Genomic DNA, 71439 nt, shown 5'->3' with positions numbered 1-71439 from the left:
ATGACAATGGATTGATTGAGGATGTGCTTTGTCTCATTATGGAGCCCTGCTAAAAAAAAATGGCAAAATATTTGTTCCCTTTCACTTCTGCTTCTATTAGCAGGGATTTGTGTGGTAAAACTGTCTCCTCTTCAGGCTGCAGTGAAGCATTTTGACACTGGTGGAAGAAAATAAATGCTCAGGGTTCTAATCAGGCGAGCAGCTCTTGTCAATTATTATGAAAAATTATTCCAAGCTGACACAAGGCCATAAAAACACCCCTTTTCTGGTGTGTTCCATGGTTTTTAATCAAATATTCCACAGATTAACACTTAATTCCATGATTTTAGTGGCAGGACTGGGTTTTTTAACCAGAGGAACAGCAGCAGCAGCAGCAGCACTTTGCTTCTCCCTGTGCTTCCTGCCCTGGCTTTGGGGCTTTCTAGGTGCTCTGTGTTGCCAAGCCACTGTTCCCATCAGGAATCTCCCCAGCTGAGCTGTGTTTGCCCCGGAACGAAGCAACACGATAATCCAAATTCCTGCATTCCAGCTGAAATGGGCCTTGGTTTTTTTGGGAATTCTGTAGCTTTACTTGCAGCTGCTTGGCTGCTGAAAGGTTTTCCTTTTTGAAAGGAGGGAAAACACCTTTTGATTGGAGTTAAAGGGGATTATGGTGTGAGCACTGCCGGTTTTCCAGTGGTTTGTAAAATGCTGGAGCTGCTTGATAGGGAATATTTATGGTGGTGTTCTCTAGGTAGAGCCACTGGTGTTCATTCCCAGGAAAAGCTCTGCCACAGTTCTGTGTGCCCTGTCTGAAAGCTGCAGCTTCACCAATATTCCTTGAAAAACTTTCAGGCTGGAAGTGTCTGCACCAGGAAAAGATTCAATGTGGAAACAAGAAGGGTTTGCTGCTGGGTGGTTTTCTATTAATATCATCTGTTAGATTCCTAAACTTAGATGTGGATATTAAAAGTGTCCAAGTCTATTTTGGGGTAAATTTGAATCACTTGGCTCATTTTAATGACTTCTTTGAATTGCTCTTTTTTTTTTTGTAAATAAATCCTCTTTCAAGCAGAGATTTTTCCATTTTCTGGGTGAAACTCTTCTTGCTGCAGCCAGAACTTCCACACTTTTCTCCTTTCATGGGAAATATTTTATTTCATTAAGATAAAGTTGTGGATGGACTGAAAATGCGCTGGCTTTGTTTCAGCTCATCTTTCTCAGTTTAATCTTTGGTTTGCAGCCTCTAAACCAATCTGGTTTTAGTCTGAGCTTCTCCAGACTTTGCCTTATTTAAAAAGGGGAAAAAAGAGGAATAAGTCATCCTAAAACTCAGATATCTCTAAATTATATTTTTATTCGTGGTTAAAGTGTTTGATGGGAGATGGGTCATTTGAAAAGAGAATTTATTTTAACTTTTTTTTTTTTGTGAAGGATCTGGGGGCTGTTTGAGCCTCTCTGAGGGAGCCAGGTGAATGTCTGGGAGAGGAGAGAAAGAAAAAGCAGCTCTGGGTGGTTCTCTCCTGTTTTTTTCTGGTAAAAGATCAATGTAAATATAAATGTGTCTTTTCTGCACAATAAAACATTGATTTACTCTTCTCTTTGAAGCAGCTCTGGGGCAGTGGGGGAATTTCTGGTGCACTTTTCTCCCTGCCAGAGGAAACATCCTTTTTTTTTTAATTGCTAAATTCTCTAGAGCTGCCTCTTGCCCACCTTTCTCTCTGCACTTTCTATCCCTTAAACTTCAGCCTGTTGCTGCCTAATGAGAAATCAATGCTCATCAAGGAAAAATTCCATCTGTGGAGTGCTGAGGGCTAGAAAACTGGGAGGATAAAGTCAAAGCACCAGGACTTTATTTGAGGAGAGTGGGATTCCAAGGAGTGATTATTTTATAGGTCCTGTGTCACATTATCCTCACACTTCCCATTATCCAAGGGAACTTTTATTGCTCTGTAACCATTTATCAAGCTTCAGGATATTCCTAAATATGTGCTTAATATGCTGCTGCATCAGTTTGGGATTGAAAGGGCACCAACCCAGTCAATAAAATCACCTGGGCTCAGTGTCTTCCCTTTGAAGGAGTGGATAAAATGCCAGGATAATCCCACGGTTTTATGGGAGCGAAAGTGTTATTTTTTCGCTTTGACTCTTGCCCTTTTTCTTTTGGTATTCAGCTGGGTAACACTGGGAGCTAAATTGGCTTGAAAGGTGGGAGATTGGGGTTAGAGAGGAAAGCTTTATAAACACCAAGTCCAATAATTTAGATTCAAAGCCTTCAGGATGCTGCTGAACAGCTTTTGCTGGGTAAAACTGTTACCAGAATATTTTCTCTTTAGTGAGGGAAGCAGTGTGGAGCTGTGGGAAGGAAGGGTGAAACTACAGGAGATCTTGGGAATGGGAAAAAAATGGAGAAATAAACTTTACATGTTTCCAAGTCCTTCATAAGCTTTTTGATATAGAATTTCTGGGCAGGTGGGAAGCAGTGGGATCAGGAGGTGCCCCTGCTGTGCCTGGGTTGTTCCTGGCTGTGGTGTTCTGTGTCACCTGGAATGCACCCCAATGAGATCACCCACGCCATCCTTGCCTTGGCAGGGCTGCTTCCTCTGGAATATTTCTAAGGAATTACTCCAGGAAAGCTCTTTGTTGCCTCAGAGACCCTGCTCTGGGAGCTCCCACCCACAATCATTTTAATCCTAAATCCTGAACTGGAATATATCCTGAATATCCAATCCCAGGCAGCTGCTGGGAGCTCGGCAGCCTCAGTTTTTCTCTGCAGCATTGGGGCCAGGAAATATTAAAATATTGGGGAAAACACAAATACATGGCCCTGTGTGTAACAGAGCCAAATCAACTCACTGCTTTGAAAGCCTCAGTCCTTATTTCCTTGTGCTACAAATGCAGCCACACCAGAAAGGAGCATCTAGCAGAGTTGTCTGTGCTTTGTGTGGCGCTTTTCTCTTTATATTCACTTTATTTCTCCCCTCTGCAAACTCACAGCCTTTCTTTTTCTTAAGGTTTTATTTTAGCTCCATCGCTATCCAGATTTTTCATCTCCCCAGGGCATATCTATTTGTTTGGATGACTAACTTGCTTTTCCTGTGGAAATGCGAATTTCTAAGTTGCTGATCCAAGTCTCTCCACTGATAAGTCATTGTCCATCTGTCTGCTCCCTCCTGAGCTTGTGCTGGGAGCTGCAGAGAGGATTAATGTGTGTGGAGCAGGCTGCAAGTTAGGCCTGGATTAGCAAGAACAGCCCCATGCCTTGTTTTCCCCGTGTTCCTGTTGGTGTTCCTGGCTCCTGAGGGAGGAATCCCCTGGTTAGATTGATTTAGATTGAATTTTTTTTTTTTTTCACTTTCCATGCCCAAGGGACTTGGTGAAAAAAAAAATCCTCTAAAATCTCACCATCATTAAGAGCCAGGTTCCAGCTGGTTTCATCTCACTTTAAACCTGGATTTGATGGCCCTTTCTGCAGGTTCTTCAGGAAAAACTCCATGCAGGAGCATGGCCAGGCTGTGGGGGGTTTGCAGAAGGAGGTGGCTGGGCTGTGCTTGCAGGGTAAATCTGCTGCTGAGAACGTGGTGTAGCAGCTCAGGAGCCAGTGAAAGAATCGTGTTGGATGCTTGGCTGGTAAAACAAGATGTTAGGAGCTGCAGGGATGTGATTTATTGTGGAGGGACTGAACGGCTGGAGTAGAAAAAGCTGTTTGAGAAGCGCTGCAGCTGTGCACACTTCACCTGGTGTGCCAGGATTAATTCCTGGACTGTTTTTTGTGCCTCTGCATCCGACTGAGTCCTTGCAAGGTTTGTGAGGCAAGGATTTGGGGGGGTGAGGGGGTACAGGGGCCTCTCTGCCAGAATCTTCCCTTGTGTCCCATGGAGTCTGTGCTGGATCCAGGATGGACCTGCTGTTGGACCAGGCTGAGTGTCTGGGACAGAGGCTTTAGGAATTCGGGGGGGAAAACTCTGCAGCTGGAGGGAGAATTTGTGGGGACAGCAGCCCCAAGGTCAGTGCAGAAGGAGGGGCAGGAGCTGAGATTCCCTGGGAATCCAGTCCGTGGGGGAGCACAAATCCCTCTGCAGCCCAGGGAGGATCCCACAGTGGAGCAGGGGATGTCCGAAGGAGGCTGTGATCCCATGGGAAGCCCACGCTGGATCAGCTCTCTGTGATCCCATGGGAAGACTGAGGAGTCCTGCCCTCGAGGAGGAAGGAGGGAAAACGGGATGAGCTACCTGCAGCCCCCATTCCCTGCTCCCTCTGTTGGGAGTGATGCTGAGCCCGGGAAGAAGGGAGGGATGGGGTGAAGATGTTTTTAAGATTTGGGTTTATTTCTCGTCGCCCTACTCTGGTGATAAATTAACTTCCCCACGCGGACTCTGCTCTGCTGTGACAGCGATGGCTGAGGGACTTCTCCCTGTCCCTTCCTCACCCCAAACCATTCCTGGGTTTTCTCTCCCATCCCGGCTGGGCAGGGAGCGCTGGAGCAGCTCAGGTGGCCCCGGGGTGACCCCACGGCACCCGCTCATCTCTCGGAGTTCTTGGCTCATTCATGAAAACGCTCGAAGCCCTTTGCAAGGTGACGGCTCGGGGAGCTGTTGGCGTTCGGAGCGGCTCGGCGCCGCCTGGGATCCGTTCCCGCGGATTTTGGGATCCGTTCCCCGCGGATTTTGGGATGCTGCGGGAGAGGCAGGGACAGCAGATGGCAGTGTGGCGCTGCGAACCGACCGAGAACCCGGGAATTCGGGACGGGCCGCTAAATTCTTTGGAAAATCAAGACGAGCGCTGCTGTGGGGGTCCTGCCTTAGGCTCTGGGCACAGGATTTGGGGCCGTGTGATGGGTTTGCCATAGGATGGGATGGATGGATTGGGAACCCGCTCAGGAGCCGCTTTGTCTCCCATCCTCGGGCTCTTTGTCCCTCCGAGCTGGCACCGCTGGACAGTGCTGGGCTCGGGGATGTTGGGATGGGGACACTCCCAGCCTGTCCCTTCCTCTTGGGGAAGGTCCATTTATGATTTTATGCTGTAGAAAGCTCGGGCCCACAATGGGGTGGTTCGTGTTTATTGGGGGCTCTCTGTGTATTTTGATTTAAATGTTATTTTACCTCTGAGGATCCGTGTACACAGTGACAGCTCTGGATGCAGAGTGTTGGAGCACAAACCTCAGTTCGGGATATGTGAATTATTCCCCAACTTCAAGAATCCCAAGAAGTCTGTGACCACATGGGGGACTCCCTTTGCTGTTTTTGATACACGGCTTGTGATAAAACCAACCAAAATCTAAAATTCCCACATTTCTGGGGCCTCTGCATGTGGAAAATCAGGAGGCAGAGAAGCTGTAAATGCAACATAAGCTTGGCTATCTCCCTGATTCATGGGACTCATCAATTAATTAGGCAGCCAAATGGTTTTATCTCCACCTGCAATTGATTTTTGGCTGGCAAATTAGTGGGACACAATTAGAGGTGTTCCTTAAAAAAAAGAATAAGGTTCATTGGGCTTTCTGGATCCCAAATCCTCAGTAAATCCAGTGGGGTTTGCAGGGAGAGAGGCTCCCGCTTCCCCTTTAATGCCTGGAGAAGAAGGCAAAGATGTTCCTTTGCAGGTGCTGGTGCTTCCCAGGCGCCTCATTTGCTCTGGAGCTCCTTTTGGATAGAAAAGCTGGGAGAAAATGGGAGATTTGGGAGTCATTGGGAAGAGCAGGGTTGTGGTTACTGAGCAAACCAAGTCAGAGCTCTCAAATCCATTTTACAGCACTGAGGGGCTGAACTGGGGGGGGGTCTCTGCTCCATAGCTGGGTATCCAGGTTATTTGCTTTTTGGGAACTCTTTTGGGCAAATTAAAATGCAAATTGTTAATGATAAAATTGCTCTTAAGATATAAATTTATCACATTTCCTCAATATTTCTACATCGAAGTTCCTTCCATGTCTTGTGCCGTTTCCCAGCTGAGAAGCTGCAGGAATAACAACCTGTTGCAAACACTGTAAAATCTGGATTTTGGGCTGGGTTGTGACCCCCCAAGAGCTCTAAATTGTGAGTTTAACTCCTCATACTTAAGTATAAAATAATATTTATTTTAAAAATCCCTCTTGTCCAGGCTTTTTTTCTCATTAGGCTGCAATGCAAAAGCTCCTTAAACACTGCCAGTACCTCTCACACCAGTCCCAGCCATTTCAGAATAGCAATAATTACTTTTTCCACCAGGAATCTCCAGTTAATGCTCTCTGGAATGTCCTGAGGTGGTGGTTTGATAGAATCTAATCCCTATCTCTCAAAGGCTGGGTGATTTTAAGGGAGAGAGGGAGTTGGTGTCACTTAAATCCTTAAAAACTGAGTCTTTATGATGAACTGGAGCTCTGCTCTCTCTGCTCTTTCTCTTTAACAGCACAAATTGAATTTTCTGGCAAATGAGGGATTCCTGTACTGGTGAGAGCCCCCCAAAGCTCCATCCCCAATTTATTTGAGGAGGAATGGTGGGCTGGGGGAGCTGCTGCAAGGCTTTGCTGCTAGATTGGCAACTTGGGTTTACGGAGAATTGATTTCTAAACACCCTCTCCCATGGCAAAATATGGAAATAATGTTGAATTGTGAGAGGGGAATGGGAATAAAAATATTTGTGGGATCACCTGGATGTTTTCAGCCAGAGCAATGAAGCTTTGGAGCTGAAATTGCAGCTCTGTGGTGTTGAGGGATGGGTTTGGTGTTCCACCTCCAGCTGTGGATACAAAACTCCCACAAAAACTGTGCAGAAAGTCACAATGTTCAGGGATTTTAAGCTCCTTAAAGAAAATTCCTCTTGTTTGGTCACTGAGGAGTGAATGAACCAGGAATCCCTCCTGTGCCAAGCCTTCTGAGGTGGTGGTCAAGATCGGATTTGGAATTTATGCTTCCAGAAGACACTGGAAGATCAGGTAAACAGGCTTTGCACTGAGAGGGGAAGTGGGATGGACTTTTTTCCTGGGAGAATCTGCTGTGCATCTCGATCCTGGTCTGGATGTGTCTCCACAGGCCTCTGCAGTGGGATTTTTGGCAGTGGGATGAGGGCAGGAGGCCTAGACAGCTCTTTGGAAGGGAGCAGGGAGCGGATTTGGGATGATGCCCTTGGGATTAGGTTGTGATCCTGTGTTTGTTCTGCAGATGTGCAGCTTCTCCTCTGTGCCTGGTGGGATTTATGGCTCCAGAGGGGCCTTTCCTGGCTTGCACACTGATTTTTTCCAGGCTCCAGGCACACTTGGGGAGGAGGAATTTGCCTCTGGATCCAGCCCAGTGCTGCAGGCGGGAGGACACCTCTGGAATCCCCCAAGGCTCGGGATCACCAATCCTGACTCTCATCCCTGGATTTGACTTTAGAGGCTAGAAGTGGGCACAACTTCCTGCTGAGTAACAATAATGGGGAAGAACTGCAGGCTCTCAGAGCAGTAATCAGAGTTATAAACAGCTGTGCCACAGCTTTTTCCAAATAGATCTTCCCATTCCTTAGTCACTGCTGTTATCCCTGTTTACCTCCAATGGAAATCTTTCCACTCAATTGTTTGTAATTGACTCAGTCACTTTAAGGAAAATAACTTGGAAAAAAAGAGGGCCTAAATATATATATTTTTTTCCCTCATAAAACCTTCCTAAAGCTAAAAAAAAGATAAATCCAAATTATGAGCTGCTCTTCCCAATGGAGCCCAAATTCGTCTGCGACATAATTGGAATTACAGCATCTCTTGGCAGCCCAAGAGAGTAATCAAGGAGAAAAACTAAACCCATCCCGGGCCCTGGAAAGTTATTTTAAAACTAAAGTGGGCAAAAAAAAGTGACTGAAAATAAAACCAGTTTTAGTGATGAATGGTTATAGCCACATCTCTGGTTTATCCTGACTAAACAAGAGGTAATTGAAAATACAGGGATATCAACAACTCCAGGACTGAAGTGACCCCACAGGCAGCAATAGCTGGAATTCTATGAATTGGATTCCAACTCCATCTGCCCCCTCTTGTTTATAAAGCAAGGTTTTCAAGTTTTAGCTTTGTTCCCAGTTAATCACCTGATTATTGATTTCCTGGAGTTCCAGGAGCACTCTGTGCTGCTCCAGATGTGCCTCCCCCCTGGCTGGGATCCTGGCAGAGCCTTCCTTTGCTGGGGAGTTGGTTAATACCCTGGGCAGGGCTATGAGGACCAGAGAAAATATTTTCTGTGGTGCCATTTCTGCTTTAAGAGGACCTGTAATGGATACAGGAACATTGGCTAAGGAAATGTCCCTCTCTGTTCTGTGTGCATGGGAAAACAGTGATTTTTGGGCTGCTTTTTAGAGAAAAGCCAAATATGCATCAGGCAAAGTGCGGTGTGAAATATCCTGAATGTACAGGAGGATCTGCTCAGTGCTGGGGCAGGGTGGAATCCTGGAATGGTTTAGGCTGGAAAAGCCCTCTAAAGGCACTGAATTCCTCCAGCACAGCCAAGGCCATCCCTAATCCATGTCCCCAAGTGCCAAGGAAAACAAAAACCCTGGAGAACTTTACCCAGTGAGCTGCTGTGGGCAGGAGCTGTTCACTACTCCATGATTAATTTAAGCAGAGAAATATTTGCTCCTTGGAGTAGCTCATCCTCCCAGGAGCACTCTGGGGGCTCCCAGGCCTGCTCTCAGAGGGCTCATCACCGAAAAATCCCAAACCACTTCCATCCTGAAGGAGAAGATCTTTCCCATTGGTCAGGAGTGATCCTCTGCCAGTGGGATTTTCCAGCTGAAGATGCTTCCCAGTGCTGTCTCCCAGAGCAATCCAAATAAATCAGCACTGCTGAAAACATTCAAAGCTTGAGTGGGGCTGCAAGAATTTATACTTTGGGGAAGTGATGGGGTTTTTTTAATTCTGTGCTGCTTTGCTGGAGCCTGGGGGAGATGTGAGTGGAATTGGGGTGCTGGAGCCACTGCTGGGCATTCCCAAGGTGGTATTATCAGCCAGGGGGTGCTGGGATTTATGGGAATCGCTTTTCCTCAAGATTTGACTTCAAATCTGCCTGAGCTTTCACAGCCTCCGAGCAGGGGAGCTTTGGGGATTTGCAGTGTTTTCAAATTTGCAAATGCTAGAAATGCCATTATCTGAGCAGGTCTTTATTAATCCCAGTAAATAAAGGCATTTTTCCTCTGCAGCAGACAGGCTCCAGAAATGCTGGGAGTGTGTGGTAAGGCAGGAATCTGCAGCTCCACACCTTGGCTGATCAGGAGTTCTCTGCAGCCAAACCGAGCCTGTTTTTTAGAGCCTCTCCACATGTGTAATTCTGAAGCCTTGGGAGTTGGAAAGGAAGCTGGGATGTAGAAGGAAAACTGGGTTTGCCCTTGGATGGCAGGGGGTGGAACTGGATGAGCTTTGAGATCCCTTCCACCCCAAACCATCCTGTGCTTCCATGGGCTTGGTTTAAGACAGTTTATTGTTCCTTTTGAAGTAGCTGGTGATCCCTGAAATTGTGTGAGATAACAAATATTGTCTGTGGTGACCTCCCCTGGACTGAATCAGTGTTGGGGATTATTTACTCAGAGCTGGCCTCAGGCCTGTGGTATCTGCCCTGGGACACAGAAAAAGTTACCAACAAATTAATTTCTTGCTCTTGGGGGAAACAATAGAAAAGTGAGAGCAGTTGGGTTCCTCTTTTTGTTTTTGGGGGTGTGTGTTGGCTTTTTCTCAAAAGTGGCAACTGCAGTGAAATGGAGCTTAGAACAAAGGAAAGGGGATTCAAATCTGGTATTAATTTTAGCCCAAACCTTCCAGGTCGTGTTTATCCTTCCAGCAGTGGTTTTCAAACTTTACCTGCCCTCCTTCACACTCTGAGCACTGAGTGAAGCCTCTGCTGTGTGGAAATTGTTTGTGTTTTCCCTTTCCACTGCTGCCTCTCCCCAAATATTCCACCTTTAATTTGTGCTTTATCTCTGTCAAAGCCCTTCTCAACCTGCCACTCTTCTTCCTGAGCTCTCAGTGTTCTCTCTCAGGGGCCTTTTATTGCTTTGCAGCAGGAACTTTCCATGTTTTCCTGCTCCTCCTGATTATTTTCCTTCCCAGCCCTGACAGCCCTTGAAGGGGCTGTGAATGGAGGTGTCTTTGTGCCATTTGCTTCCTCTCAAGCACAGTCAGGTTTTTAATACCAGCACAGTCTGAGGGGAAACAAAATGCAAAGAATGACATTTGTGAAGAGGGGAAGATTTCCGTGGTGTCACTTCTCCCATTCAGTGGAATGGCAGGGCTGGGATGCTGCAATGATTGATTTCCTTACACTCCTGAGGAGGCCTCCCAGAACTCCAGCTGGGGCCACCTGCAAATAAAACTTTTGGTTGCTTATCCCATGCCAAAAAGTGATTAAAAAGTAGTAAAACTCCAGCTCTCTGTAAACTCAGCCTAAAGCCAGAGCATCTCCTAGTGCTCTATTTTGTTTTTTAAGGGATGTAAATGCTTCCCACTTCAGTATTCAAATGTCATTTTCCTTTTTTTTTCTCATTTTTTTTTTCTAGAATTCCCATTTCCTTGCTTTGCTTTTGCTACCTCTTTTCCCCACTTGTTGCCCAAATTTCCTCCTTTAACATCTGCCATTTTAACAACTGCAGACTCTCCTGCCAGGTACTTCATTCTCCTTGGGATAGTCACCTGCCCTGTCCTCCAATCCCTTATTGTCCCCAGGTTTTGTTCCTGCTGGAAACGCCATAATTGGCATTCAGTGCCTCAAAACTTCAGGGAAATGAGAGTCAGGGTTCCAGAACTAGATTTTTCTGGAGCTCATTTGGAAGTCAGTGTCAGCTTTGAAAACATTCTGCAAATGCATCCTCGCCCGTGGATTTCTCGTGGACAGTTTGTGTTTGAAATCCAGGGAATGCCTCCTCCTTTAACCCCCAGGATGGATTTACCCCTGAGCTCTGCTTGGGGCATCACCCAAAGCCAGCTGTAACTGGTGAGGGTTCATCCAATAATCCATGAATCACTGGAAAATTGAGGAATGCTAAAGATCTAACTTGACTTTTGCTTTTCAATCCCACTGGTTTGAACAGGATTTCAAAGCCTTCAGAGAGAGAGGAACTTAAAATGCTTCTCGCTTTGGACTCATCATTTGTAGCTTATTAAAGCCCAGCTCTAGGTTTTTATTAGATAATCAATAAATCTAATCAAGTTTTATAGGAAGGGTGGTTTTATTTTATGCTGTCATAAATTCTCCTCATTTTGCCTATCAACGTTTACAAGGGATTTGAAAAGCACTTTGAGCAAGAAACCCCATTCTGTCCCTCACATCCAGTTCATCAACAGGACTCTTAAATTTCTGTCCATGTCACATTAAAAGCAGAACTGAAAAAGTTTGAGAACCACTTATTAAATCTGTGCCCCTAAATCACCAACAGATGGAACTTCTCATCCTCATAAGCAGCTTTAGGCACAACGTATGGATAGGGATGAATCACTGACATGAATTCTGATAGGTATTAAAACCCCCCAAATATTGTAGTATTAACTCAGCTCTTCACACCTTTGTAGCTGTTCTGGCACTAAATAGCACTGGGATGGTGCCTTTGGAATGTGCCAGGGAAGTGGGAGCTGTCTCAGCCAGGAAATGGGAATGAGTTGTTCAACCCAGCCCTCTGTCTTGGGTGGTCCCTGCTTTGTCTTTGGACCCTAGAGTAGGGTCAGGGATGGTTTGTGTGGAGCAGGGAAAGAGAAGGGATGTCCCTCCTTTCCACTGGGCTGAGATTCCAAGGGAATTCAGGCTCAAAACCACCACCCTCCTGAGCAAAGTGCTTATGAGGGACAGTGTTCCTTTACAGTCAGACTCAATGCAGATGAATTATTCTAGAAAAAAAAAAAAATTAACAGTTTTTAAGTAGTGGAATCTGTCAGTGTTTCCTCTGAGGAGAATATTTAATATAAAAATGACTGCAATGTGTGATTTAATCCGTGGTGTAAATGTGCTGTTCCAAGCTGTTATTCCTCTGAATTTTTTACCAAATATTGAGTTGGGTTTGGCCTTGACATTAGAATGACTTCAAATTAATACTGGGGAGAGGCAGAGTAAGAATGGGAGGACTCAGGAGCTGAGGTTGCACCTGTGGTAAATGTAACCTTTTAGCTAACACCAGGTGTAGGGGTCTGAGTATTTGGGAAGGCTGAGGAACCCCACTGAGCTTTAAACGTGATCTTCCTTGAAGAACAGCCTCAGTCTGAGCCTGGGAGCAGCACAGCCTGACCTCAAGGATGAGATTTCTCTCCCTGGATGAGTTTTACCCCCGTAAGGCCCTGCTAGTGAGGATCAGGGCAGGATGAATGACCCCCAAAAGGCTGCTGGTTCTTAGTGCAGATCATTTCTGTGCTGGGGCTGCCTGGGAGGGCAGGATGAGTTTTCTGGGAGCACAGAACCATTGGAATATTCACCCAGAGCTCTCCCGTGGCACTGCTTTAAGCAGGCAGGCTCCCCAGGGCATTTTCTCATTCCCACTTTTTACTTTTCTTTTTTTGTTAGGGAGGATTTTCTTCTGTGTCCATGTTGCTCCTGTTTTTTATCTCCTGATCCAAGCCCTTCTTTCTCCCCTGTGTGCCTGGGAATGTTTGCTGGGAACCCCCTGATGCTGCCCTGCTCCCTGGCTCTCCATCCTCTGCTCCCATGTGCCAGTTAGGTGGGATCAGCCCTGGGAATGCCAGATTGCTGGAATGCCTTTTTAAAGCTCTTGTTCAACGTGGAATTTGCTCAAAACGGGAAATGTGCGGACAGTGCTCGAGGGAGAGATTTCTGATCTTGGGCAGAAAGTGTCCATGGCCTGACTTAAAAAATCATGGAATTGCTGAGGTTGGAAAAGCCCTTGGAGATCAACCATTCCAACCCTTCCCAGCACTGCCAAGGCCACCACTGAGCCCTGTCCCCAAGTGCCACATCCACGGGGCTGTTCAACCCCTGCCGGGATGGGGACTCCACCCCTGCCCTGGGCAGCCCTTTCCATGAAGGAATTTTCCCAATATCCCACAACTATTTAGCACTGATTTAGTTCAAGGACAGGCTCAGCAAGGGTTGCCAAGGGATTTCAGGTGCCCTTCTGTTGTGCAATATTGTGTCCTATTTTCCCAGCCCTCAGTGTTTGAAGACACCTCGGATTCAACAACCACTGCATATTTTAATTTATTTTTTTCTGCTGTAATTTATTCGTGGCCAAGAAGACATGGCTGGGTTATTAATACTCTCTTAATTGCTCTGTTTTCTGGGAATAATTTGCCTTTTGTGGCTGAGCAGGAGGTGACGGTGGCAGCCTGGCTGTGACCTGGAATGATGTGACTGCTTTGATCCTGACCTTAAAACTAGGGCAGGAGGCCTTTATTCATATTAATACTTTTCCCTACTAAAGCAACTCTAATTTTAGAAGAAGTTGGACTTATTCATAAGTTTTGATGATGCATTTTTATGGCACAAGGGTTTGGAAAGGTCCTGGCTCTGCAGCTGCTCCTGATGTGTTACAGGGAGCGGGGCCTGGGGGTCACCTCCGAGGTCAGGAGGAGCCTGGGCTTTGGTGCTTTGGCCTTTGGGGGCAGAACCCATGGAGCACCCTCACAAAATATCCATTATTTTGGAGTCTAAATAGAAAACAAGTCAACATTTAATAGGGAAAGAGAAAACAGCAGGAATCTGGTGAATGCTGCAGATCTTCCTGGGGACCTTCAGTTCTTGTGTCCCCTCTGTGCTCGACCATTAGGGAACCCTGTACTTGATGCCCAACCTCAAACAGAGATCACCTAAAACTGAGGGGTTTTGCCTTTTTTTTTCCCCCTCCACCCCCATTTCCTCCCCTTTCCTACTCCTCCCTCAGTCCTTGCTGGGCACACGTTGATTTCCAGACTGTTCCTGGCCAGCAGGAGTTCCTGATATTAATGATGGGGTGACGTTCAAAAGATTCTGGATTTTAAAAGATTTTAAAGCAACTTTGCAGGCAGTTTCCTTTAAACTCTCCTGAAAACTTGTACCACGGTAATTTGTTTCAACACAAATAATTAAAACCTTGCTTCTGTATGATCTTGTAGTTATCTTCTCTTAACTTTTGGAGTTTTTCTGGTAATTTAGATTTGGATTTGTTTTTGGGCCAGAGGTGGACTGTTATTATATTAATTTAAATATCCTGGGGTAGGTTTCTAATAGGGCTTCATGCAATTAAATGGTGACCTTGAGAGGAGGCTTGAGCCTGCTTTATCTCCTGTTCCAAGAGGAATTAACCTGTTACTCCCTTCTCCTTGGCCGCTTGTCTGATCAAAGCCAAGGGGTGGGGGGAAATTCTGCTTCCCCTTTACTCAGTAACAAAACTCTTGTTGGAATTAGATCCAGATTGCAGCAAAGCAATTTTTGAAACAATTAAGAAGGTGCTTGATGGGCCCTTGGTCCCTCAGCTCATTTGCAGGCTGAGGAACGGAGCTGCTCCTGTTGGAGAGGCACACAGGGAATCTGGGAGTGGAAATGAGGGTGTTCCTTGTGTCCTCTGTGCTGGGCTGGTGGATGCAGAGCTTGGCACTGGATCTGATCCATGCTGTGGGATCAAACCTGTTGTTTTGTGTCTCATCTCCCCCCTCACGGGGGTTTTGGGGGCTGAGGTTCATAGGACAGACTTGCTGCTTGTTTTTTATTGACTTTTTGATTTTTCTGCTGGAGATCCACACCAAAACTGGCAGCTTTTGGTTCCCACCAGTTTAACGGTGCTCTGAAGCTATTCCTTTGGGATAACCTGGATATCCTGCTGGACATCCTGCAGCTCCTGCCCTGTGGATGCTCTGGGTTAGGGCTGATCAGTACAGACCTGCAGAGCTGGTGATCAGCTGGGCACCTCGGGCATTTTGCCTTTGATCCATGGGCAATCCTGGCTGGAGGCACCCGTTGGATTGGGGAGGTTCTGGCAGCCTCATGTCCAGCTGTGTTCCTTCATTTCCATCCTGGTTTGGAGGCCAGGCTGGAGAAGCTGCAGCAATCCAGTTCTGGTTCAAAAGGCTTGGAAAACTCCGTATTTCCTTCATACCTTCCTCAGCCTTTTATCCAAGAATTTCTGCTGGTCCCTTGCTAGGTAGGAGCTAAAAAAGGAATAAGGAATGAAACCTGACAGGCTGGAAACTTTGGGTTTTGTTGGCTTTCCCCTTGCAAAAAGGAGCCAAGAAACCTGGGAATCAAAGTCCTCCAGGATCCAGGTGTGATCTGACCCCTCCTGGGGCCACCCACGCCACCAATTCCTCTTTTGTTTTCTGTCCTGTGAAATGTTGTAGCTCAGGTGCCTCTCTCTGGATAGGAGGAACTACCTAATCCTGCTTTGCCTTTGCAAGAAATTATTATTTGCTTGTGGGCATCTCTCTTCTCTGCTTTATGTGGGTTCAAATCTAATAAATTTAGCTTGAAAATCGATGATGTTGCCCTTACAAAGTCAATATTTCAGAACAGCTGCAAGAGGGGAAAATTTAGAGAATACCACCATCCAGAGCGGTGCATTTTTAATCCTTTATCTTTAATTTGGGTCAACTATTGTGGAATAATCTTGTTATCCATAACAACCTGGCTGGGCAGGATGACATTCCCTCAGTTTGTCTCCAGTCTCCAGCTCATCTCCATCCTCATCTGTGTCCCTGGATGGGGAAAGATAACATGCAAAATGTGGAATATTTTTAGATATCCCTTAGTAAAAGCCATGAATTCCCAGTTAATGGAGCTCGAGTGTCAGGGAGAGTCATTTCAATTCTACTTCTGACAAAAATAATACTTCAGAACACGTGGAGAGCTGGGAGGAATAATTGTACTTTCCTTATTTATGTGGCAACTAATAATGGAAAAGAGTTTTTTCTCTCACAATGTATTTTAGTCTCATGAACCAGTGATTTGCTTCATTTTTACTGGGAAGAGTGCTTCTGGCTGCTGCTCTCTTGAGATGGGAGCAAGGGATTTTTTTTTTTTTCTGGATGTCAATTGCTTCACCAGCCACCTGAACTCAGGGATGTGGTTTTAATTTTAGCCACATCTCTGAATATTCTGCTCGGAAGGATGCTGTTTGACAGATAAGGGATCATTTACAGCAAGAATTACTAAAAATATGGAATAAAAACTGCTTTTGTGACACATTCTGAGGCATTTGGGGGCTGTCTGGTGGCAGGGATTGAATGTCTTGGACTGGAGAGCCTGGGCCCTGGTTGCAGTTGTTGCTGCCTTCATCCCAGCAGATAAAAGGGGAAGAGGATTCCCTTTAAAACCTTTTATTTTGATGGACAGAGCAGAGTGAGAATTCTGATGAACACAAAGCTTTTCTGGCTCTGTTGAGAATATTCCTGCAGTTTATCACTGGGGATAAACTGGGAGTTGGTAACACCTCGTCCATGAAAATCCCGTCGTGCTGTTTGACGCTTCATCAAAACCTTCATGGGGGAAAAGATTGGCTTTCTCTTTTCTTTTGAATGTTAGCACTGAAAATATGAACTCTGAGAAGCTCTGAAGTTGAGATTTATTTGTGATGTTTCAGGTATAAAAAAATTTAGCACTTAAATCAACTTTCTTTGCATCTCAGCCATGGTATCAGTGGCTCCTGCGGGAGTACTTGTCTGATGAGGAATAAATAAATAACAAAAATAAAAAAAAAGAGACGAAGTTTTATTGTAAATTTATTAAATTAAGACCAGAAAAGTTGGTTGTGATAAATAGAAATGCTTTATATAAATTGTTCTATATAAACTGCCCTGGGAGGCTGGTGAGAGCCTGGCTCAGGCTGCCCAGAGAAGCTGAGAAATTTGAAGAGCAGAGCCCATCTCAGCTAATGTTAATTGAGAGTTTGGGGGTATTTTTGAACGAATTGAGGCATAGATTTCATGTGTAAATAACAAAGATGTTATTTGAACTATCTTGGAGTTTTTAAGTGCTGGGTTTCTCCCAAGCAGCCAAAAAGCCCCTCCCTTGCTCACTTGCACCGGTGCTTTTGCAGAAACTGCTGCAATTAAACCACAAACCCAGACCAATAAATACATTTTTCTGCTGCCAAAATCTTGCCTGGGGCTGATCTCTCCTCACCTGCCCTTGCCCCAGGTTGCCCAAACCAGTGACTTGTTCCATTTTTCTGTCATTTATCCCATTTGGACAAACATTCCCTTCTTTGCCAGCTCCCCCAACCCGGGGCTGCCACGAAAATTCCCAAAATGCTCCTTTTGGGATCCTTTGAATCCTTTTTTTCCTCAAACTCATTTTCAGAACACTCCAGCTTTTGCTGTAATATCACTTTCCCAGCTCCTGAAGCTTAAAAGAGCAGCAGAGCTTGGCTTTACATCTTGCTGGATGCTTCACAAGTGATTTCCATTAAGGTGCTTAAATGAATCTATTTTCAGGAAAACACTGGCTTTTCATGGGTGAATAAAACCTAATTCTGCCTGACGAAAACATGGCTATAAATAAGAGCTGATGCCACTGCATTAAGAAGCAGCAATTATAATTAATGGGCAGAAAATTCTATTTCTGGAAAAATTTCTTGTCCACAGGGTCATGGATGTTTTTATTTATCTGTTTGGTTTTTAACTTGCAAAGTGTCCAAGTGGATACAGACAGGGGCTGTATTTTATTAAAAGCAGGAGCGGAATGCTTTGGCTGGAGTTGGCCAAGTTTGGAATAACTTAATTGCTGAAAATGCACATTTTCCCCAGGAAAGCTCTCAGTGGACAAACTCTGGCACAGCCAGATTGGCACTTTTTTTTTTTTTTTTTTTCTCCAAGCTTGGGAATTCATTTATTTTTGTCTCTGGGGCTGTTTTGATGCCTCAGATTTTCTCTCACAGGTGTTCAATTTTTCCAAGATGAAAAGGAGCTACATGGAGCTCTTCTCGAGGTTTCCCTCAGCCAACTTTCTCTGGCATTTAATTCTTTTCGGATGCTGTTTTATGCTTGATTTCTCCTCAGTTCTGCCAGGTCTCCTTCCCCTTTTCCTTTCTTCCCTCTGCCACAGTAACATGTTCCCTTCAACGTTTTCAGAGATCAAAGCCTTCTCCTCTCCCTTTCTTCCACCTGTCTTGAAAACAGGGATTTCAATTAATGTGGAGGCAGCTGGAAAGGAAAAGTGAGTCAAGAGCACTCAGGAGTTTTGTTCGGGCATCTCTGAGTTTCTCCCACTTAATTTCTTGTTGTTAATGGGCCTAAATTTCAGTGCCTGGTTCAATTGCCATGAAAATCTTTGGGAATTCCAAACAGCCAGGGAAAAGCAGCCCCAAGAAAGGAGCAGAAAGAGTTTAGAGAGGTCTTGTTTACTTGGATGCAGTTTTTGAGGATGAAACGAATCTTTAATTGGCAACCAACTCTCTGGGAATGCTGCTCCATGGTTGAGGGCATCCCTTGGGACCATTTAGAGGGAGCAAGGAATTGTTCATCCTTCAGCTGCTCAAGTGAGCTCATTTTCCTTCATCACAACAACTGACGAGAGATTTGGATGTTCTCCCTCTTAATTGATGGATCTCCTCAGGCAAATCCCTGGGAAGGAGGTGGAGCTGGAACCTCTGGCCCTTTCTTTGGCAGTTTTTCCACCCAGCAGCAATTTCCCTCGGCAGGAGAGGCTGCTGGAATGTCAGAAGGCAAAATAAGGATGGATGTGGGTGATTCTTCCATAGCATCAGATGATTCTGAGGATGCTCATTCCTTTTGGGAAGCCACCATTTCTCAGGAAACATGAATTCTCCACCAGCAGCACTTTTTTACCATCTGAAGAAAAGATTTGGTTGCTGAATTTCTTGGGAATAAATGTTTATTTATTTTTTTTTCCCTGGTGTGTCCTGCCCCTGGCTGGGCAGGAGGATTTGGGGCAGCAGGTACAGGCAGATTTTGGGTGTCTGTGCCTAGAATTCCCTTGTCTGGAGCGTTAGTAAAGATATTTAACAGAGTAGAAAGAATAATAGGGAAAGAATCCTAAAGTTAAGGCCTATTTAGGCTGCTGCAAAACCCCAGGTGAGACTTGAATGCCATTGTAGGAAGGGATTATTTTGGGAATAATGATCTAAAAAGGACAATCCTGACTAGTCGTGGTACTTTGCACAAAGAGAGGGCACTCAGACTTGAGGAAATAAATCCAAAATCCCACCTTAAGCATCATATTACATTAAAATCACATGCATTTGGAGAGATCTGAATAAATACTAAATAGTGATTGCATTCAGAACTGTCAGGATCATAACAACTTATTACATACAGAAAAGAATTAGTTATATTCTTACATAATATATATAACATATAAATAAGAATATATTTTATATTAGTTATAAAAATTAAATCAGACCATTTTTTTTCCTGTTTCCAGTTCATTCTCCTTAATAACCCGAGGTGAATCAGCCTGTTTGGAATTGCTTAATGCTGAAAATAGGTTGCTGAAATAGGACAATACCTGAGCACACATTTAGGATATTTGCATTGGGCTTCAAAGGAAGCTGATGTTGCAAAAAAACCCCAACCCACAAACCCAAACAACAACAAAAAAACAGCTGGGGGGAGGTGCATGACACAGAAAAATCAGCTTTTCCTGCAATGAAATTCTCTGGAATTCTAAATCAATGCATTTCCACCGCCAAATTCTGTGTGCTCAGCTGAGGGAAGCTTTGGAGCAGAGAAGAGCAAGACTCAGGCTCTGCTCTTCCAATTTCTGTCAGCTCAAAGCCAAATTCTGCCAAATCAGCCTGAACTTTTTGTCCTCAAAGGCAAAAAGAGCAGGAAATTTCTCACCCCCTTCCTTGATTTGTGTCAGGAGCCCTTTGGGGCCACCAGGGTGAGGAACACAAGTGGGGTTTTGATGGAAAACCTTCGAAATTAATTTCTCTCATCATTCTGGGTCTGCCAATGTTGGGGGTTCTTGCAGATATTCCCAGGTGTTTGGAGATATTTCAGTTCAAGGATCAGCCCATCCACCCTAAACATGGATATTTAAAAAATAAAAAGCATCAAAAAATAGACCTACCAGAGGCTTTGAGGTACCTTCCTGGTGAGTCAGAAGTTTTCTGTTGTTTCAGTCAGGTTCATCAAGAGGTTCCTGAAGTTTCCAGTGTATTTTTTTCCTAAAAATTTCCACCTGCTTCTCTGTCCCCTTCCCACCAGCTGCTGCAGGGAACATTTCCAGCCAGGTTTTCCTGTGCAGGCAAATTCCTGATGTGGCAAAGAACCAACTTTTGCAGTTAACTTTTATTTAAACTCAGGTAGTGATGATGTGCTCTGCACCCAGACAGTTCTGCAAGGGCAGTTCACTCTCTTGTAAACAGTAGGTTATTTATTTTAATTTTTTTGTAAAGGCAGTATTGGCTTCTAAAACACCTGGAAGGCTTTAAAAAAAGCCTCCATGACCCTCTGGTGTGAGTTAACATCTCCTACACGTCCTTTCCTTCTTTGACTTTGTCATTGGGGATGAATTCACTCAAAAGCCCTGGTTCCATTTCTCTGGTTTTGATCTTTAATGCTTTCTTTGTCTCTACTTCATCTCCTTCCTGTGGGTTAATTATGGAAATCTTCACTTCCCCCCTCCCTGGAGCTGGTTAAAGGCATCACTCTGATTTTTTTATTTGTGTCTCCTCGTCCAACCTAATGCCCCATAAGACCTGGGGTTTAAATTATTTAAAGTGTGTTGGAGCTTTCTACACTGTGTCAGTGCGAGTTGTAACCAAGATATATTTTAAAATATATTTTTCATGAGGCCATAAAATAGCCCCATAATTCTGTTTGTCGGACTTGAAGCGTGTGAATAAATATGGCAGGCAGTGGATATATGAGCTTAATACTTTCAGCTATTGGATGTTGGTGTATATATATTTTTTAATATTTTTTTCTGTGTGTTGAAGCTTAAGAGGAGCAGGAATTAAATAAATTCTTTAGTTATGCAGTAGTTTTAAGTTGAAAGGGACACTTAAAGTCATCCTGCTCAGCCCCCCTACAATGAGTAGGGATTTTATAAGACCCCAAACAACCTGACCTTGAATGACCTTGATTTTGACCTTAATCAAGGCTGTAATAAATGAATTAATTAAATTTTATAATCTTGATTTGCAGGGCAGGACTTGGCTGCAGTTGGGGTTCACAGCCCTGATGGGTTTGAAATTCCACTGGGGCAGCACCGGGGCTGTGCTGAGCTCCAGGAGTTTTGGAGGCTTCAAAATCAGCTGCATGCTAATGAAATGAACTTTAATTAATGCATTTTTACATCTAGACTTAATGATGCCACTAAAGGTGGAAATGAAGAGAGGAGGCTCTTTAGGGAAGTTTATTCAGCACAGTGTGGCAGCCTCTGGACCCCAAAGTGGGTGACAAAGTCATGCTCTGGTTATGACCAAGAATTCCTTGTGTAATGCCAAAAGAAATGAAGCCTCGTGTGAGGGAATTGTTGGGAATTTTGGAGCCACTTGGTGGAATTTACAGGGCACCTTATCCCAGCATCAGTTCAAGGCTCTGCCTGTAAAACCAGGCAGCAAAAGAGCTGAGCTGGAGCAGTTTGGGAAACAAGAGAGCTGATGTGTTTTCCCTTCGGGCTCAGGCAGAGAATGCAAATTGAGCTCGACCCTGCTCTTAATCACAGAATCCCAGAGTGGTGTGGGTTGGGAGGGACCTTAAAGCTCATTTTGTTCCATGCCCCCCCAAGAGCGGGGTGTTTTGTTCCACACCTTCCACAGACCAAGTTGCCCAGAGCCCCACCAGAGATTTAGAAAAATAATCTGTTGTTACATTTCTCTTTCTGTTCCTCTTCTCTATGTAAAAACTGCTCATGGTTTGGAAAAATTCAAAATATCTCCCTCAGCTTCATCACCATCAGTCCCTCTAAGCTGCTTTGGGATTCCAGGAGAGGAGCAGCCCTGGTGCCAGGGAAGGTTTTGGAGAAGGACAAGTCCTCTGTGAGGAACTTGGTTTGTGTCTGTGCTTTCCCAGAAACCAAAGAAACAGCAGAGATAAAATCAATGTTTCCAAAGTAAAACAACTGGTGGTTGAGGTGCAACATTCACCTCTCATCATCACCTAAAATATTTAAATATGTATGCATAAGAGTGCATAAAGATGGATTCCAGGGTGCTTAATTCTATTTTTTTCCACTATATGCTCATTTTCTTTCTATTCTTCTCCTTGGATCTTTTTGTTTTTCCTTAAATCCACGTTTTTCTTGCTGCCAGGTGCTCATTTCTGTGCATACAAGAGCCTGACTGGGCTCAGTGTGGCTCTTGCATAAACCTTCCCGTTCTCCTCTTCTCTTTTTCATCCACAAAAGTAAAATTCAGAATTAGTGGACTTAGATTATTGGGAGTTTAATCGATTATTGGGATTATTGGGAGTTTAATCTTGCAATTAATATTTTCTATCATTTAGCCCCTTCCTCAGAATATAAAAATATTGAACATTCCACTGCAACAATAAAAATTATTCCTCCAATACCATACCAAAAAAAAAAAAAAAAAAAAAAACAAAAAAAACAACTTCTTTTTCAGCTTCTGTTTTCTCTTCTAACCCTGTTTCTGTTTGTTTTGGATTCATGTCTGGAACAGGAGTTCTGTTTCTCAGTCCACATGCAACAGATTGTGGATGAGCAAAGAAGGCAGTGAGTGAACAAGTTTGTTCTGTGATCAGGGAAATGATGATAAATAAAAAGATTTCAGGGATTCTCAGCAGTTGCTGCTGCAGCTGAGTTCATGTGATGAGCGAAAGCAGCTGATGCAGGATGGGATTTTTACCTGACTTTTGTGGTTGAACCAATACTTGCAGTAAATAATCTGCTTTTTTTATCCTATGCATGGATATAGATGGTTGGAATGCTGCTCTTTTTGGCCTTAATTTAAAAACAAAACATAAAAAATGGAAGCCAATGAGATAAAAATACTTCTAAAATCCTAATTTAATATCTGGCCCACACATAACAGATCTTTTGCTGGTGGAACTCCGTGCCAGGAGAGGCCACTCAGAGCTGTTGTCCTGGAACTGCAGGATCAGGCTTTGCCATAATAATACAGATTTTTCCCTGCTTAATATTGAAGTGAGTCTTCCTTCCCATCCATAGGGATGCTATTACTCAATCCATGTGTGCTGCCTAATTTTCCCTAGTGCAGAATTCAGCAAAGCAAATCTCCAGGCTTAAATTTATCCTGCTTTTATAGTTCTACTTTCATTTTGACACGAGAGAACCCGCTTAACCTTGTATCTCCACTGGCACATTCCTGCCCCGAGTATTTGAATTATTCTCCTTTAAATTTCCTATTTAAATTGTTTTTTCTATTATTCATATAAATTATACAAGAAGAGTTGGAACAAGACAGCAGAACATTTATTGTGGAATAGATTGGATGTAGACTTACTTTTTCTAATTGGAAAATTGTAATATAATCACAAAATGCCTCAAAATCTCGTGCTCTTGGGTTTTCAATGTTTTCCTTGTTTTACTTTGTTTTCAGTGGGGCTCTCCCTTGCGGCTGCTGGAGGGTTTTGTGCTGTCATTTCCTTGAGGCCATTCCCACTTGTATCCCATGTCCTGCCCAATCTTTCATCCCTCCCATGCAAATCAGGAAGGGCTTTTCTCCAGGAGAATCAGGATAATTACCGGAGCACAATTACAGCCCATTATTTGTGGAGTGTCAGAAGGTGGCAGCCAATTTCTGCTGTTTGCTCAGGACGTTGCAGCTCCTTCTCATTTGGGAAGAACAAACCCCAAAATGAGCTGTAAAGGTAATTTTCAGATTGCCTGTCAGCTCCAAACACATTTTTATCCATCATCACAGTGACACGACGGTGATTCCTCAGCATTTTATGCTTCATTTGCATAACCCACAGCACCCAGACTTTCTGGAGACTTCAGAGCAACTTTTCCATGTCTGAATTAAATTCCACATAATTTATTTCCACGTAGAATTCATGGGAAAAATATTCCACATAGATTAAACAAAGGCGAAAAAGTTTACTGTTGCTGACCCATGATCTGAACTCCTGATGGGGACAGCTTTCCATCAAAATGAAAAGAAATGCCATAAACTAAAACTTCTCCTCAAATAAACCACCCTGCTATTATTTAATGCCTCTTAGATCTGGGAGTGGGGTAGTAAATGCTTGGCAACAGGGTTTTTAGAGGTTTTGGTGGCTTGGTGTTTGATGCCTGGTTAAATGAGAGTTTTATCTTTGCCAGATAAGGGTGGCTGGATTTATCACACATTGTGCTGCTGTATGGCCAGATCCCAGGCAGAAAAAATGAATGTTTAACTCCCCAGGCTTGCATTTGGTGATGAAGGAACTTGGCTAAGTTTTACCTCATGAAAAATTCCCAGTAAGGTCTTCTAAAAGGAAGTCCCACAGGAAAAGATAGAAATTGTTTATTTACTTCTTTACTACTTCTTCAAATGATATCAATACAATGACAAAGAGGCTAAAATCTTAATAATCTTGAGGGTGTTTTTTGGGGTGGGGATAGGATGAAGTGTTGTAGCTTCTATTGAGATTTGAGTGAGATGTGGCCTATGCTGGCAAACCCAGGCCTGTGACTGATGGGAAAACAGGAATGGCCAGTCCAAAATGAAAAAGCTGAAGGAAAAGTAAAGTAAATATGAGAGTGGATATTTTAAAATGAGAAATAAAAAATAAGAATAGGCAACTGAAGGAAGAGAACAGTGGTGGTGTGCTCAGTTAATCCTGGAACAAGAGGTGTTGCTGCCTTCCTTCCTGCTCTGTTTTAGTGGGAAGACTTGGAAGGGAAAGGAGGAAGATGAGTTAATCCTCAAAGGGACAGCTCTGGGAGTGATTTGTGCCAGCAGAGCCAAAAAATCTGCTTTGGATAATTTATTTTCATGTTATTTGGATGTATAAAGGGGCAATTAAGGATAAGAGTCTAATTGGACTTTAATCTGAGCTGGATTGGGATGGTTGATCCCAAGAGGACGCTCAGGAGAAGCGTTACACAAAGCACTGCTACTGTATTTTTGAGTTTCTGTAGCACAAACTCTAGAAACGCTTCATTTTTTATTGTGAAATATGAAAAATCCACTCAATGATCAGAAATGTTCAATTGTAGAACGATTGGGGTTTCTCCAAAGGCACATTAAAGCTGCTGTGAGGGGAGGGCTCTGGGAAACACCGAGTTGAGTCTCCCACCTGGAGTTTTTGTGTGACAATAAAGGTGAAAATGGGGAAAATGTTCTCATTTATCATAGGAAGAGTAAAATTTACCCTTCTCAGAGGAGCTGTTTAGTTTTCTTCTCCATCAACCCTCAGTAGGGCAAGAGCCGAAGATGCTCAGCAGGAGCTGTGACCTTACAAGCCCCAGGAATTTGTTCCAGGTGAGGCGAGGGGAGGTTTGGATCCCAGACACTGAAGCGTTCCCCATGGAGGGAACATTTGGGTTTAACAAACACCTCAGACAGTGCTTTCCCTCTGCCCCTGCTCATTAATCTTGACCCAGCAGCTTTTCCTCCATCATCTCTCTCTTCTCCTGCTTAAAAGAGATTTTTTTTTTGGTAATTACGAGGGACAAAGCTTGTTACAGGCTGAGCAAGGGAAGTGCTGTTCCAGGAATGTTCCCTCTTAGAGCTGAATTTCTTCCGAAGAGAGGTGACACGCATGACCTGTGAAGCACAGCTAAGAAAATTAGTAACTTTTAGAAGGAAAAAGTGACTTGTTTTCCAGATAATATTTTAAATCATAATAAAAAGCCTCTTACAGATAATAATGGCTGGAAAATGGGTTGTGTATATTTGTTTTAGAGAAAAGAATAAGGTTTGCTGCTTGTTTGAGTGTCAGGACCTAATTATTTGATAAATAAAAAGGAATTTTAATACTGGATCAGTACTGAATGTTAGTGTTTAGTCATTGCAGTGGCCTCTTGAATTATTCTGATTAATCACCCTCTTCTTTTTTCTCTTGAATTGTCTTATGGTTATTTTTTAAAAAAATCCATTGGCGGTCTCAGATCTTTCCTTCCATTAGAAGCAGTTTGTCACTTTTATGGATTCCAAAGGAAATTCTCACCTTTTTAAGGTGGAGGTGCTAAAATCTGTTGGACATTTGGAGTTTTCCTTCAAGTGTTGCCTCAATGCAAAGATCTTTTCCATTATTTCGGGGAATAGCCCAGAGACAGGAAAAGATTTGCTGAAATAATTTGCTTGGTTTTTGGGAATTAGTTGCAACAAAACCTGGATCTCCTGAAATTTTCTGCTTGGTTAATGGTTGGGCTTGAGGAATCTGGGGATCTGTTCCAATCTTAACGATTCTGAAATTCTATGATTACGACTTAATGAATTTTACGAGGGCCCTGTTGCATTTTGAATTTTACACTGGGATGGGTCATAAGTTGTGGTGGTTTGTAACCTTTTAAGTGAACATTCCATTGGAATGTTTTAAGGGAATATCCCACTTGATTATTACTGAAAGGCACTGCTAAAATCTGAGCATTTTGTTTGTATCCAAACTCTTGTAAGAGTTTGCTTTTCCTCTGGGAGATGAACCTGTTCATACCTATTTCACTTCCTTCATTTTCAGGGCATTTTTCTTTTCTGCAGGAGCTCTTTCTGAGGAGTTTAATTAAGTTTAGATGCAGAAATTTTTTCTTCTTCTCTTTTTCTTTTTGAGGGCCAGGCGGGGAATAAAAATCTGATCTCCTGAGATCTTACTCCCAGAAAATACTCAAATACTGGGGAAAAAAAAGATTAATTTCTGTTTCACATCCTCAGACCCTTTAAACCTAAATGGTGGTGTGAGGTCCAATTAGAACCACTTAGGAGAAACTCCTGGGGGTGGAAATCTCTTTTCTCTGAGAAATGAAGTAAAATACAACTTAAAATTGTTTTGGAATTGGGGTTTAAGTGTATTCATAAGAAAACATGAATGTCACATTTGAGATTGCTACTCTTTTAAAGACTTTTTGGGTTTTTTTTTGTTCTTAGGAATTAAATATGTTTGAGTGAAAGTCCAGATGTTGCCAAATCTTACCAGCTTTTCCAAGCAGAACCATGGGTTTGCCTCTGCAGAGAAAGGAGAAAAATCTTTGAACCTGAGGTCCTAGAAAAAGATCTGCTCCAGAATTCTGCACTTTTTCTTGGCAGTGATTTTTTTCCAGCCATCAGTTTCTGCCTGCTCCGTGATGAAATGAAGAGACCACGATGACAAATTCCAAGGCTCAGTCCAAATAAATCAGTTTATCTGGACTGTGTAATTGGGAGATGTCTCCCTTCTGAAGGATGGCAGGCAGTGATTGAGGTACTGATCATAAATAAACCTGGCAAACTGAATTCTCTTATTTTCCTGCACTCCCGAATGCCCAAGGAACAGCATCCAGGCTTGGACCCTTCCATTTGGATTGAGGGTTGGCTCTCATTCCAATTGTGCTCATTGATGATTTTCCCTCTTCCTGAATTAATTTTGAGATCTCATCCATGCCCTTCTTGCCGAGAAAATGTTCAGGGAAAGAGAAATAAAGGATATTTTACTGCTGCACAGTGTGGAACTGTGTGAAAAGGGATTTCCCTTGCTTTAAGAGCTGGATTCCTCCAAAAACCTCTGGACAAGAGAGGCCACGTAATGCTTTGTGTGCACCAGGGGATATGCAGAATTTGAATTTGTTGCAACATAAACCCACTGTCATTCCTATAGATTTGGTTACAAATAAATAAGGGAAATACTCTTATTTTCCCTTCACCGAGGGAGCAGCACTGGGATATCCTGCATTAATTTTACACGAAATACGAGTTGCAGGCGCTTGTGTAATTTAGTTGGAAAAATAAATAGCATTTTCTAGTGCTAAGGGGAGAGAGGCACTGGGTAATCCATTTCTTTGTTATTCTGTCTCAAATTTTATGGGCATGAGATAAAATGGAATTAATCTTTGTTAAAAGATGACCTTTGGAATAGGCTCCCTACTGAGTGTTTTAATTATTGGAGCAGGTATTCACAGCTTGAGAGCCAGGAATGATTGATTTTCTTGGAGTGTATCAAAGAGAGTGGGGCAAATTCACGCCTGGCGTTGCCTCAGTGAAGTCAGAACCACTTCTGGAAAAGGACATGCTGGAAATATCCATTTGGGAATGCCTATTTTGCCCAGGGGACTCTGCTGGAAAATGTCTCATAATCAGACTTTAGTAGTGGGAATTTTGCTGTAAGAATGTCGTTGGTTTTTTTTTTTTTTTGGTTGGTCTTTTTACTAAAAATGCTTTTAATTTCTTTAAATAAAATGGGTTTAGTCAATTTAGATGGGCTGTTAGGAGGGAATTCCTGGCTGTGAGGGTGGGCAGGCCCTGGCACAGGGTGCCCAGAGCAGCTGTGGCTGCCCCTGGATCCCTGGCAGTGTCCAAGGCCAGGTTGGATTTGGATTGGAACAGCCTGGGACAGTGGGAGGTGTCCCTGCCCGTGACAGATGGATGATGCCCATGACCCTGCCCATGGATGATCTTTGAGATCACTTCCTTCCAACCCAAACCATCATTTGATTAAAAAACCCCATAACTGAGCAACGTGTTCCTTTATCAGACAGTTGGAGGTTTTAGACCACCCTCGGAGCTAAAACACCCAAGAAATTTAAGTATAAATGTGTCAGTATCCCCCCACAGCCAATTTCCCCCCTCTGGATGGTGTAAATCAGGAATTTTCATGGCAGACCATGGTCTCTGCTCACCTAAAAGATGCCACAGCAGCTTTTTCCTCAGTGATCCTTTCCCATGGATCTGGGCAGTGCAGATCCCTCCTGCCTGCAGGAACAGGCAAACCTAATTTAGTCTCCACAGACTGAATCCTGGAGCAGGGTTTCCGAGGAGCCGATTATTAGTTAAATGGGATAATTGGATTTAATGGGAAGACTGTGCAGGGCTTCAGAAGCAGAGCAAAGACCTGAGAACAATGGGCTGTGTGGAAAGAGGGGAGCTGTCAGTGGAGCTCTCAGGGATTGGTGTTGGACCAATATTAGTTCATATTTTTGTTAATGACTTTGGCACCAAAAGTCAAAATGTGCTAATGGAATTTGCTGATGACATAAAACTGGGAGACAGTGTCAACACCGAGGAGGATGGGATTAATTAGGCAGGATTAGATGACCTCCAAGCCTAGAATAATAGAATTAGGGGGAAATCCAGTAGTGCAAGCTCAGGGCCATGTCCTGAAGAATAATGAACTGAATTCCATCAGCGACAACAGGAGGAGTTGGACCTTTGGGGCTTTTCCTGGATCACAGGAAGCTTTTGACCCGTTAACCTGCCACAGTGCCTGGTGAAAGGGGCTGTCGAGTTCCCAGCCAAAATGTGTCTGGGATTGTGGTTACCTGTGCTCAGGGAAAACCCAGCTGGGGCTGGAACAGTTGCCTGGAAAAGCTGCTGGGGCTTGCAGGGCTGGTCCCTCTGGAGGCTGGAGCAGCTCTGCTTGTTTTGCTGAGCAAAATGAGAGTGGGGAAGGGATGGGGTTGCTCTCCATGAGGGCATTGGGGGATAAATGAGGGGGGGAAGCTGTTCAGATGATGTTTTTGTGGGCTGGACAAGGAGGTATAAGCCAGGTTTGAATAAATTAAGGCTGGAAATTAATGGAAGGTTTGGAGCTGCAGGTGGACAGGGAATACTGGGCAAGAAACTTGAAAATTTTAAGAGGGCCAGGGCTGATAAATGATGAAGGTTCTGGCTGTCAGTGGGGAGAGGGCTGGTGGGGATACCCAGGAGCACTTCCAGCGCTCTCTTCCCAGCAGTGCAGAGCTCAGCTCACTGGTATCCATCTGCATTCCATGTTTGCCTTAAAAATAACTTACAGCCGTGTCTAGACAACCAGTTTGAGGAGCTGCTAGTGCCCACAGAGGTCTAACACCAGTGTGGGGAGAGACCATGGCTGAATTTGTGCATCCAGAGCCTTGTGGGCCCCTCGCAGACACCAAATTCACATGGAACCACCTTTGGAGGGCTGGAATTCTGAATCAATGCTTGGCTGGCACCTGTGGGGCAGATATTTATAACTCCTTTAACAGATGATTTGCTGTAAACTTCTCGTTTTTGGAGCTCACAGGGAGGGGAGGTGGATGGGAAAGGTTCATCTTCTGGGCAGTGGTTGTTTTAGGGAGGAGATAGTAGATTTTGTGGTTATAGCTCCAAAGAAAACAGGGAAGCAGCAGAGAGTTTTTTGGGCTGCTCAGGCACGCTGCAGGATTATGACACATTCCTAAGAAATGCCAGGTGTTTTTTTGGACACATCTGGAGCCAGGTTCATCCCTGTCTGCCCTTGCCAAGCGTGGCTGTCCATCCCTAGGTGTCCCTGTGAGGGACAACGTGCTGTGCCTGGCTGAGTGGCAGTGACTGCTGGTGCTCTGGGGCTCCCAGCCCTGCTCCGGGACACTTGGAGAGCCCAAATCCCCAAATTAAAGCAATTAAAACGATGAGAGACAAATCCAATTAGGAATGTGCTGCCAGCTCGCCGGTCCCATGCATTCTGCAGCTGAAAGCCGTGTTTTCTGTCTGGTCCACACTCATCTGTTTCAACAACAGCAAGGTACAGGAACAGAATTCCCAGAATCCCAGAATATTTGGGGTTGGAAGGGACCTCTGGAAATCATCTATTTCAATCCCCTTTCTGAGGCAGGGTGGAGCAGGTGATGCACCCAGGTGGGTTTGGAATATCTCCAGAGTGAGAGTGGGAAACAGCCAACTTAAAATAACCCCTTTATTTTTAGTGGAGTGGAATAATGAGATGCACCACTCAATGTGGCACTTGGGTGTCTTCAAATAATCATTTTTTTTGTCAACCCTCCTGGGCTGCCTGTCTTGAAAGCTTTGGAAAATTCTTTGGCCTTTAAATTGTCCCTTGGGATCGAACATAAACGGAGAGGGACAGGCAGGAGCAACACATCCACTGCTCCTACCCAGTGCTGGGTGTTGAACGAGTGGCTTGGAGCACCTGGGCTCCCCAACACTCTTTGTTTGCCTCAGAAAATGAATTTCTGTGCTGCTGAGGCAGTGTCAGGAGCGAGTGAAACAAGGCAAACACAGAGTTCCCTGCTTGGCAGCCATTTCCTGAGGAAAACCTGCGAGTCTTGGCCTTTCCCAAATAAAAGCACTCCCAACCCTGTTTTGGAGTGCTTTAAAATTATTAGTTTATTATTTCAGTGTAATTACATTCCAAGCCCAGCACTTTCCAGAAGGAGTTTCGGCTCTGCTCTCACAAGTAGGTATTATTTGCTTTATGTAATTGTAGAGCTTCGGTTGCCGTGGCAACCGGACACAGTTTTAAATTTAGAAACTAATTTGTTTTCTGTCACTTTGCTCTTTACTGTTAAGGAGACAAGCTGTTTGCTATTAAATAAAACTCGAAAAGAAGGGGAGATTAAACGTGGTTATAAATATAATGTAGAAAATATCGTGTAGCATTCGGTTGGAGATGAAGGAGAAAGCACCGGCAAGGCCAGGAGGGAAATTCCTCTGTTCCTTAGGAATTCAGGGGAAGTTTTTGTGCTGCTGGGGGGGATATTTAGTGCGTGTATGGGAATAAATCCAGTGGGGCTGCTGCAAAGGTCTAGGAGGCCTGGAATCCCAGATTCCTGAGTTTATAATCCCATTTTTACCACTGATTTTGTTCTCTACAGCAGGCAGGGGCACTTGGCCTCTTTAATTTGGGGCTAAAATAGTGACAATATTCAAGTCACTGAATTAAGCTGTGGAATTAAGCAGCTGAAAATCTCCAGGTGAGCTTTAGCCCTCTTCCCTACAAGGAATTTCCTTGTGTTTCCTTCACAAGGGATTTCCTGGTGTCTGTCTAACCTGTCCTCAAACCTCTCCTGATGGAGATCCCTGAATAATCTCTTCCTCTGATCAGCTCTCCTCAGTCATAGAAAAAAGAAAAAAAATCGCATTTCCTGGTTAAATCTCCTCTTGCTTCTGCTTAAACCCCTTTCTCTTGTACCATTCCCAAAGGACTTGTCCTTTCTCCTTTAGTGAAGGAACTTTTCCTGTCCCAAGGCTTCTCTTGGACCCCTTGAAGGCATGTGGGGTGCAGCAAACACCAAAATTTGTGGTTAAATGAAAAGCAGAGGAACAGAATTCCTTGGCAGTAGCAGGGCCACCAGCCAGGTGTCCAAACCATGCTATTTTAGAAAAAGCTTAATTTTTTTTGACCTGTGAGGGACTCAAATGCCTTCTTGAGCCTAAATACAAAGGCAAGGATGGCAGAGTTCTAATTTTACACATTATAAATTAGATAAAAAGGAGGTGGGTCATTTTGTTGGACAATTTGGTTTAGACTGCTGGATTACTAAAAAAAGAAGGAAAAATAAACAATGAAAAAGGAAGCACTCATAAGTGCTGGTCAGTGTTACTGGGCAACATCTCTGGTAGTTCAGTCTGGATTTTTGGGACATTTCTGTGTTATTACATTTTGTGTCAGGATGTTTTATAATCTATGTTGAAGTAGGTAAGATTGCAAAATAAAAGTGAAAATCTCCGTGATCAGAACTTCCCGGTGACGTCAGCTGAGGATTCTCAGGAAAAACCCATGGTGGGAACCACCTCTCAGTGCCTGGGTGAGCAGAAACACTTTCCCAGCTCCATTAATAGTTCAGGAATCCTGCATTTATCACAGCAGCTCCGTGGTGTGGCTTTTGTCTCACTGGTTGCGTGTGAGCTCTGCTCAAATTGCCTGGAAAATCAGGGAAACACAAAATGTGAGGGAACGTTTTAGGTGCTCACCAGCTTGCACGAGGTGTTTAGGCTTTGCTGCCTACAAAAACATAATAAAAACAAATGAGGAAGCTGACATTATTCCCAAGAAGTGAGTCAGTCTCCAAATGGATAATAAAGGGATGAAAAGGAGGTGGAATAACAAGTGCTGCTGGCAGAGATGGATTGCTGGGCTGAGCTGCTCATGAGCAGCGTCGCTGTGCAGTCCTGCTTTTAATGGCTCTGTATTCAGCCAGTTAAAGTAGATCAGTGGGGACAATTTAGGACACTCCTAAATGTCCATTGTCACCCTGATGTGCCAAATATGCCCCAGAAATAAAATAATAATTTTTCCCCAGTCCTTCTGGGAATGCTCTGTGGCAAAACAAGCTCGTTTTTTAAGGAATTGCAAGAGTTTTCTTTATCTTAATGCTTTGTCTTGATGGGTTTGTTGGTGTTTTAATTCTCAGATTCTTTCTGGAGCTCTGGATTAAGCTGTGATGTTCCCTTGGAGACAAAGGTGGTATTTTATATTACGTAATATGGCCTCGGTACTTTTTCTTAAACAACATCTAAATCAGCCTGGGATCTTTACAGCAAAAGGGAGAATATAAAATATTGATGTTCCTGCTGGAAAAGTAGGTCTTTCAGATTAATTTTTTTTCATGAAGTAGAAAGCCAAGGATTTTTAAATGACTGGAAGAGCCAGGCTGGTGAATTGAGCCAAGAAGCTGCAGGTTTGTGTTGGAGATGTTTTATTTTTTACTCACACTGATGGCCTCAACTCAGGCTGGTGAAACCTGAAATTCAAAGTTAAAACTTCTTCTTTATTTTCCCCAGAATTTTAATAAAGATTATAACCAGGCTTACCCTCCAGGATACCTTTATCTGCTCTGGGCACTGAAGTTCTGCTGAAATAGTTTTTAAACTGATTAAAACCTTTGATTAAAGGTTCAGCACAGCTGAAATGTGTTTGTATAGCTTTTACATTGTACTCAAATTAAAAAAAAGATATAAAAAATAACAAGAGGTGGGTGTGAGCTTTGTGGTCGCAGTGTGTGGCTTTGAGAGAGGAATTTGAAAAGCAGCAGCACCTTCTGTGTGTCTTTAGAATAAACTCGTGGAATTTTGTTCAGCCAGAGGAAACGGAGCCAATTATAAATAACTCCTTTATTTTTAGTGGAGTGGAAAAATAAGATGCACCACTCAAAGTGGCATTTGGGTGTCTTCAAATAATCTTTTTTTTTTTTTCCTTTCTACCCAAGAAAACACTGCAGAGAATTTATGAGTAAGTGATTGGTTTTATCTGAGCTCCAGAGTTTGCTTTTTCCTGTCATTATTCCTGGGTTTAATCAAAAACAGGGATCCAGTTGCTGTTCCTGGAGCTCTTTGAGGAGAGCTTGGGTAGTAGTGGAAATGTTAAAGCAAACACAAACCTAATAATATAAATACACAATAAAATGTGAGTGTATTGTAAGGCAAAATGTGTGCTAGAGATGGAATTATGGCTCTTTGGAGAAAACCAGCTCAAGATTTAAAGATTTATTCATTTTTTGCTGCAGTTTTGGGATGGTGGTCACCAAAAAATGATCTAAGAAGCTTGGAAAGTGTGTGTGGGTATTTTCTGAGGGAGTGAGGCTGCAGCAGCCTCTCCTGGGCACAGGGATCACTCCTGCTCTCCTGATTATTCCCCTATGGACCCTTCCCAAGGGATGCTCAGCTCTCCCCATCCTTGTTTTCAACACACCCAGAACTTCCCTCACCCTTTCCTATTGGAGTTTCCACCACGGAGAGTTGGAGCTGGGCCTTCAACCAGAGCTCTCCTTTGTAATATTTTATTTTCCCCTTTGGGTAATGAGAAAAGCACACAAACCCATAGAATTCCCTGCATTTCCCTGTTCCAGTTTGCTGAGACACCAATTAAATAACCTGGGTTGTGCAAGAGTGAGAGGGGCCTGGTGGCAGTGTGGATATATTTGATGTAATTGCCACTGGAATATGTTTTTCTTGGATAACTCTTGGACATGGAATCACACAGTGTTCGTCAGCACTTTGTCAGGAGAGCGCTGAGGAGCTCCAGATGTTTTTCTGGAAGGAATCAGCAAAAGGCACTGACAACTTTATTGGCTGCTGATGTGAACTTGGATCCATCCCTGGAATGGGTTTGGAAGGATGATGGAATTGCAACAACACAGCCCTGAGGTTAAAATCAAAATCAGGGAGTCATTGCTACATCTTGGATGAGCATTCTTAGCCAAAGCTTCCCAATGTTTCTCTGAATTTGGCCGTTCCAGTGATCCATTTTGCTGTGAAAAATGCCAAGCCCGAATGGAAAATATTGGAAGAACAGTCGGAAACACAATTTGCACGGCCAATTTATGTCTGTCCTGCACAACCTGACGGGCTTTTTGCAGTGCTGGGCTTTAGCTTTATGCCCACTCAGTTTCCTTATCAGCTCTGTGCCAGTGCCTATCACATAATTCTCTCTTTCACTGCTCACTGGACCCGAGCCTGCTCAATTTACTTCAGCTGCCAGCGGCACTTCTCCCTTCCTTAAAACACAGGCCTTGCCAATTTCCAGGAGTGTTTAGTCTCCTCCTAATTTGGAGCAGGTGTTCGAGCCTCTCTCCTCTGCTGTGCAGCAGAAGGTTCATATATTTTTCATTATAGACTGAGACAAATCCTGGTGCTTGGGATGACCATCTGTCAATGGGTTTGTTCTCCTGGACTATAAATAAGATGGTTTGGGATTTGTCTTGATTTATTTGGTTGTGAACCTGGTGTTGATGAGGCATCCCACTTCCCACGTGGAGTTTTATGGTTGGTCATTGCCAACCTGCTTCATTCCTTGATGGGACTTTTTGTATTGGGATAATTCTGGTAAAAATCAGGTCATGGGAGTGTGAGCCAAAAAAATCCTTGGGGTTTAATGTCCCTGTTTAAAACCGATGGAACTGTCCCACGATTCAGTCCTGTGGGATGTGCCCCGGAGTTTCCTGTTGACAGTAAATAAATAATAATAAAACCTTGGAAGAGGCTGTCCAGGGAAGTGATGGAATCACTGTCCTCAAGAGTTAAAAAAATGAGCAGATGTGGCACTCGGGGACATGGCTCAGTGGTGGCCATGGACATGGCAGTGCTGGGGAATGGCTGGACTTGGTGATCTTGGAGGACTTCTCCAACCTTAGTGATTCTGTGATAATGGGAGATTTTAGAAAGGGCTTTTGGTCCTGCTGGAATTTTTCTGCTTTTCCAGGGATGACTTTTAAATCTTCTGGGTGCACCTCAGTACTATCTGAACTCATTATCCCACTCTCTGCATCTCTTCCCCTTCCTTGGAGAGAGTAAAATTCCCAAACTCATCTGTGCAGCTCACAGCATCCCCCATGGTGGCCTCTCTACTGCCTTTTGGACTCCTCTTGTTTTTCCAGCATCCTCACCACCTTTCATGACTATTTTCAGGGCAGGGTGTGGATTCTACCCTGAGCAGGGTTGAAGATGTTCTGGGATTTGGTTGTGAAACCAAGTGGTTGTGGGACCTTCATGATGGGTTCCCTCCAAAAGCAGAAAGAGTTCCTGATGGAAATCAGGCTGTGGGAAAGGGCAGGGAGGTTCAGAGGTGATGCCATCAGCCAGCAGGAAGCTGGGATTCTGTAGGGAGTCTGAAATCCAAGTGGTTTTGGTAGAGTTTGCTGGTTTTTTTTGAACTTGTTTACTAATGAAGTGTCATTACTGTGCCTCTGAGCGTGGTAACACAGCTGCAGCTATTGTCTTTTAGGGAGGGAACAGAGCTTGTATCCCTGCCCCAAGAAATCTTATGGGAAATTTTCCAAGAGCTCCTTAATGGCAGAGCCTAAATATCCATTCCTCTCCAAGAATGAGCACTCTGGGCTCTGCTTAATTGTTCTGGCAATTAATTTGCTACAAGAGCACTTCCAAACAAGCAGGTTGTGGGAAGGTGAGGTTGTATCAACCTCCATTCACTCTGCCCTCATCCCATCCAAAATTATCCATGCAAACCTGCTGGAGAAGGGCATGGATCCTGCAGGACAGGTCCTGGTGAGTTGGACTGAAACTTTTCCTGTGGCCATGCATTTGAGGGGATATTTGGAATGGGTTTCTGTACTTCGGAGGCATAAAAAGCTCTTCCCTAAATCCCTGTGTCATCATGGAGACTCTCCTGCCTTTCCACAGTTTATATGTGCACAATTACTTGCCCTTGGAATTGCAGCTGGTGCTGATGGCTCCTTTTTCCCAGAAAAAATAGCATTGAGGGAGAGTTGAGAAAGGGGTGGTTTGGTTTTCAGGGAAGATGCCCCTCCCTGCCCCAGGATTTGACCAGTGCAGGGTCTGGCCAGGTGGAACTCTGTCCTTGCTTTTTCCTTGCATGAACTCTGTCCATGGCTTTTTTTTTTTTTTTTTTTTCAGGAATTGAAGAGATTTTTCAGAGCTTGTCTTCCAGTTCAGTCCAAAGTAGGATTTGGGAAACGTGTGCTGGAATGAAGGGGATCTGGGCACGTGGAGCACTTGGGCAGATTTGAGCATCTCAGCTGCAGAAGGAAAGAAAATTCATCACTGCCAAGGCCTTGGTGTCATTAACTTGGGGACTCAGGAGCTGGAGTTTGGCTCTTCATTCCCCACCATGTCTAATTCTGGTCCCGTGGAAATAAAATAATTATTTTTAGTTCCCATAATGCCAGTGTATTTCAGGCAGGTGGAAAAGAACAAGCAATGATTTTGACTGGTTTGACTGATGGATGCTAGGAAATAAAATATAACTTCTGCAAGAAAAGGATAAAAATAAGGAATAGGGTTGTTCTTCCTCATAGATTTCCAGGGTAGTTCAGAATAAATAACTTGGGGAAGTTTGGCACAGAAAACCTCAAGAGCAGACATTCTTTTTGTGTGTTTTTACCGCAGTCTAATAAAATAATTTGCTAATTAAGCTCTTTCTTGGTATTTTGTGGTGAGATGGCCACTACTGGTCTAAAAATTTAGCGGTAAGGACTCCTACAAGAGACACTCTTGAGGTGTTCAGATCTAGGAGAAAGTTGTCTGAGGTATTTGCTCAGTGTGGCTTCTTCCTCAATGAGTATTTTGTTCCATTTTCTTCTCTCAAAGTTCAGGACCTGCTAAGGGGACTAAAAACTTGAATTTTTTTGACATATTCAGCCCTTTCCTTCCCTTGATATGGTGCCACCGTCACAAATGAAGTAGAACATCTTCAGATCCTTCAGTGTGAAGTAAAGCTCCAGTCTGTGCTGATTTTATATCCAAGGACGACAATATCCTCACTGCTTTTGCTTCCTGGCGTGCTCAGAATTTGTGTATTTTGCAAGAAATGACAGAGTTATCTCAGCCTGCAGCTGAGAGCATCTCACTAATATTAAGCTCTAATTTGGGAGGGTGTTCCAAAAAACAAGACTTATCAAAAAAGAGGGATAATGGGTGGAACTGAGTTCTGCAAGGAGAGAGCATTTGGTAGGAACTGAGGAATGGAATATTTCACCTCTTCTGCCGTGATCTCCGTTTTGAAGTCTGTAATTGTTTGAGTGCATTTAATGTTTTTCTTTAGGGTTTTATTCTCTATCTAGACACATCAGGAAAGAAGAAATTAGCTACCTACTCTTCAAGTGACCAAAGGGGCAGCTGGAGATAAATTATGTGTACAGTTAAAAATTTAAACAGAATCTGTGTCTCTGCCGTGCCCCCCTGAACAGAAACGTGGATCAGCTGGCAGAACTTTTGGAATTCATGTCTCCACTGTCTTGCCTGCCCTTGAGTCTTAATTGTGAAGCTCTGGACAGGAGGAATGTCCTCCTGGTGCTGCCCTGTCCCCTGGGATGCTGTTGGAATTTGTTATCCCCATGTCCTGACTGACTGTAGGAGAGCAGTGAGGGGAGCACGTTCTCACTGCCAGGATGGAAAGGGTCAAGGGCTGCAGAGCAGCTCATAAATGTAGGATGAGGGTTGTAAATCTTGGATCTGGCACTCCTGGATCTCTTCTTTGTGCTGAATTAATTGGGTTGCTCACCTCTGCAGCGAGAGCTTTGCAATTGTGGTGCTGGAGCCCCAGGAGTGGCTGAGGGAGCTGGGAAGGGGCTCAGCCTGGAGCAAAGGAGGCTCAGGGGGGACCTTGTGGCTCTGCACAAGTCCCTGACAGGAGGGGGCAGCCGGGGGGGTCGGGCTCTGCTCCCAGGGAACAGGGACAGGAGGAGAGGGAACGGCCTCAGGCTGGGCCAGGGGAGGCTCAGGGTGGACAGCAGCAGGAATTCCCCCATGGAAAGGGTGCTCACTCCAGGATGCTTGGCAGGAGCTGCCAGGGAGGTTTGGAGTGCCCATCCCTGGAGGTGGCACTCAGTGCTCTGGGCTGGGGACAAGGTGGGCATCGGGCACAGCTTGGACTCGATGGTCCTTGAGGGCTTTTCCAACCTCAGGGATCCTGGGATTGTTTACCCAGCTGAGTATTCCCTGCCCTCCCTCACCCCAGGGTCCTCCCCACCCTGTCCCAGTGCTGTGCCAATATTATTTATAATTTATTAGATGTAATATTATTTATAATTTATTGTAACAGCAGATGGAAAATTGCTTCCCCAAAGTGTTAAGGTGGAACAACAGCAGGACAAACACCTCCCACTCCGCAGGGAACATCCCCAGCAGGGAGATGGATGGAGGTCAGGAATTAGGATGGTCTCTCTGAGGTAAATCCACGTGTTTTCCTGCTGCAGGAGCAGCCCAGCTCTGTAATAAGCAGAGCTCCAGTGATTTGGAACCTCCCACTTTACCTAAGCCCTCATATCTTGTTTTCCTTAGCACTTCCTTAACCTTCAAAGAGGAATGGATTAACTTTTTAAGTAGGAATGTGCTGGCAACTATCAGAACTTGTGTTTACCACCCAGAAAAAAACTTGTCAGGAGAATAACTTTAGAAGAGGAGGGAATGATTCCTTGCTTAATTATACATTAAAAAATGGTAAATGTATGCCTGCAGATTATTTAAAACAAATTATTCAGTCACCCTCAGAGAGCACTGTGAAACAGGGAATGCTTGGGCTCTTCTGCTGAACCGAATCCTCCTCCCCTGGATTCTGGGTGAGAGTGTGAACTGGGATTAGACCATGGAAACTGGGAATAGGTGAGGAGCAAAGGATCACATCAGCTCCTCATTGTCACAGTCCTATTAAGAGGGATGTCACCTGCAGTGAGTTTGCTGCTCCTGTGCTTATCTCATATTGACTAACACAGGTTTTCTCTTGGCTTGTGATACGTGTGACAGTAGAAGCCCCCAAAGTGCCACCATCTGTTGTGGGGGAGAGAAAAGTGGGAATAAAACACTCTGAGGGCAAAGTTTAGGAACGATCCCAACGTTATTTGTGACCTGACAGTAAATCGCAGTTGTGTTGTGCACCTTGAGATTCACCTCCTGCACCAGCATCTTCTCTGCCTTGTAATTGGGAAAATTGGGGATGTGGTGCAAGCCAAGACCAGCCTGGAATCATCATGGATGCTTCCAACAGCTTCATGGCCAACCTGGGCATCCCACTGCAGGGTCTTGTTCAGCTCTGCTTCCCTTTCCTGGGAAAACACAGCGTTCCCCATCCTGGAGTGAGCTCCTCTTTGGCTTTAGGGTCTTGTGTCCAATAGCTCAATCTGCAGCATTAAATCTCTGCCATAAGAAGTGGGATTAGCAATTTTGGGAGAAAAGACTTTGGCTGAATTCCATGGGGGAAAGTGGCCCGGATCTGGAGGGTGAGCAGGGATCTCCTGAACTTACGGATTGGTGGCAGAGAAGTCGGGAGGGTTGGCTGAGGGCAGAGGTGCCTCTCCTTTCTCCCTCTTTTCTGGTGGGTGAGAAGTTCCTTCACAGTTCCCTGCTTTGTTAATCCCTTCAGAAGGAGGCTCAGTCTTGGCATTTTTTATGTTTAATCTGGAATCTCTTTTTTGTCCTTGGCTGGATGTTCCCATAGGAGACAGCTCCAAGATTGCAGTCAAGATGTAAGAGAACAAAACAGCCAAATTTGAAGGGCGAAACATTCATCCAGAAGACAAATTTTTTTAGGGTAACCAGAAAAAATTGTTAGTTGATATTGTTTTTGAGTTTTAGGAAGCCAAGTGGAATCTGGGATGAGCATTTTGTGTTGGAATTGTTCTCCTGCCCCATTTTCCAGAGAACATGGCATATATAAAAACAATAAAGTGATTTTTTTTCTGTATAATAAAAGATTTCTGCCATCTTTAAGTCCAGTTCCCAGGGGTAGAAGTAGGGAAACTGTTCTCCAATAGTAAGTTTGCCATTTTGTTTTATTTGCAGGATGACAACACTGAGTAATCACAGAACACTATTTACAAAATTAAACCAACAGCAGTGCCTGCAATTCAAAGAATTAATATATCCACACACTCCAAAACAAACCCCCAAACAAATCAGAGGGAATTCATTTGTTTGACAGCCATACAAACCAAATAACAAAGTGGAAAAAACCCGAGTTTAGAGTTATTTGGCTGGGAATAATTTGAGAAAGGGAGAGAGAAGGTGGGGGGAGGAAGTGGAAAGGAAAAAAAAAACCCCAGTATTTTAAATTAAATTGCAGCTTAAATTGGTGCATTCCTACAGGATGAACTGCATGAGGTTACAGGTGTGGGTTTTTTTAGTTCTTTGCAGTGGTTCCCAGCTCATCCTTTCCATCATCTCTCAGTTTTAGGCAGAATGTGTCGATGAAGGGTTTTTCTTCTGTGTGAGATCCGGGCTTTGTGTTTTGCATTTCTGGTGTTCCTTGGCAGAGGGAGCAGTAAGGGATGAGCTGCACCCCCGGAACTCTGAGAAGGTTTTGGGTTCCTCCCCGTTTTGAGGTGAGCAAGTAGAAATTGGGCAGGTTGGTAAAGCTTTGTTATTAAGGATGGGTATTTCTGTGTATTTTGGTGAGGAGTGGGAGTTGTGACCTCTCTGAAAAGTCAGGACACTGCACACGCTGAGGTTTTAGTGAAGTATTCTCTGTGTGTCTGATTTTCTACACCATCTTCCTCCTAACAAATACAGATATCTGGAATTTTATTCTTATTCAGGCTTAGGAAGGGAGGTGTTAGCGCTTCTCTGGGTGGCTAAAACCACACACGTGCACTAATTCCCACCTGGGTTATTGCTCCCAGTTTTCCAGGAGCGTTTTTATCTGCTTGCATGTCATGAAGTTAAAATCCACTCGTGACCGTGTGGGCCAACATCAGCCACACCCTCCAGAGCTTTTTGATGAGGAACTGCTTTAGAATCTTTGGTTGAAAACTTGGGAATTTCTTACCATCACTGTTTTTATTTCTCATTTCTTTCACTTTGGTTTTTTTTTCAATTTGCTCTACTTAAAACTGGCATGACTCAACATTTTCCTCAAGTTTTTTATTAACCATGGACGTGAAGATTTAAAATATCACCAGGCCTAAAGGTAGAATTACTTCACTCTTGACTATTTTGGCGTTGGCATCCAGACAATTCAGTGAGTAGGACTAAAATCCTGACAGCTCCTCTTTAGGAAAGCCTGCGAGTGTTGCAGTCTGAGGTTAACTGTAGTAGCTTTTCTCTCTTCCCTGATTTTAATCAACGCCTCAGGGCATTGCATTTGGTTCAATCAAGCAGCAGACAAAATGCAATGCACTGCTAAACCTCCAAAGTCTGTGCACAAAGTTTCTTCATAAAATATGCATGCAGAACACAGAGCTGTAATGATAATGATCCTCTCTAGGTTATTCCATAAAAGATTCAGCATTTTAGGGTCTGTAGGCTTTGATTTTGAGGGGTTTTGTTTTGAAAGGAGTTCCAAGGATTTTCCTTTTGTATTTGTTTATTTTTAATGAACTTCCCATTAGCATATGAAAGTCATATTAACATCCACTGTGCTGAGCACTCACTTTAGGTTTGTTTCTACTGCTGGGACTTATTCAGCTGGGACAAATGTGTAATAAAGGCCTGCAGATGGCATTCTTGGTCAGCCTTTAAAGCCAGTCCTAGCTGCACAAGCAGTCTCCCTTTTTGTGCTGATGTGGGAGATAGATTGGAATTTCGGATGCTGCCTTTCCCCGTGCATGTGTTGCATGTGCTGGGTGGAATCCGTTTGGGGCCCTGGCATTTCTGCAGAGGCTGGGGATGATAAGAAGTTCAGGGAGCTCTCCTGATAACTACTGAAGTGATTGCTGCTGCTGCCTGGCTCTGACACCGACATAATCTGGAGTTAAAGATGCGTTCCCTGCTAAAGCCTGGAGCATGGAGGCAGAGCTGCTGCCTCTGTTCTTATTTTTTTCCCTGGAGGATGGGGTTTTTCAGGTAGCAGAAGGGTTATTTGTAGGAATTTATGGCTGATTTCTGCTTGCACCCCCAAATTTCCCAGCACAGTCACTAAACAGACTGAGGATGGGAAAACCCTTCCAGAGTGAGGTGCAGGATTGTGCCCGGGAGCTGGGAATGCAGCAGCTATAGAATCACAGAGTCACAATTCCCCCTAAACCACATCACAAAGTTCCCCTGTGAGAGCCAATTCCACAGGATTTTTCCCAAAGTGCTCAATCTGTGGGACAGTGCTCTGTGGGACTGTTACTTAGGGAGGGTTTAAGGGAACAAACTGGGAAGTCAGTGGTTTTGCCAAACATTTGAAACTTCTTTCTGGCAAAAAATATCACAGCCTCACACTTGCCATAGTTCAACAGCTTCCAGGGAACATCCCTGTCCTGTTTACTTTCCAGTGATGATAACATAGACCCTGCTTCTCTTCCTAAACCTCAGATTAGTGGATTCAGCTTTATAACTAAACTCAAATTCCCAGTTGTCCATAGATTCATTTCTGTGTGGTAGGAGCTATTTGTGTGTGTGTTTTGGGGGCTGGCTCCTAATTCCTTTGAATATCCCGTTTGCAGGGCTCTGTCCTGCTCTTTGAGCCACTCTTCCTGTGAGGTTTCTGTTTCTCAAACCCAAGGAAACCCTTTTGATCAAACCTTTTGGTCTTTTCTACTTTTTACATGAAAGAACTGGGATTGTCAACCAGGATCTTGCCTTTGGATAGAGTTGAAGTCACAACCACCACCATATCCTTGGCCTGGACCAGGGATTGAATCGTAGCATTATAGAATGGTTTGGGTTGGAAGGGATCTTAAAGCCCATCCAGTGCCACCCCTGCCATGGGCAGGGACACCTCCCACTGTCCCAGGCTGCTCCAAGCCCCAATGTCCAGCCTGGCCTTGGGCACTGCCAGGGATCCAGGGGCAGCCCCAGCTGCTCTGGGCATCCTGTGCCAGGGCCTGCCCACCCTCGCAGGGAGGAATTTCTCCCCAATATCCCATCTAAACCTCTTCTCTGTCAGTTTGAAGCCACTCCCCCTGTCCTGGCACTCCATCCCTTGTAAAGAGTCTCTCTCCACCTTTCCTGTCACTCCTTCAAGAAGGTCACAATTAGGTCACCCCGAATTTTCTCATCTCCAGGCTGATTTGATGGTGCCTCAGCAGAAGATGCAGTGCAGGGCACCTACTCCCCACATCCCAACCTTGCCTGTTCCTGGAGGTTTCCTTTGCAGGAAGCCTCTGAAAGTGTAATTCTCATATAAAACACCCCAGAAGTCTGGCCAGCTGGTGCCTGGCCAACCCCATGTGTGGAAATAAATCCCCCTTAACACGACTGCAGAGGTAACCCTGAGTAGGAGAGAAGAGACAAGAAATATTCCTTTATTATCTGAAGTCATAGGCAGAGTGAAATGTCCTTAATGGACAGACACAGCAGGATAATATTGGGTTAGGATGAGCTACAGTTTGAGTGATTTTATGGGATATGATTGACTTTCTTTGGGGATTTCTTTCATGGCTTCTCTTCAGGAGACCTGGTTTTAATTGTCAGATAAGCTGAGCAGCAGTGGCGAGGTGCTTGTGCAAGGTCACTGTGAGCTGTGCTGAAAGACAAAGGAGGAAAAGCCACAAAACAGAGACAGTTTTAATCTCGGGCTGTGTCTGGCACCGAGCTGTGGAACAAAGCCTCCAGGAGGAGAAGAGAGGTGAGTCTGGAATATCCCTTTGCAGGGACACCTTCCCCTATCCCAGGTGTCTCCCAGCCCCAATGTCCAGCCTGGCCTTGGGCACTGCCAGGGATCCAGGAGCAGCCACAGCTGCTCTGGGCACCCTGTGCCAGGGCCTGCCCACCCTCCCAGTAAATTCATGTAAATATAGGGACATGAATTTTCTACTTTTAGGAAGGTGAATATTTCATCAGGTTTATAGAAGAATCTGGTTCTGTGCTCTTGGGCTTGGCTGTCCTGAGAAAATGATGGAGCTGGGGTGGAAGTGGAGTTCTTCTGTTCAAACCTGATGATTTTGGGAGCCCAAGGGAAAGAGATTTCTCTGGGTGTAGAAGGCATTGAAGGGGAGACCAAGCCCTGGATGGCTGAGCAGCACTGCTTGGCACCACTGCATCCTCAGGCATGAGCTGCTGGACTCCCTTAAGTGGTAAGGAGAAGATAGGAAAGAAAGAAAAAATATGTATTCCCAAATTTATTTAAATGACATCCATTTTCCTAAAGGAGTATAGTTTTTAACCAGCCCTGGAAGATGAAGCTCATATCATTTTCTCTCTTTTGATCTGTATTCTGGGAATATCAGAGCCACGCAGCCGAGATCACAAGATGGAATGTTGGGGATATCAGGGCAGGAATGATAATGCAATGCCTTTTTACTTTCGATTTTCATCTTGGATCCAGCTCTGTGTCACATTAAAGAGAGACTCCTGTGCTCTGAAAGCTGTGCTGGGACGTTGCTGTCCTTCCCAAGGTTACAGACCTGTGCTGGAAGACAAAGAGAAGCAAAATTGTTTAACTAAAGGGAAGAAGTTTCACTTTCCTTGCGCTTGTTTTCCACGTAGTGCTGTCACTGGTTTATCAGGAACAAAATATATTCCAAACACATGCTGGAATAAACAGCACACGCAGCTCAGCTCTGATGGATGCTCAATACGGAGCTGTCGGAGCTGGATGAGTTTGCACTTTATTTATTTATTTTTTGGCTATTCAAATGCAAAGCCCAAGAGTCAGGGACGTCATGGAGACTTGTGACATTCAGGCAGACACTGAAATAAAAAAAAAACCTACCCAAAAATATGTTGCTTTCATTCATTGAGTGACTCCTGCAGCCTTTCCTTACCTCTGGCAGATTTAATATTCTGGGCAGATAAACTGTTCTGATGGTTAATAAATATTCTGATAGTTAATAATCATTTCGGGGTAAAAGCCATGTTCAGCTCATATTGAATCTTATCAAATGATTCTTGTTGTCTCAGTGGCAGCACTGAGACCTTGGTAACTGCTCAGACTAATCCAATCAGATTATTAATTCTTTGGAGAATGATGATTTAATTTTTTATCAGCCATGATTGAGTAAAAGCTCCTGATGTAGTAAGGAGAAAGGGGCTGGGAGTCTCTGGAAAAATTGTGTTATATGGCACTGGGCAGGGGGTGGAACTGGATGGACTTTAAGCTCCCTTCCATCCCAAACCAGTCTGGGATCCAGAGCTGCTCTTGCCCTGGGGCGTTCAGAATTTTCATCCTGGTGGCACAGAGCTCTGTGAACTCGCTGCTGTTGTGGCTGAATCATTTTGAGAGAACAACAGCTTTTCTGGCAGCTGTTGCAGTCCTGGGGGATTTCTAGGAACCATGTAGGGAAATGAGGTTGGCTCCAGGACACGGCTGTGGGGGCACTTGGTCAAGAAATCCATTACGGAGGCAGCTCTGGGCTGTGCTGAGTAAAGCACGTGCTCTGAAATGCTGTGTGTGCTGATCTGGGCTTTGGGCAGCTCCAGGGAGTCCCCCGGAGCCATCCCTGGGTTTCAGAAAGGTGTGACCCGCCGAAAGCCACTTTTCCTAGCGTTGTTAACGTGGGTGTAGGGATTCCTGGGAGTGGTTCCTAATCTGTGCAAACAGCACATTCCCTACAGGAGAACATTCCTCGTTACACTGGAGACATTTTAAGCTCAGTTTTTGTAATTACTCTGAGCTCTACAGCACCTTATAAGAAATACAAGCCAATTTACTAAACAAGCCTGGCATTCCACATGTTAACGAGCACTTCCATGGAAGCCCTTGGTAAGGAGCGAGGGGCTGCATTAAATTAAGTTTAAATAACACATGAGTTAGAAAGAATGTGTGGAAATTCTGGAAAAATACCTGTGGGATGCTGACCAGCCAACACATTTCAGAGTAGCTGTGCCAGGAGTTTTATGCCCCAGACGGTGCTGGACATATAAAACCCCATCAAGGAAGAAAAAAGGATGATGAATTTTAAAAGGTTTGGGTACTAAGTCTCGTATTATTGTCATCTTAATTGTATACTAAAAGGAGGGAGCAAACTCGGGTCAAAACTTACAGTCATCATTTCGGTTGGTAGGTGTATAAAAACTTTAAAGAGCGGTGGGATCAGAAGAACAAAGCTGATAAAAGGAATTTCTGGGTTATTTCTCAGCTTTGAAACCTCCCTGAGGTCAGCAAGGGTTTTGTCCAAGCTTTCAGCTGCAAAGAAGGGGCTCCAGACTGTGTGACAGAGGCACCCACGATGCCTAAATGCATCTGATTAAGGATCATTTTAGGTTTGCTCTTTGCTCCCAGTCCTTTGGATGGTGTTGGGAACAGACAAGACCAAACTTCTCATGGACAGGGCTTCAAATAATGAGAATTTATTTCTACAATTTCTAGAAGTGCCTCTTTCTGTTGAGGGAGATGTTTGCAACCAAGAACTGAAGTCACTACAGAGCCTTGGAGTCCCCACAGAGGACACAAACCTGGGGGGGATTCATGAGCTCTGTAGGAATCTTAAAAAGCCTTGGATTAAAAGGGACCTTAAAGCCCATCTTATTCCACCCCCTGCCATGGGCAGGGACACCTTCCCCTATCCCAGGTTGCTGCAAGCTCCTTCCAACCTGGCCTGGAACACTTCCTAGGATGGCCCATCCTCAGCTTTCTGGGCAATCTGTTCCAGAGCCTCTCTCCTCTCTGAGTAAAGTAGAACTCTCTTAATTACAGAGAACAGAGGAATTTTACAGCGTTTTCCTCCCCCTTGCAAAAATACAAGGCTTGAGGAGTTGCAGAAAAGACCTTTCTCCATGATTGTGTGGTTATTCCAAAGGTGCATTCCTGAGATGACACGTTAGTATTTTAGTACAAGCCTTCAAAATAATTAAGGAAGTACAATTTTATAACAAAAGTATCACTAAAGAATCCCAAAATTCCCCCTAAAAGAGCACCTCATTTGAGTGACCTGTTCCTGAGGACACAGTGAAGGATTGCTGGATGCAGGATCAGCTGAACAAGAGAAACTCTCTGATTTCTCTGAATTTTTCTGGATATCATCCTGACACATTTAAAATGTGTGGGTTTTGGGCAATTTGTTTCAGAGACTTTCTGGCCTTTCCTTCCCTTTCCCTTGAATCTGGCACCTTGTGTTAGTAATTAGTGATATGGGATACTGCAGGAAATCCCTTGGTAGGATATAATCCCCCATCATTCCTGCATTTATATGAAGTCTGAATTCTCTCCCCACATGAGAGTGGGATTAATTTACAATTTTTAATGCTCAACAGAGCTGGTAAGAAGTGTAACTCTGTGTGGTCTTGATGTGCATGTGCTGCTTCTCTCAGACCACGTGTCCTGTCTGTAACATTCCACAGTTTTCTGTGGAAAATCCCAGTTTTCTGGTGTTGCCGCACCCCCAGTTTTTGTCACTGTGCAGCCCCAAGGTGCTGCTGTTAATGGCACTGGAGGTTTTTGGCAACCTGAGGATACCTGAGCCCATGAGGGCAGTTTAGAGCATTGCTCCGAGCAGAGTAAAAATACAATTATTTTACTCTTTCCACCCAAGACAGGGTGGGTGAAATCTGCTCCATTTTTTTCTGTGATGGCAGCACCAAGACAAAAAGCAGAGGATCCAGGATTTCTATCCAGGATTTCTATCCCAGGCCATAACACCAACTCTCACTGAGGCAGTTTTGCTGCTTTTTCCCCTCCTAAAAACTGCAGCAAACTCCAAATAATGTATTAAATGCAGTGATGTGTAAAACAAGCTGTGGAGATTTATCATTCTGCTGGTGCTTGTTGACCTTAGCTCTGTTTTCCTTATCTTTAATAGAAGAGTGATTTTGTATTCCCGGGGTTGTTTCCACGACTGTTGACTCTGGGCCGCGAGGAGGCCGCAGCAAACAAAACAAGCTGTGCACAGGAGTATTTTAAATATTTTCCTCTCTTTCAGGTGGCATTTGAGTTGCCACGGTGGATAATGGCAGCCTGTGACACGTGTCAGCCCTCGGTGACAAGCAGCATGAGGAATAGATTTGGGATAGAGAGGAAATAAATGCAGGAATCAATGGCTTCTGCCGGCTGCAGTGAACTGTGCAGGCCCCTGTGCCTGAGAATTTCATGTTTTATGCAAAAGTGCAAGCTCTCCTGGAATGTGTTAAGGAGTGTGTGCTCAAAACCATTTACAGAAGGAGCAGAAGAAAATATGTAGAGAACAGTGCAGTGACCAAAGCCTGGGTGGCTGCAGCTGCTTGGAGGAGCTGCTCACAACTTCGTGAGCTGTTTGCTTTTCAAAGACTCCAACTCAGTATTTTAGTGATAAAAACATCATTTAATGGAGTTATGGCATGATTATCCCTCTTTAAGGGCATTTAAAGGCTGTGATATTGTTCCATTAGCAGGAAAAAAAAAAGGATTTTTTCCTTTATTTTTTTTTTAGTAACCTTAAGAAGATGTGATAAAAATGGCCTTTCTTAGTTGGCCTCATCCTGCAGTGGGATTTATGGGATTGGATCCCTTGCAGACCACTCTGGTCCTACTGAGAGCTCGGACCCTGCTTCCCTCCCTTGCTTTAAAAAGCCATTTTTGTCAGCCTGCTTTCAATTCTTGCTATGAAGATGTGAAACGTGTTACTCTTCTCAAGGTCTCTAGTAATGAAAAGAGACCCCCAGTTTTACAGTTGCAAATAACTGGGTGCAATTTTGCTGACTTGTTTTATTGCTTTGAAACGATTGATATTTAAAAATCAGGGAGTTCAATGCCTGTAATGCTCCGGTGCATTTATTGAGCATCAGAGGCTGAATAGAGTTAATTTTTATTTTATTTTTTTTTAATGTGAGGCTGGACCAGGGTTAGTTTGGTTACCTGAATCGTCTGTCTTTGTCTACAAATGTAAAACTTTTAAAAATTATCAATAATCCCTAAAGTCATAAGCTAGAAGGGTGAGATGATTAAAATTCATGTGGAGTCCACCCTTCTTGCCCTTTCATATTTTGGCCCTCCGAGTTCTTTTCTATTACTGTCAAAGACAAGAATGAAACTTTCTTAGGTCAAAGTGAAATTAATTTTGAAATTTCTCCTGTTGGATAAATTAAAACCCCATGAATCTGCAGGAGCTGCTGACACTGTGTAAAGAAAAATACCTGCATGATACCAAGGAGTTATGAGAAGTGGTGCTGAATCTTGGATTTAAAAAAAGGGCCTTTTATTGATTAAATGTGCAGTTTATCTAAAGAAAAATAATTACCTCAGCTATGACTTGCTACTGAATGTGAAGATGCCAAAATATCTGCCCGCTAAAGTAAATTCCTGTCTATATTTTTGCCCATGCATTTCAGAGGATGAAACTGCAAAGGAATTTTGGTTTTTTCCCTTGAGATATTCGTGTTCAGGAAAGCATCCATTAAGGTGGATTTAATTCTAACACATGCAAAATAGGAGTGCAAAGAATTTAGGTTTTATGCATGAACATTTTTGTTCTGAAAGTTTTTAGGTGTTTGCTCAGGAATTAGCCTTGCCTGGCATGAAAATGAGTCCCATTCCTGTTAGAAAAGGAGAAAAAGCTGTCTGTGCTTGAAGGATTTCACGATGAGAACAGAAGAAGAAGGTCAGAACGTGATGTTGGAGGGGTTTTTTGTTTTGCTACTAATATTTCCCATATTTCTAAATAACCACCAGCATCATTACCTGACCAATAATTAACTTCTCCAGGTGAAGGTGAATTCAGCAGTTGAAAGATTTGTTTCAAAACCTGCCAGTGGCAGAAGTGGCTTTTTTCTTTTCTTTTTTTCTGGTGGAATCATATTTTATTTAGATTTTGAATTTTTCACTTTTAAATGAAGCAATAAAACCTTTAAATGTTTCTTCCTGCATCCCCGTTCCTCCTGCGCTGCTGCTCTGAGTGATGGAGCCAAGCCTAAGCCTCACACTTTGAATAATGCATTAATTCCTCTGCAAGATGTGGAAGGCTGGAGACTCGTTTTTGTCAGGATTGTGCTTCTGGGTACTTTGAACAGAACCTGTTTGTTCCAGCTGAATGTCAGGAGGGGAGTCTTGGATGTTCCTGTGCAATGCACAATTTATCCAGCGGAGAGGGAGCGCCCCTGGAGCTTCCCACCTGGAATTTATTTGCTTTGGGCTTGTTATTGTTGGGGTTTTTCACTTTTTTGGAGTTATTGTCCATCCTTCAGAGTGGCAAAATGCTCTGTGAGCAGTGAAAATGGAGGAAAGTGATAACAAAACCTCTCCTTTGCTGTTTGTTCCTTTTAAATTCAATGGTCATGTTCCTTAAACGAGGCTAGATGGCAAAAGCAAAGGGCCAGCACTTCAAAATGTACATTAAAAGCATTTCTCCAGCTTGGGCATGAAGTTTTTCTGCAGTTGGAAAGCTGAAGTGGCACCATCTCCCTGAAATGAGATATTGGCCTTGCTGCATGGAAAGGTAAATTGAAGTCCCCAAAGGTCTTGGGACACTCGAGTCCCCTGGAAGGGCTCTCCCAGAAGTATCTCGGGCAGAGGAGAAATTCCAGCTTAAATCTTTGTTAGAAAGGCTGGGTTTTGGGCAAGGGTTAAATATTGTGTCTCTGGGGTGAAATATGCGTTTGATAAATCCTCCAACCCTGGGAGGGAGAGGTGCAGGGCAAATGAACAAATGGCACTGCTGGCTCTGATTTGAGCACTGTCACTGTTTTGACAGATTCATTTTGTTTCCCCCTCTGTGGTTGGGAAGTGTCTCAGCCTGGGGCTGGGGGAACTTGCTGGAAGGGCAGTGCTGAAGGTCAGCTCGCTCTGAGGAGCAGTTTTATTTCCCTGCCACTTTTGCCTGCTAGGGTCAAGGCTCTTTTCCTTGCTCCTAGAAAATGTAGGAAGCAATTAAGATTGATTCATGCCATGAGCTACTTGACTTATTTTGGGTTTGACTGCCTGGGCTCTTTCTAGCAGGAGGAAAAAGCCCCAAACCAATATTCCCCTGCCCAACCCCATCACTTGTCTGGAAAAAGCTTCCAATGCTCTGGACAGCTCCACTGCTCCACAAGAGGCTTTTTGTCTCAATCTTTGACTAAAACATATATTAGAGGTATGTAATGCTATCCAGGCAAATGATTAAATAAATAACTTTCCACTCAGCCAGTGGATATGTGAGAAACTGTTAAAATATTCCTGGAAGATGGCAAAGTATTTATCTGTCACCTGTATTTGGAGCTGTGGAAACTCATCCATTACTTCCTGATACAGCAAGATCCCAGGAAAATGCAGCCATTCCCTGGCTGGCACAACGGTGACTTGTTTGCACATGTAAATGTGTGCAAAATAAATGATTAAATCAAAAACTCAGAGAGAATCCACTGACACTGTGCTCCTCCTCCTCTGTCCGGTGTGGGATGTGGTTTTATGTGGACACCGTGATATTCCAGAGGGATTTTTGGAGCCAGTGGTTTCAGCCTGGAGCTGGCTGATGTGGAATGGTCCGTGGCCACTGCCATGGAATTCAGAAGGGGAGAGTGCTGAGAGGTGGCCAGGGATTTTCTCGTGAGGGATCACTGAGAAGATCCAAGTCTTTTTTCCTTGTTTCAGAGAGAAATGGGGATTTTGTTTCCAGGAATGTCTGACTTGGAATTGAGGAGAGCTGGGCACATCTGGCTTTTCATCATCTTCTTGCTCCTGACTTCCCTTCCCCTTTCCCCCTCTTCCCCTTTCTTTCCTTCTCCTTCTTTTCCTTCCCCCTTTTTTCCATCCCCCTTTTTTTCCTTCCCCTTTCTCCTCTCCCTATTTATTATTGCTCTTTACCGTATCTTTTTAAAAAACAGCACCCAGTTCCTTCCATCCAATCCTTCATTTCCCCTTCCCAATTTTTCTTGCCTTACTTTGCTTCCTGCCTAAAACACGTGGCAGCAGATGCTTTTTTTTCCCCCCAGCCTGGCATTTCGAGGGCTGTAACCAGGAGCTGTTTCCCCTGGATTTGGACTACCTGAGCCCAGCTTTTGGGACAGGCAGGAGCAGGAGGCAGCTGCTGCCTGGAATTCTCGGTGAGCTGGGATTGCAGAGCTGCCTTTAGTGAGTGCGATCAGCTGCAAAATTCCCGATTGTATTGAGTGTGGTGAAAGCTTTGCTTGGTGTGAATCCAGCAGTCCCTGCAGCCCCTCTCTGCCAGCAGCGAGAGCAAGGACTCAGCCTCCAAAGTTTTCCTCTGTTTTTCCTTCAAAACAACGAAAATTGGGAAGGTGCAGCCCTGGAGGGGGGAATGATGCTGGAGGCTGTGCAGGACGTTCCCTTGATGTCGGTGCTTGGAGCTATCCCGCGTTTCCAGCTGCCCCCCAGCTCCCTGCCGGTCATGGGCTGACGATATTAGAGCTCTGTGAGACTCCACGGTGGGATTTGGAGGGATGAGAAGTGTTAGGAGCACAGTGGGATGCGCGCTCTGAAAAGCGGGACAGGAGAGCCGCTGCTTTGAAGTGCAAAGAGGGTGAAATCTTCCCTGTGTCAGGAGCTCCACGGAGCCGTGTGTACCGTGGAAATTCCTGTTACACCATCAAAGTCAGGCTTAAGTCAAGCTCAAGTGAATGGAGCCTCGTGCCTGCGGGTAAACTTCACCCTGGCTGCTTATTTTTGGGAAAGAAGCTGTTTAAACTGGAAAACGCAATGTTTAGTCGGGCGGTGAACAGGGATCCATTACCCAGGTGTACAAATCGGAACCCAAATCCATCCTTTAGTGCAGGGATCTCATTGTCCTGGAGAGGGCTGGGGCAGTGGCTGAGCAGCTTTCTCTGGTGATTTATTGAAAATAGGATGATCAAACTGGGCTTGATTGTGCCTCACAGTGGGGCTGGGGAGGCCACATCCAACGGGGCTTCCTGATCCCAGTTTTACTGAAAACTTGGCAAAAAAAAAAAAAAAAAAAAAAAAAACAAAAAAAAAAAAAAACAAGCGAGGAGGAGGGGAAAAGCAGGAGAGGGGAGGAATGAGAAAGGCCAAAAGGTGAATTACCCTTGGGCTGAGGCAGCCTTGGCCACTCTGGAAGCTCTTGAGGTCTTCAGCCCCTTTTGGCTGTGGGCTTGTCCCCTGTGACCTCCCAGCTTCTCCCAGGTAAAGCTTTCCAAAGCTGCTTTGCCACTTGTTTTTAAGCAACTCATCTATTCCATTCAATCTCTACCCTAAGATTAATTTCCCAGTCTTCCTGTTAAGAATTTGAGGGAATTATTAATCATAACACCGAGACTCTTCACCAGTTAATGGGTTTATTAGCTGTTATTAATCAAGTGGTGTTTACTGCACCCTTTGTAAATGCCATTTTGTGGTTTTACCAATTCTTCACACCCAGCTTGTTGTATCCCCAATTGCTTTTGTATTCCATGGAAAATCAAGAGAGATTCGCAATAATTGAAATAATAACCAAAACAATCAGTGGATTTTTTTAATACAAGTGCTGTTTCTTTAAAAGGGAAAATGCTTAAAGGTGTTAATGGGGATTTAACAACTCAAATGCAGAATTTTGAGACAGTGATTTTTTTTTCTCTTTCCTAAAAGTTTCTGTGGAATTGCTGCACAAACATGGCAAAATCAGGAGATTTTAGGCCCAACCCAAGGTGTTGGACAGCCTCACCCTATTTCAAGGCACAGCATCTCTCCCTGGTCCCTTGGGAATGGCACCATCAACATCCCATATTCCCCATGCTGCATTCCACCAGGGAAAACAGATCCCAGGAAAGGTCCAGGGGGCTGAGAAAGCAGCACCTGCTCTGAACTCAAGCTCCTCGGCTCACTGCATTCCTAAGGATATTCTTAAGGCACCTTCTGCTTTTCCTCACCCATGAAATGACTTTTGCAAAACCAGCACTGCCCGCTCTGCCCAGTATCCATCTTTTCTCCAGTGGCTCCAGTGCATCCTTGGAATGCCAACAGCCTTTACTGCTGCTGTGTCAGCCAAGAGCAAAAAAATGCATCCTGTGGCTGCACAGGGAATATCTTTTCTGGGGACGTGGAGAGCCACCTGTGCATATTAAACAGCTTAATGATGGTTATTCAATTGTGGGGGAAAATGAGATTTGGTTGTAAAGAGGCTTTGCCTTCCCCCTCCCCCATTTGGCCGGTGAGATGTGGCCCTGGACTCCTCAAGGAGACAGTGCTGAGGGTGTCACAAAGTTCTGAAGCTGCATTTACTGTGATCGCTGATAAATTAATTAAGCTTCTTTCAAAAGCGATGGAAACGGCCTATTTATAGTTTAGAGCGTATTTACCAGCCTCAGAGGGAAACTGCAATTACATTTTCAGTTTAAAGATGCCACTGTCTGCACTGACCTTTCCTTGCTTTCTTCTGCCCTTCAAAGCAGAGTGAATTCCCGGGAAGTGCCAGGCTGGAACTCGAGGAGTTTGTGTCACTTTGGAGGGCAGAGGCTCTGGCAGCTCTGAGACAGCTCTCACAGAGAGCTCTGAGGATACTGCATTTCCTTCCAAACCCATCCCTGCAGGATTTGCTAAAAGTACCAAGCATCCCATGACTCAGGCTGGGATGGAGAAGCTGTAGGAGCCTCCTGGAGCCAGCCAGGATGAGGACAAGGTGCAGGGACCACACAGCCCTGGCCACCCTGCCCCAAAATCCTGTGTGTGTCCTCTTCATCTCCATGTGCCCTGGGGTGAGTTGGGAATTTTTGGAATTTTTATCCATGAAAACCTCTCCTGCCAGTGTGGGAAGAGCCACCCTGCAAGCAACAGATTCCAGAGGCAACCATAGAACCCCAAAGGGGTTGGGTTGGAAGAGACCTTGAAGATCTCTTTCCACTTCCCTCTGTCCATGGGCAGGGACACCTCCCACTGTCCCAGGCTGCTCCAAGCCCCAATGTCCAGCCTGGCCTTGGGCACTGCCAGGGATCCAGGGGCAGCCCCAGCTGCTCTGGGCACCCTGTGCCACTGGAAAAGCCGTAACATCTTTAATTCCTTCATGAAAGGACATTATTCCTAAGCCATGTGCTCCAATTCCATTTTACTCATCCCTCACTGCCCTCTACAACCCCCAGGAGCTGATATAAATTTATTTTTAAAGCTGGATATTGGCTTCTTTCTAACCAGGAGCAGGAATTACAGGTGCTGCCCTGTTTAATGAAGATCCTCTTTATTTTGGTTTTTTTTTACAAAAGATCCTTTGATTTTTTTTTCACTAAGATCCTTCCAACTTCCTGCTGCCTGTTCCTATTTCAGAAGACAAGCGATGCAGCTTTTTAAGTCTGTAACAACAAACGCTGCTCCAGAGCAGTTTAAAAATCCCCTTGAGGAAAGCATCTCCCAGTTCCAGATGGCTCCAGTGTTTATTGTCACGACGGTGGCGTTTGCTACAGAAGAATGAGTTTCCTCTGGGGGAATGAAACCCCCACACCCTGACACCAGGACAGATGCCTGGAACTCTGTGTCCAGGAAATTTATCTGCTGGCCCAAAGCTCCATGGCCTCATCTGGAGCCTGTGGCCAAGGAGTGATTGACGGGTCTGCCGAGCCCTCGTGCTTCCCGAATAACCCGTGGAGACGCATGGAAATGGACGTGGGGGGTTTTGTCAGCCCAAAATATCAGCAGGCAGGTGATGGCTGCTCCAAACCAAGAGCCAGTCCACATTCAGCCTCTCCCTGCCACAAGAAATGCCTGTGGAAATAAAAAGAATAGAGATACACAAGGAGGAATCGATAACATTTGAATTTTAAGCCGTGCCTCAATGAGGGTGTTTGTGTGAGGGGAGGGAAAACAAGCGACCTGTGGCCTGATGAGGCACTGCCACCTCTGAGCTGGTGCCACTTCAAATGTCAAATTTCAAGCCAGAGGAAGGAAAATTGGACATAATGAAAGGTAAAAGATGGTGCTGGTGACAGCGACTGTGGTGCAGTTCTCTGCTTTTCCTTTTCCCTCTGTGCCTGTTTGTGCCGTGCTCTGCTGGAGCTGCTGCATTCCCACCACTCCCTGCACAGAAATGGGATTTTGTGGAATTGTTGCTCCAAATAATGCTGCTTTTCCCTTTTCAGACTCTGAACTTCAGGGAGAAAACACGTGCCTTGGTGGGTGTTTTGATAATTAATTTAGATTTTTTTCTTTTAAGATTTCATTTTCCCAATTCACTTTATTTTCGAATTCTGTCACCTTTTGGAGGTTCCTCCTTCTACAAGGTTATTAATCCACCTGACTTCTCCAGCCTTTGCCACGTCTTCTTTTACAGGCTCTAATTGAGTTTAGCACTTTAATGTCACCTGTGATAATCCATTTAATGACCCCGTAAGGAACAGCTCAGACGGGGGAGGTTTTGTTCCAGTGTTCAAATCTTAATTTTGAGATGTTTTAGGTTCTGAAATGACATTAGAGAATCCACTCCTCTCACGGTTGATGGATTTGTTGGAAATCTGCACCTCTTTATTTCACTGCATCTCCTGAACATGACACAGAGTGCCTGCAGTTGCGTCATCACTTTGAGCTGATAAACTTTTCCTCCACCGAAATTTCTGGTCATGGAAGGTGCTGCTGAGCGTGTGCTAAATGTCTCAGTTTTCCAAATTCTGGTGTTTGGGACACAGGTGGACAATGAGCACTTCTCTCTCCATGTGCTCTTGATTTTGTTGAGCACTTCTGATCTGGTTTCTTTCCTGTGCAGTGATGAACGCAAAATGTTCTGATGGAGTTTGACACCAAAAAAAGACTTTTGAAAGTCTTTTAGAAAGGCTTGACAGCTAAAAGTAACTGTTAAAAATTCATTTGTAGCCTGGCAAAAAAGGGTTTTAGTAGAGGGAGTAGAAAATAAATAGCAAAGGAAATTCCACCAGAGTGGAGAAATAGGGAATCTGAATGATTATTTGAAATGTTGTGTCCTCTGTGTGTCCATTATCCGCCACCACAACTTTCAGTTTGCCTCCATCCTTTTTTAAATAGCCCCAGCATCCAGATGCTTCTCTGGAAATTATCAGCTGGCCACTTGTAATGAGAAAAATATTAACTACTGAATTTATGTCGACAGAAATGTGCTGTGGTAATATCTGAATTAGCACTGACTTTAAAATCTCAGTGGGTCTTATTTTACTGTAGCCTTTTGAATTAGGAATTATTATTTATTTATTCGAGTGTTTTTTATTTTTCTTTGCATTTTTTCCACTAGCTAATTAATACTTAATACAAGTTTGGTGGAACGATATATTTAATAGTTGGGTTTAATTAAGCAGAACAATACAAGGAGCTTTTCATTATGAAGGCATTGTGGTGAACCGTGTGGCAAGTGGGAGGTTTCATTTCTTCAAGAGCCTTTCCTGAGGGAAAGAATTCCCAAATTAATCCTGTAAACTTGCAATAATCTAAGTACTGGCCAGGCACCATCCAGTTTGCTCTTCATTCCTCCCAGTGCTAATTAGAAAATCAGAGTTTTGCCTAAATAAACACAAAACCAGAGCTGTGTGTAAGCAGGTTCTGAGTGCTGAGACACCTTCCCAGCTGAAACAGCTCTTAAATTCTGCATCTTTTTTTGTGCTACTTGAAGAGCTTTTGCAAAAACAAATTTGTAAACATATGGCCAAGGTTTGAAGTGCTTTTGAAGCACAATTTTGTAGCTCATCACTTCTTGCCAGTGACAATGGGGACATTTATTCTGATGGTTGCATCTCTACTAAAGGTTGTAAACTTGGGAGAGAGGGTGTTGGCAATGAGCTGCCTGCTCCAAGTAGGAATGTTGCCTTCCAAGGGAAGGAAAACAGGGACTCAGGGAAAAAGGAATCCAGGGACAAAGCGCAAATTCAGCAATGGAAAAAATGATTCTCCTCAGAGGCTCAGTTTGGTTTCCCCTGCGCTTAAATCGTGGCTGATGTAGCTTAAAGGTAAAATTTACTCTTCTGTCAATAAATGTTGAATTTCTGAACCCACGTTCTGGGATTATGCACCAGAATGTGTAAAACAAAACCTTTTTATTTAGGTTAGAATAAACCCAGATTTTGCAGACTTTGGCATTATGTGTTTTAAGACTAAGAGTTGATTGACCCTCAATTAATGGCAGATTTTAGGCATAGGTTGGGTTTGAAATATTTTGATGGGATGATCTTTTGAAAAACACTCACTTGTCAAAACAAATTGTGATTTGATTCGTCTTTTCACTCTCCAGGATTTTTCAGGCTTACACCTGAAATCGCCCAGTTTTCCCCCCGGACTGTTACGGATTTGTGCCCGTGGGGAGCTCTGGCTCTCCTGTTCCTTGCAGAGCTCCTGGAAATGGGTGAGTTTTCCAGGCAAATCGGAATTTCTAAAATCCAAATTTCGGTGACAGATCTGATTCTCCACGAGGATGGAAATTCAGCTGAGCAGAGAGTAAAATACTTGGAAACCTGGGCTGTGGTTGATAAATATTTCTAATTCTATTTTATCATTCTTTGGGGTTTCCCATTGCCAAATATTGTTTAAAAGTGAACAAATTTCAGCCCTTGTTTGTTCAGCTCCTGCTTTCTGACAAAAGCTGTGGGAACAGGCACTGGACTGACTTACAGAGAAGTAGATCCCCTCAAAAAAAGGGGAAAAATGCAACCCAATGCCCTTTACAATTTAACTTAATGAAAACGGGCTTTGAAAGTTCTAAACCATGAGGCTGCAGGAGGTGCTAATTAGCTAACAAGCTTAAAAAAATTTTTAAAAGTGGAAACCAAAGTCAGTGAAAAATGGAATAAACTCATAGTGAATAGGACTTGTTCTGTGCTTTGTTATTCCTGGGGGTGCTCAAGGAGGGGGCCTGGGATGGTCCCTGGGCTCCCTGTGGGAGAAGAGACTTTTGTCTGCCCAAGGATGTGGCAGAACAGCTGACAAACGACACAAAACCCCCCCAAACCAGCCCAAAAATCGGAATATTTTCCATCTTGAAACATGAAATTGTTAATGCTTTTGTAGTTTTTATTTAAAATGATATATTTCTTTATTTAGTGCAGGGTTGGATAGCTCTTGCAACGGTTCTTGTCTGAATCCTGATTGAGTGATGCTTTTTGGCTCCCCTGGGCATGGACAAACACCCTGCTAATAAAGGTGGGGTTCTCTGTGTCCTACCTGATGGTTTTCCAATCTCAGAGGGATTGCACTGCAAATGTGGAATTACAGGAACTGGACAGCAGGGAAAGGAGCCCAGGCTGCAGGTTTCACACTGAGAAAATTTGAGCCTCCCTGAAAGCAAAAATGGTTCCTTCTGGCAAAATCCTTTGTGTTGCTTCTTCCAGGGCTTCCTCCAAGGGAGCCCAAAATGGGAATGTGCCTTCAGGATGGAAGGGGGGTGGAAAGCCTCATCTTTATGCCATGTGTGGTTAGTTCCCTTCCAGATGTGGGCTGTAATTCCAGATGTGGTCTTAGAATCCAGGAATTAGCAGTTGGATGCCTGATAGTCACACCTCCAGCAAAATGTGAGAGAAATCATGGAATGGTTTGGGTTGGAAGGGACCCTAAAGCTCGTCAAGTTCCACCTCCACTATCCCAGGTGGCTCCAATCCCAATCCAACCTGGCCTGGGACACTTCCAGGGATGGGGCAGCCACAGCTTCTCTGGGCAATTTGGTCAGAGATTGATAAACAGAACTTTTTAAAGGGATTGGATCAGGGAAAGATCCAAAAGGAAGAGTTGGTTTTATTTTGCTTGACCTAAAAATGTTCTGGTGTGAGACCTAAACTCACCTCGAAAAGAGGAGCTGGTTGGGTTCTCCTTTGTGGTAGTTGAATGTTAAATTCCACTTTTCTTTCACAGACATTATGCTGAAGTGATAAACAGAGAGATTTTATTGAATCTATGTGAGCAAACAGAATTTTTCAAAACCATTTTTGAATAAGGCCTGACATCCAAAGCAACTCTTCTAAAATATTTCATATTATTTTGGTGTTGTGATTGAAATTCTTGCAAAGCGACGTTTTTGTGGCTGCTCTTTCTGAGCAGTAACTAATTATGTTGAAAGGATTACTGTTGTCATTTTAAGAGCGGCAAAATGATGATAAAGTACAAAAATGGGGAGAGAACTCGTGATTTGCAGTCTCAGAAGAGCAAATGGAATTAACTTGAAATAACTCTTTACATTGCTACAGTCAGAAACGGGCAGGATGTGCTATTTCCACAGAAGCTGCGGACTTTATTTGGTTTGTTGCTTGATTTGCTCTAGCTCTGATTAAATTTGAATGTGACCGTGCCTCTTACATGAGCAAATATTGCTCAGCAGAAGACCCACAGATTGTGGTTCCTTGTTCAAGGCTGAAAGATGTCGCTGGGTGGGTCTCAGGAAGGTATCTAAGGGAAATAAAAGGGGATTTTTAAGGGATTCAAGGTGTTGCTCCTGCTCAGTTTGAATTACAGGGTCCTTTGTCAGCTCTTTGCACATGGGAGCCTCATGTGTGGTTTGGGTGCTCTGCAGTGCCAAGTCCTTTATGGGCCTGGGGTATTCCCAATCCCAGTCTTTGCTGTTGAATTCCTCACTCTTTCCTGAGTTAAAATCAGTGCAGGTGGTGCTTTTGGACTTGGAGCCTGCCCTGCTTTGGTTCTGATGATGATTTTTGGAGGGGTAGGAAAGGTTTTACCTCAGAAGGCGGTTCCAGAAGCGCCGCCTGAAGCTCTCAGCATTTTTCTAGGCCTCTCCTAATCTCAGTATTTACGTTAAAGCACTGAATCGGTGTTTCCCAAAGAAGTCTCATAGGAGGTGTGAGAATTCCCAGGAATTGTGTGCCCAGTGTGAATAACCCTCCCTTGAAGGATCCCAGGGCTCTTCTGTGCCCACTGATTTTAACTCAACTTCCACAGTGACCTTTTCCAGGACAACATTAGTCCTTAGCATTCTTTTACCCCTTGACTCCCAACCTTTGTCCCAGGTTTTCTGTCCAGCATTTCCCCCTCCATCTCCTCAATCTCTGAAGTGCTTTTTGCCTGCAGCAATAACGCCTGGAGAAGACTGCAATCCATGTACAGAGGTTGTAAATTTTCCCTTGGGAATGTGAACATGTCCAGACTCAGTTTGGCTGCATCCATCCCAGAGCAGAGAGAAATACAAGTGAAGTTTCTCTGGACTCTCTGTGTGGCTTATCAAAACTCAGTCAACTGAGTTATATTAGCAAAACTCATTAAAAACTTCATTAAGGACCCCCAGGGCTTGATTCTGCTTCCATTTATGATTAGTAGGAATAATAACCAAGATCAAGTTGATGGAGTTACCCTGGCCTAAATCAATAAAGGAAGAAAACGATATTTTACTTCAATTAATGGAATGCTACGACAGATTTTTTGGTCCTTTTATGAGGCACAGTTTAGTTTCAGTAGGGAACGAAAGGAGGGAATTTAGAGGATAAATAAAATTTTAAAGGACCTTTAAAGTCTAATAGTATGAGGTGGTTATTCAGAAAGGGGTAGTTGTTTATAGGAAGAAGAATTGGCCAATTTTTGTGACTGGATTTTTAAGTTCGGAGCAGATGTTTTCTCTCCTGGCAGCTCAAGCTAAGAAGTCCACCTAAAATATCTAAGAATTGAGGAGAATCCCTTAAAATTTTGTTTGTTTGTTTTTGTTTTTTCTTTTTTAAATATCTGGTTTTAAGCCTTGAAATTTGAGCAAGATTTGAAAAAGGAGATGACTGAAAAGATGTGAAAATTACAAGTGACATAAAACTCCCCTAAAGCCCCCTGATTCCTGACTCTGATTTAGGGCTGTAATCACTGTTTGCAGCCTTTAAATGGGGAAATTTAGGATTGGACTGAACTTTGAGACCTGAGTTTTGTTTCTAGGATTACCCTCCATCTGCTTGACAGTTTTGGGCAAAAGTGGGATGATTTTATCATTAATTCTTTAGTTCTCCTATGGAATTTTTTATTTTTTTTCCCCCTTGTTCTTTCATTGATTTCTTTGGGGATAATGAGTTTGGGAAGAGGGCGGAGGGAATGAAATAAATTGATTTTCATGGACATTTTCATCCAGTTAATGGCTGTGTTTGCTGTGCCCTTTGGGATAAAGGCTTGGCCTCTGGGAACATCACATCTCCTGGGGCTGCCCTAAAAGAAGTGAGGGCACTTCTTCACCTGGGCTGAAGTTTGTGCCATTGCTTTTATTTCTGCTGTCCCCTTGATTAATTTACTAAATATTATTGGAAGAGGCTCCTGCCACAGGGCGAGGGAGGAGGTGGAACCATCCCATTTGTTTTTGGAGATGGGAGTTTCTCGGCAAGAAAACTCCTGAATTAGAGACTCTTTCCATGGCAGGGACCAGATGCATTTGGGATTGTGTCTGTTCTTCACTTGACACCCTTGAGTTGTGACCCTCAACCTCCCCAAGAGGGGGATGTTTGCTGTGGCCAGGAAAGAGGGATTTTGTCTTCCAAAAACCTCCACAATTAACAGTTAGAGGAATTCTCCAGCTGTGCTGGACCTTGTATCTCATGGATTTGGGTGTCTGATGGCTCCCGATGGATTTGGAGGCAGGCTCAGAAATGAATTTGAGGGTTATTCCAGCAGCACCAGCAGGAGTGGCAATGTGCAACCCGCTTACCTGGAGGCTTTTGATTTTAATTCACACCTTCCTGAGCAAAATTGAGCTCAAAGAAGTGAACAGATCCCATCAGCTTTTGAAGAAAGACCTTGAGAGCTTGTGAGGAGAACCAGGAGAAGATGAAAGAGGCAGCGTGGGGGGTGTTGAGATGGGGATGAACTGCAGGGCACTTCTCTAATTAGTTTAAGGATTTAATATTTCTTCCTATTTATGAACTTCCTGTATAAATCTGTGGCAACACCTGAGGGTCTAGAGGACTTTGTAGAATTTTTAGCTTCCTCCCCACCCTCATTGTATTTTTTAGGTCAAAAGGGCACTTTTGCTCCATTTGGGACAATGGCTTGTTGTTAGGAATCAAAAGGAATGTTGAGGATGATGAATACCTTGCTTACAACTTGCTCAGAGAGATCCTTCCCAGCATTTTCTCAGGACCTTAGAGCTTGAATTCCCAGCTCTCCTCTGGAAGATTGTTCCATGGTCAGATGTACCCTGAAGGACAATGAATTTTTCATGGGGTTCTAAATGCTGGGTTTTTTCCTCGAGCTTAAACCATGCCTGATCACCAAACCATGCATCCTGTTGGACTGATTCATGCATAAAAATGCATTTTTAGCTGCATTTGCTTCACTAAATGCATTTTTTTCCTTCCTCTGCTTGCCAAAAGCTGATGCAGACCTTTGCTAAATGTTTTTCCTGGCAACAGAAACTCTGTGATTATTCATAATTGTGATTAAAAGCCATGATGTTAATATAATGGGTGTAAAGCCACTGGTTTGATCCAAGGAACCTGAGGGGAAAAATCCTTTGCAAAGAAATGTGGCAGCACTCGTTTGTGTGCAATAACATCGTCAAAAATATTGCAGCTAATTACAGCCCGTTTTGGGAGACTCGTGCACTGGAGTTGTTCAGTTGTACCCTGGGCTGCACTGGGCATGGTGGTTTTGTCGTGTATTTGTCACGTTCATGCAAAAATGGTGCATTTTGTTTTTTTCAGGTGGATCAGGTTGTCTCTGCCAAGATAATGCTCACGGAATGGGACCTTGTCACGGGATAATGGCCCTGCTCCGGATGCTGGGGAGGGAAAGCTGGGACATTTATCAGAAATAAACATCAAGGTGAAGTAGAGGCATTTCTTTCCAAAGCCAGGAGGCTTTTATCCTGTCAAAGCTGTCTATATGATGTTTTTTCCATATTTTTTTCCCCTTTACCTGCATCTACACCAAGTGGCTCATGGGCAGGATTCTGCCATTTTGCTTTAATGGCACTGCAGGTTTTTGTGTTGCTGAAAAGCTGTGTCCTGGTTGGATCAAGGAACAGATTCCCACGTTAGGAATGGAAGATGCAACCGTTTCATGTTTCTTGAGAAATCCAGGAATCCCAGCAAGATTCCTGCTTGTATGCAAGGAGTATTCACTTTTCCTTGCTGCTTATCTAATCAAATCAAAGGCGGAATGGGTTCCCGTGGGGAGAAGGCAGGGTTGGATGGGATATTGGGAGGGAATTACTGGCTGTGAGAGGGGTGAGGGGCTGGGATGGAATTCCCAGAGAAGCTGTGGGTGCCCCTGGATCCCTGGCAGTGCCCAAGGCCAGGCTGGACATTGGGGCTTGGAGCAGCCTGGGACAGTGGAAGGTGTCCTGCCCAGGGCAAATCTTCCAAGATTTATTGGAGACCACGTGTGATGGAAAAGGGCAGCCCTGAGAGAGCGGAACCAAAAACCCAGCAGGAAGAGACACTTGAGGAGAAAAGCTGAGCAAGGTGAGCTCCAGCAGAGCTTTTGCTGTGCCAGGAGTGCCAGCAGCCCTGGAGAGAGGGGGCATCGCAAGGCTTGGCACTGCTCCTTGTCAAGTGATTCCCGTGGAGCTGCTGAGGGCACTCGGGGTTTCACTGATGTGCAAACCGAGGCCAAGAGTGGAGCTGTGGTGCCCAACAGGAGCTTGTTGGAGTCAGCTCGAGGATCACAGCTTGTTCCAGAGGCTGTTGGATTAGACCCCAGCAGCTGAGAGGTTTTTATTCAGTCTGCTTGATATGCATCTGCCAGGACTGGTGGAATAATGGGAAGAGGCTCCTTGACCCCAAACTCTGCCTCTGGCAACATCCCTGGGAGGAGAGGGGTGAAAAATTTGCATTTACATGAGGTTTCCACTTCATGAATGCATTAGCCAGCAATTCTGGGTAGATAAGTGGTGGTGAGTGTTTATCTAGCTGGTGTACATAGCGAAAGTTACAGATATTGCTGCTGCAAGGAGAAATAAGCGTAGGAGAAACGCAGCAATTTGAGATGTATGAGCAGCGCTGCCTTTGGGAATAAATTTCAGCTCATCTGCTACCCAGTTTGGGAAATATTGCCTGATAAACACGGCAGCTCAGACCTCTGCCCCAAATCCACTCACATTTATCCATGTGGAAAGCAGTGAATCCAAGGTTTAATCTGCAGGAGAGCTGTGGGTAGGGGGGTCTCAGGGTGATTGTCCCGCACAGGGGTGACCTCACCTTGAATCTTGCGAGCAGTTTTGGGCACTGCAATATAAGATATTAAACTGTTAGAGAGTGTCCAGAGGAGGTCAGTGAAGATAGTGAAGGGTCTTGAGGGGAAGCAGGATGAGGAGCAGCTGAGGGCACTTGGAGTGTTCAGCTGGAGGAGAGGAGACTGAGGGAAAAATCATTGGGGTCTGCAGCTCCTCGTGAGGGGAAGAGCAGGGACAGGCAGGGATCTCTGCTCTCTGGGGACAGAACCTGAGGGAAGGGCTGGTGCTGTGCCAGGGGAGGTTTAGGTTGGATACCAGGAAAAGATCCTTCCCCCAGAGGGTGGTCAGGCACTGGAACAGGGAAGGAAACAGATATTTTTAATAATTGATTATCGATTGTTCCCACCTCAGAGCAACGTGGGTGCAGCGTCAGAGCGCACAACCCCTGCTTTGTCCTCCTCCAGGCCTGCACAAGCTGGAGAAATAGATTTTATTTTCTCGTTAATGAAATATTAATTGCGTGTTTATATTTTGGTGTGGCCTAAAGTGAATATTAAAGTGCCCATAAATAAAACATTGCCAACTTTAATACAGGATGGGGTTTTCTCACATTTGTCTTAAATGAGCTCATTACAGTGGAGAAGGTAATAAATATTTGATATCAGGGCATGTTAATGAGGTGCTTGCTCGTGAATTCAAAGTGTTTAGCAGAGTTTTCTCTCCCCTTCAAACATGTTATATAGTGCAAACATTTTGAATTATTTAATCAGGAGGATCTTTAAGCACTCCGGCGCTGTGTTTAAAAACCTAAACCCACAAAGCCACAGAAGCAATTAATGGCTGCAGCTTCCCAAACTGACTATAATTTGGTGAATAATATTGTTTGTGTTCAATTCAGGGTTTCCACGGAGGGCTTCCCTGCCTTTGGAGCTCTCCCTGCACAGTGTGTGGCACAGCAGTGGCACTCAGCCCACGTGGGCACACTTCTAACAGGTTTTATTGGCATTTTACCCCACTGGGTTGTGTCATCAAGACTTTTTAAACACAGATGCAAACTGTGGGATTTAAGTTTTGCAGTTAATCCGTATTTCTCACCAGTTAGCCCCATGTCCTCATGGAAATGCTGCAGGTGTTGGAGAGCAGAAGTGGAGATGGGAAGGTCCAGCCTGGTGGGGTTTGGTTTCTCTCCCTGGCAATTCTTCTTCTCTCTGCCTGGCCTGGTATGAAATTTATAAATTGTTATAATCTATGGTGGATTGGGTCTGTGTAGGTTGTTATAATTACACACATAATTATTATTATTATAGCTGTATTATGGAAGGAATCCTTCCCTGTGAGGGTGGGCAGGCCCTGGCACAGGGTGCCCAGAGGAGCTGTGGCTGCCCTTGGATCCCTGGCAGTGCCCAAGGCCAGGTTGGAGCAGCCTGGGGCAGTGGAATGTGTCCCTACCCATGGCAGGGGTGGCACTGGATGGGCTTTAAGATCCCTTCATCCCAAACCACTCCATGATTCTATAAAAATATAATACCCCACTAAAAGTGGCAATCCCAAATATTTCTCCTCACACGAGCCCGTTGTTTTATTTTGCCACTACATTAACAAGACACTTTTTTTCTCATTTCTTTTTTCTACTTTGCATCTCTGACAGTGAACTTTGAAGTGCTCCTGGGTTTTGCACTTCCATCAAAGCTTCTCCAGTCAATCCAGAGGTGGGAGCAGCTCTGGAAGGTGTTGATGGTGATACCACACTTGGTGGGCAAGTCAAGGGCTCAGCAAGAAGCAGCTTCCTTTGTGAGTGGTTTGAGGTTTGTTGGCGGGTATTAAGAGGGGAAGAAGGACTGCAGGAGCTTCAGCAATTAATTAAAATCTAAAGCTCTGTTTTTTTTTCTCTGCAAGTCTAAATAAAAAGAGTCTCCTGAGAAAAGATGGGATCAAAAACGCTGGAGACTCAACAAAGCAGAGCCAGTGTAAATTCCTGGTTTAGTTTGGCTTTAGGAAGAGTCATAAGACACAAGTCTCAGGTTGTCATCAAATCCCACTGAACTGTGAGGAAGCAAAACCAACTCTGGAAATTGAGGTGCTGAGGTCTGCATCAAAATTCCAGAGTCTTTTCTTCCAGGAACTGGGATTGGCCCTGGCCTGGGAAATATTCAGGGTTCATCCCAGGAAAACAAGGCCTTGGCTTGCTAAAAATTGTTAGGCTTAGTCTGGAATGTTTATCAGAACAATAACAAAAAAAAAAAAAAAAAAAAAAAAAAAAAGCCCCAAACCCAACAAAACCCAAATGATATTGCAGTGACGAATGGGTTTAATTAGATGTAGGTAAAAAACACTTTAAAAAAAGATACAATTTCAAGCAGTTTTTGTACTTTAGTGCTCCTGGAAGGCAAAGAGTCTTAATTCCTGGAGCAAGAATTGGAGAAGTAATTTGGCTTGGCTTTAATTTAGTAATGATACAATCTAGCTATAATTAAATGGGAGCAAAAAAATGTGGGGAATAAAATTCAGTTAATTTAGGTCCAAACTTGTTTGTTCCTCTATAGGTAATTTGCTCTTTAAATTGGGAAGCATCACCATCCTCAGGTAAATAGGAGTGCAATCAACAACCCATAAATTCCACGATACTGTTTCAGTAGTTTGTGAGGGAAAAAGGGGTAGGAAAATCCTTAACTTAAGCTTGTCCTGGATTATTAACTTCCCTGTAGTTGGGAGGCCTAATTGTGACAAAAATCGACCCATTCTGATGTAGGTTTTTGACTTAGAGATTTGAATCTGTTGTTCTTTTAATCAGTGGTGCTAGATTTTCATAAATTTGACTTTTTTGATTTCCCAGTCCACGAAGATTGTTGATACATTCAGGAACATGAAATCAAATTTGAAAATAATTTGAGAAATCTTCCACACTATCCTTGAAAATAAAATTTTAAAGCTTGGGGAAATCTCATTCCAATTCCTTTCTCTGTTAAGGTAGAAAGATGCCCATCCACACCAGACATTTGGTAATGAGGAATTATATTTATGAAGTTTTAAAAGTTATCTCCAGGAGCAGCAAATGAGTCTCTGCGTGTGTCTGGATAATTTGACTCTGTCAATATTGGTCCCTGATTTTTGTAGTTGTTGTTAATCCCTCTGGGAAATGGATTCTCTCCGTGATATTCCCTGAGCAGATGTTGGTTGTTGATTCTGCAGTTTTATTCCTGCTACTTTCATTTTCCTGAGAAGAAGGAGAAACTTCCTTAATCCCAGGCAGAGATAGGAATATAAATGACAGCTAAAAATAAAAAAAAAATTGGAATTTCTTGCTGTTCTCCAACTCTTGGAATACTCCTGGCATTGAGGAGGGAGGATAAGCATGACTGTGTCTCTTTGAAGTGCTTTATCAGTGCTCTTAAAAAATATCAAAGAGGAGACTTATTCCATGTAAAAATAGTTCTGATTCCACCCTCTTGGGCTGGATCTGATACAGCTCCTGTGCATCCATGAGGTGACTTCCTGAATATTCATGAAAAAAATGGCATTTTCAGGGATGAAATTGTTTCTGAGGCTGTTTTTAGTTCCTGTGACCATTTTTCATTTTTGTTTTAGTTTTGTTCTGAGGGCCACGGGCTCCTCCTTAGCTCCTGGACTGTGTCACAATGCTAAACCCCAGTTTTAGTAGTTTAAATTCTACAAATTTGTATTGAACAAAGATTCATTTTGCATTGGTTGGGAGTACCTGGAATTGCAGATTTTTGAGGCCAGACAGCACAAAGTGGCAGCTTTTTGTTTAATGAAATATTCAGCCCTGCTCATCCTGCTCTGGCTTGTTCCATGTTATCTCCTTGGGTGAATTTGCTTCTTCTGGATGTCCTTTGGCATTACTCATTATTTATTTTGTTTAAAATTAGGGAAGAACAGGATCCTATTTCACCTGAACATGGCAAATGGTTTCTTAATTATTGAGAAAAAGGAATTTCTGCAATTGCATTTTCAGATCCCTCCTCCTGGTCATTTTTAAATGACTTTAGAGTTAGTGTAGAAATACATCTTCAAGAACTTCTGTAAAGAAATCCTCTTTTGTGTCTGTCTTCATTACTGGCTTATCTCTTATTTTTATTTTACTGCTCTTTATATTTCATTCCCAATCCTCTATCCATCAAAAATCTTTGAAAATGGCTGAATAAAAAGGGAGAATTTTTATCCTGTTTAATGCAAACCAGGCTGTGATGGCTGTGACATCTCTTACTAAGAGAGAACAAAGAAACCACTCAACTCCAAATAATCAAAGTCTGGCTTGTCAGAGTTGGGGTATGGGGCCTATTAAAGCTTTATTGCAAAAGCAGTGGTGCTTAAACAAATTTACAGACCTTTGTGGGCCTGGTTCTGCATTGGCACAGTCGTCTTGTTAAAATCAAATTTCAGTCAAAGATAGCAGAACTGTCTCCAATAAAACTCTAATACGGTATCAAATTAGAGAGTGGGGTTTTTTCTACAAGTTGAAAATGCTTTATTCCCACTTCTGGCTTGGTCCTGGGGCTGAGAAGAGGCTCAGGAGGGTCTGATCCAGGTGGGTAAATGCTGATGGGAGGAAGTCAGAGCTGTCACAGGGCAGGAGAGATGTTTGCAGCTGAGTTACACCCGGAGAGTCCCTGAGCTAAAGGAGGTGTGAGGGAAATTCCGTGGGAGAAATCCAATGTTTTCCTTCTGCTGCTGGTTAGAAACAGGAGCTTATGGCTCCTGGGGGTCAATATGGGCAGTTTGTGGTAGAAAATCTAAATTTTTTATTTCTTCTGAGCTGTGCTGAGATTTCATAGCGGGGCCTATGATCAACCTGTCACCCCTCTCTTCTCTTTCCTCAGCTAAGGTGAAGACAGGTGGAAAGCAGGAATTTCTGGGATAAAGATCAACCAGCTCCCTCCTGGCCTTCCAGCTGCTCTGCTCCAGTGAATCAGCTGGATGTGATCTCTGCTGGGCTCCTCTGCTGCTCCAAGCAGTAAATCCCCCAAAGCCGTGAGCAGAGCTCCCCTCGGGGCTGGCTGTGACTCCCAGCTTGCTGCTGGCACCAGCTCGGCTGCACTGGGATGCACATCCTCCCTCAGGCCCTGTTTTCCATGTTTTTTGGAAAGGATTTTGCTTTAGCACCTTCTCTGCCACTTTGTTTTTCTCTGTTAACTGTGATCAAGTTTCCTGGGGGGAATTTAAGGTAATTTATCCAGAGGCAGATTTTTGTTATTGTTGTAATTCTCCTCGTTTCAGTCAGGGATTTCCCTGTGATCATCAGGAGCTTGGTGCCAATGGTGCTGTGAGAATTCCCTGGTCCCAGCCAAATCAGCAGAGCTTTTCTGTCATATAAATGGAAGAAAAATAGATTTATTTTCTTTTATAACAACAATGTTTTACTGCTGCTAAACTTGGAAAGCACAAGGACTCAGTGAACGCTTTTCTCTGGTGTATCCTCTTTGCGTTTCCCCAGCAGCAGCTCCTCCTCTGCTCCTTTACACAGCACAACTGTCCTCCAAAACAGTTTTGTTGTGCTTGGCACAGGGCTGGGCTTCCTGGCACCCTGGCTCAGCATTCCCTGGATTTATTTCCAGGTTGGGTTCGTGCCTTGGGTCAAACCAAAGTGCCAGCCTTGATGGAGAGGAGTGGC

This window comes from Corvus kubaryi, unplaced genomic scaffold (genome assembly GCF_017639235.1).
Source record: "Corvus kubaryi isolate FWS band 111438036 unplaced genomic scaffold, C.kubaryi_AGA036_p1.0 37397, whole genome shotgun sequence".
NCBI lineage: Eukaryota > Metazoa > Chordata > Aves > Passeriformes > Corvidae > Corvus > Corvus kubaryi.
The sequence above is the reverse complement of the archived record's forward strand: the minus strand, read 5'-3'. Positions refer to the sequence as shown.